Here is a 72,089-nt window from a genome sequence, read left to right as displayed (position 1 = left end):
TATCAATTTGTAAGTTACATTTTAAGGATTTGAAATCTGATTTCAACTAGTAATTTTGAACTTCTTTTTTAATAAAGTAAAGGGTTTTTACATAAATATCCTTTTATCCAAGGTTTAAGATGTTTATTATTTTGCTTTTTTTGTTTAATATGTGTAAAATTAGAAATATGTTTGTTAAGAGGATTTAAAAAGATAGGAAAGAGAAGAATCAAATTGAAAATAAATAATAATTACTCAGTATCTGATAAAGCACTGTTGAGTTCGTCGTAATCAATAAATGTTTAGACGCTAAGGTCTTTATAGAGCTTCTCAACTGATATAGCAGTAACCGTCATACTATGATATATGATTACCCAATGGAATTCTTCTGGAATTATCTCTACAAACTGTTTTTTTTTAAATGTAAAAAGAATATGATTGATACCTGTTCTACAGTTTTCAGCAATTCCCTAACCTAAAACTTGACTGTTTTATTAAATTATTTACATTTGATTCTTCTAATTAATTAGTGTTCATGTTACCCACAATAATTAGATTCTCAGTATAGTGTACAGACTGAAAAAATGATCTATTTCATTTATAAAACTATATTTTTAGAGGAATGAAAGTGATACATAGATAAAAGATTAAAGGATAAATTAAAAATTTTACACCCAAGTAACAGAGTATCATAGTCATACATTACTAAAGTATTAACTTTGGAGTTAGTAGATTCATGTAAATATAGTTGTACAATAAAAATAAAAGCTTGTGGATGGAGAAGGTTGAGACTGCATTACTACTGAACCTGAAAACATTTACACCCATCTAATAGGACAACAATAATAGTAATTATCATTATACCTTTATTTATGCATGTTCAATTTAATACCATTTACATGTTTTATTAGTTATAATTCATCATTACGTAATTAGTACTAATAATTCAATAAATAAATATTACAAAAACAAGAATTTTAATTTAAGTGCATTTTTAAATAAAAAAACTTTATACAGTGCTTGAATGTATTTTCTACCTCTAATTACAATAAATTAGATGTACAATTATTATTGTACAATTCTTTTCTTGTAGAATATTTAAATTTTTTGTTATTTAGAATTTTCAAATTTTAGATTTTAGATTTTTTAAGAAGTAAGAAATAATCCATTAGTAAAAAATTCATTAATTTTGTTTTAATGGACAGTAATAGGATCTATAACAGCTTTTAAAATAGAAAAATAAATTTCATCAATAACTGAATATAAATATTATATAAATGAATTATATTAAAAATATTATTTATAAATATAATATAAATATTTAATTCAATATTTAAAATATAAGTTTTAACTTCTTGGGTATCAACTAGAAACAAAATCATTAAACACTAAATTATTTGAGTTGATTATTTATTGAACATTCTCAATATTCATATTCTGGAAATGCCAAAAATGAATTTTATTCTTTGCTGTGAGAATAAGAGAGGAGATAATAAAAGTGGAGTTCTTTTATTTGTACTTTTGTGAGGTTTACTTTGCAAAATATCAACTCTTGCTAGTTGTTTCCAGTAACTGAAAGTTCTAGATCTAATTCCAGTTACTGATAATGAGAAATAAACATTTTAGAGCAAAAAAAAAATGCCAAGCCTGGTATTAATTTCTAGAACTTTCTGTAGAAAAGGCCAAGATACTAGCTCTTTACAATGGAGGTTATTGCTACTGAAATTGTGGTTGTACATTAAAAATGCCAAGGTATTAATTTCCAGAAAGGCTTCTATATAAAAAGCCAAGATGCTACCACTTTACACTTCCATGGAGATTGTTAGAATCGTTATCTCGTCATCTTCAATCATCATTTTTATCTTTTTTTAAACAATGAGATTGTTTAAAAATATTTCTGTTTCATTTATTTTTAGTCATATTTCTCTTCATTTTCCTTTTTGATTTTACTAGTTATTTACTTTGCAGTTATGTTTTGTTCTTAATTTTGACCAAAGTTACACATACATACGTACATATATGTAACTAAAAAATAAATAACTAGTAAAATCAAAAATGAAGATTAAAAAAAAATGACTATTATAATTTCAATAATCTCTGTGGGAAAGCCTTTTATATAGAAGGTTCTGAAGATTATATAGAAGCCAACCTATGTAGCAGGGTGGTAGCATCTTGAACTTTTATCTGGAGGTCCTGTGTTCAAATCCCAGTCGGGCATGGCATTTTTCATATGCTACAAAAATTCCATATTCCACATTCATGTTCAAGGTTCTTTGTAAGCTTCTATGTAATTCATCAACCAAAAACAAAATTAATACTAGTCACGCTTGGCATTTATATACACATAAATAGTGAAAATAAACTTATTTAATAAAACTTGGTTGACGTAACGTTAATACAAAAGGAAACTAGTCAAAATTAAATTTATTGTGGTTGTTTATGTATGAATGTTTTGTACAAAAATTCCTTATTTCTGGATAAAGTTACATTTTGTTACTTTTCATGTAACTGAAAACAATAAACCAGATAAATACAAAACAGGAATAGATTGCTATATCAAATCTATCAATTGTTTTCGATGGGAAAAAATAAGTTTATTTAAAATAATGTATTTATGAATATGAATACTTACATGATTTTTGATTTGTTGGCATCGGTAACAAAGTAGTGTTAATCTGTAAAAAATGATTATTGTAGAAATAGAAATAAATATAGTTCGTATGATTTGATGTTCTTTAAGGCTGTACATTAAAGTAATTATGTAAACACATGAACGCACAAAATAGTCTGTTACTGTTATTAAAATATCAAAGCCAAATACAGTTGAAATTTCTTGTATAAAACACATTATTTCATTATAGTCTTTTATATTTTTATATAAATCATTAGAAATGTATAATTTATTTTTCAGTGTCATTAATTTGTTATTTAATTCTTTTATACTAAGTTCTGCAATTATGATAAATATTATTAATATTAATTCAACTGACATTGTTATAAATGCTGAAATATAAAATAATCCTGTCAATAGTATTTCATTAAGAAAACTGTATGTTATTACAGCTCGTATCATAGTACTAGTATTAATTAGGACTGGTACCATTATTAACATTTTAAATTTTTTATTGATTTTATTATATAAATTTTTTCTTGTATATAATTTATATGCTGTATTTACCAACTGAAGATTTTGTTTTCTTGATTTATAATTTGCTGATATTAATAAACACACTGGCATTATTAAATATAAGCATTGCACTGCTATATGAATTTTGTGTTTGACTTTTTCAATCTGTTCTGCTTGTAAAGCATAACTAATTCCTGATATTAAGAAAGCTATTTGTAATAAATTTATAAAAATTCCCAGTTTACTTATTATAAATTTTCTTTCTGAAAAAAAGGATGAATTAAAACAGTAATTTTAGCAATATATCAGAATCTTAAAAATAATTATTAAAAGAATATGGTAATATCATAATACTTTGGAAAATATTTTTTCATTATATTATTATTTTGATGTTTTTACATTTTTCTTACAGTTGAGGGAAAAGGAAATTATTATTTAATTAAGAGAATATAAAAACAGAAAAAGGATTTTGTGAAGTAAGGTATTTATTTTAATTTAGATACATTTAAGATTAATTGATTTTGGATGATCTTGTTTACATTAGAGGTGGACAGTTGTGTTTTATCTGCCAAACAAAAATGAACTGTTTGTTGAAAAAAATAACTGTTGTACAAACTGTTTTAAAAAAAGGTTGAATTATTAATCTGTTAATGCGGTCATGACTCATTTTTCCAATACATTGCTAAACTGCTTATTTGTTGTATTTAAAATAACAGTTTCAGTTTAATATTTTTCTCAATGCATTGGATGCAGGCTGCAGGATGTTTTAGTTTACACCAGTGAATGCCATATGTCATTTTAACACAAGATTTGACAGTTTCAGATGACCCTTTTATTCTGCACTTTAATATTGTAGTATTTTCAGTATTGATAAACAAATGCTTTCTGAGGAAATGATCTATTATCAGCAAATGGTAAACAGTTTATTCCAGTATTTAAATACTATAATACTACCAGCTAGTGAATCCTGTGTATAGAACAACAGAATTCAATTTTGCATATCTCCTGGTAGAACAGGAATACACATACATTATTTTACTGAAATTAATCTTTTTAAAATTCATATTATTCCTGTGTAGTGTTAAATAATATTAAAATAAATCACCTAGTACAGAATATTGAGATGAGACATATCTTACCTTTATTTTTCCATAAAGTACTTTCGCAGGATCCCACACCCTCAGTCATTATTGAAATAATTCTGTTTTTTCATAACAAAAATTTAAAAATAAAAATACTAAGTGTGCAATCTGTTGCAGTTTTTATAAGACCGTCTCCTTCAAACACTGTCTGATGGTTTATGAGTTTACAGGTTTTATGGTTTACAGTTTTTACACTGGTATGGCCTTATAAAAACGACAACAGATTACATCACTTGTATAAATTAATACACAATTTTCATTATTTTAGTATTTTTATTTTAAAATTTTTATTTTGCAATAATGTAATTATTTCAATGGCAGTCAGTTTGATGACTGGGGTTGCAGGATCGTGCAAAAATACTTTCATGGAAAAATTAAATAAGATATGTCTTATCTCAATATTCTGTACTAGATGGTTTATTTTAATATAATTTAAATGAATGTATATGCAAAGATATGAATCATAACATATAAGTCATAAAAACTTATATCTCATCACGCACTTTTATAATATGAGATTTACAAACTTAGTAAATTTTTATAACATATAAATAAAAAAACCCAGCTTAATAAAGTGCAGTATATTATCTGATTAAAGAGTTTCTTAATTTTTTAAAAATTGGTTTCATTTAAGTACAGTGCTACCGGCAACTCTACTGAAGAAGGAACGGCATAATTGACTCTAAAAAAGAATTTCCATTTAATTTGAAAGTGAGTATACATTTGCATTATGCTTTTCAATGAATTGCTTTTTAATTAACATACATTAAAATTATATATTCACCTAATATTTTTGAGTTTTCTTTTCAGCCCTAATAATCTAAACACACTTTAGAATAAAAGTCTCAAATTATTGAAATAATAATGCAAATTAATTAATATATAGTTGATGAAGTAGTACATTTGTTTTAAAATAATTTTTTTAAAAATATATAAATTTTAACAATTTTTATTAACTTTTAAACATTGTGTACTGAAATGTCTTGACTTATTCTTACACATCATGTAGGAAAAATGTAATGTATTTATTTTATTAACTATGTTTTCTAAATAGGTAGTAAATACTTGTGATATGTATTAAAGTAAATAATTCTCCTACCTTTATAAAATCCTTGATAGTGTTCTTGAATTTTTCCAGTATAAATATATTTTATTGGTAATATACCACACAGTTTTGTAAAGTAGAATATGAAAATAAATACTTTACTTTTATTTTCCATTTGTTAATTAATTTAATAAACTTATTAACTAATTTTAGTATTATTCAGTACTGAATAGAATGATTTTGTATATTGTCAAACAATTAGTTTTAAGTAGAATTTTATAAAGAAAAATGCTAATTGTTGGGCAAAACTAATCAAATTATTTATTCATTAGTAATTTACGTATATAAATATTGTATATATACTTTTTTATGATATGTGATTGATCACTTAGAATAAGTTTATTACATCATTTCAGCACATTATAAAAAGTGTTTTTTACTAATTAGGTATTTGATTATTCTGACAGTTACACATATTATAAATATATGTATTTATCTGTGTCTTGTATCCTATTGTAGTGTTCTCAATGTTATGAACATTTTCTTTTAAACAAATAAAATATTAAATGAAGTGGTAAAAAATTGCAGTGTAAACCTTTCAATATTGAGTAGTATATTGATGGTTTTTTTAATATTATTATTCTACTTTATCAGGTATTAGGATTAAATTTATTTTGTACATTTATAAATTTGATTTAATTTATTTTTTTCTATTTTTCTTTATATTTTTTTTGCACTTAATTTTTTTTATTTTATTTTTTAGTAATTTTTGTATGATCTAATACAATACCTCAGTATATGAGAAAGAATCTTACATTTTTAATAAACAACCAATGCATCTAAAAGATCTTTATACCAATTTATTTTAAATAAAATTAAAAGATTTTCCTTTTACAGAACAATATTATTTTATCAGTGTGTTCTTAAAAAATACAATTTGAACTAAAAAATAAGAAAACCTGAATTTTTGGCACTTGTGTTTTCGATAAGAGGTTGTGTGTGTGTGTGTGTGTGTGTGTGTGTGTGTATATATATATATATATATATGTATGTGTGTGTGTATATATACATGTATGTGTGTGTATATATGTATGTGTATATATGTATGTGTATATATGTATGTGTATGTATGTGTGTGTGTGTGTGTGTGTGTGTGTGTGTGTGTGTGTGTGTGTGTGTGTGTGTGTGTGTTATTAGTTTGCTCAAAAACTACTGGACCAATTTTGAAGCAGTTTTTGCATTACATAGGTATCACTTTAGAGCAGGTTCTTAGATATGCTTTACAGTTATAGGCCACCAGGGGGCACTGCAGCAGAAGTGTTTTTTTTGAAAACGGTTGGACCAATTTTGATGCGTTTTTTTGCATTACACAGGTATCACCTCAAAGCAGGTTCTTAGATTAGTTTTATGGTTATAAGCCACCAGGAAGTGCTGCAGTAGATACATTTCTTCAAAACAGCTTTGTGGATTTTTAATTTTATCATTTTATTTATTATATAATACCATAATCATTAAAGTCTTTTGAACTGTTAGTTATTTTGTGGTTATTCTATTTATTTGATTGTAATAATATATTTTATTTTATTTATTACATATATATAAATTATATTAAATAAACCACCTAGTGCAGATTATTGAGATAAGATATATCTTACTTTAATTTTCATGAAAGTACTTTCCCGGGATATCTCATCCTCAGACATGATTTAAATAATTTAATTAATTGAATTATTATATATATATTTTTTTTCTAATTAATTGTATATTTTGTGATGCTATTCTGACCAAAATTTTACCACAGGTTTTCCTTGATCTTTGAATGCAGATGCTTGGAAAGGTGGGTTTATCCATTTAATAACACACTAACTCATTCCTGACATGTTGTGTATAGTGTAATATTTACTGAGTAAAATAATTTTTTTTTATTCATAATAAGTGGTTTTGTTTAAAAGTATTTAATTTTCCCTTTTTATAGTGTGTTTGTAACAATTTTCACTTATTTCTAAGTTTTTATTACTAGACCTTATCTTGATAATGTTAGATCTATCTTCAGTCAAGTATCATTAATTGAAACCCAATAGCAGATTTATATCATTAAAGTAAACATTCAAATACCAATAATAGTGATTTTACCTATACTAGGATTTGAATATGGGCTTGCAACAAAACCAGTTTCATAATATTTATTTCCACTTCTTTGAAAATTACTAACCTTGTTTTCAAAGCTAAAGATGCTTGCAAATTAATTCAAACACAGTGTTGTTTAATTAAAATAAGATGTTAAATATCTATTTACAGAAATTGTAAGTGCCTATTTGATAATATGTACTTATTTACTCTAAATTATCTGGCATGGCTTCAACAAGAATACTCTGCATTAAAAAAAAAAAAATTGTCTTATGAAACCATATCTGTTCTATTGAATTAAACGACTTTTTACCATATCATATAAGTAATTTTTTATATTCTTTTACAACAATTGTTTTTTTATTTTTTTTATTAGATTAATATCAAGAGAATTACGCAGATATTGGGATACTTCATTGTTTTCCTGTTTAAAAAAAATTTGTTTCAATTTTTTTACATTTCATTAAATCTTGTTGAAATACTGAAGCACAGCCACTTCTTTAATACAGGTTTAATGGAACAACAATTCTACTTGAGGAACTGTTCAGAGACTCTTTTTTTCCTATCTCAAGGTTGTAAAAAAAATACCAATTCAGTAGCTGAAATTACTATTTGGTAAATTGATCTGATCCTTTTATTCCTTCTTAAATCTAAAGATTTGTTCATTACCCCCATTACTTCACATTTCATATTAAAATAGAAGTTACTTTTGATTATTCTAATCAATAGATTGCCTGAAATTTAAAGTTACAATTTTTTTTAAGAAGATTATAAAGCATTCACTGTTGCTAAATTGAATTAATCATTTATAATATGCTCTAAACTGTTATGATTGTATTTAATATGTATTTTGTTAATTTAACTTAATTATACTAGAAAAAAAAAATTCTTTGTGTATCTGAAATCATAATCGGTGATTTTAACTAATTTTGGAGTGCTGACTTCAAAACTGTTATCAGAATTTGTGCAATAATGATTTAGATGCATAGAATTTATTTACCAATAAATGCATAATCACTGTGAAATCATTATATTTAAAAATAAAAATATTATTTAAAAAAAATTTATTTATATTTATTCATTTAAAATTTGGTTAAATCAACTAAATTTTTATTTATTCCCACACAGATAAATTGAAATACATTAATACAATTTTAAAATAACAGTTTCTAAAAGTCTAAACAATTAGAAATGTCTTTAAAATAACAGTTTTTATAAGTTTAAATCATTGGAATTGTCTTACCTTTAATTTTTAAAATATGTTGATTAACATTTTCATTTGTATGATGTTTAATCAGTTTCCCCAAACAAAAATCAGCAATAGTCACCCATCATTCCAAGATCCAATCTTTCTTGGTACTGATGCTCCGTGGTCAGAATATCCTGATGGAAACGCTTTCATTGCTCATTGTTGACAGAGCCCAAATTTTCTGGAAGAAAGTCTAGGTCTGGGAGTGAAGAAAATTAATTTTTAATGACATCCTACATCCTAAACATTTGTAGTTTTCTAACAACAGCTTATTAACCAAAAATACATAGTTTTCATCTTTTATGTTGCCTAGAAAACCACCAACAATGTTTTTGAAGGACTTCCATGCAGCTAATTCACATACAGAGAGAATGTAATTGCTGCTATCTGCATTAAAGATAATAAGTATTTTACTATCTTAACAAATTATATATATATACATCCCTAACCTAAAAGGGAAATCTAACAACAAGAAGAAAGAATTTCCTTGCTCTGTACATTACAGAGTTGAAAAAATCATGGCTTTTTGAAAATATTGACTAAGATCCAAATTTCTTAATTCAATGAACTTATAAAAGTAGCTTTTGCTTGACCATAATATTATGTCCAAACTTTATGTAAGTTATTTTCTTTGCCAAAAAATATAAAAAAAATTATTAACAAGCATTGTTATATATTTTGATATTTCTTTTATAAGAATACTCCTTATATAAATAATTGATTTTCAAACCTCTTCAGAAAGCAAAAGAAGAAATTTGAACCTGTCATTTGCTTTAACAGTATTCTGGCAGTAGTGAAGAAAATGAAGAAAGAAAAAGGTTATAAATACTTATGGATAAGGGGTGGTGAAGTTTCAGTCAGGAAAACTGAAGGCCAGTCAGTCATCACACTTGAACAAAATAACTGATTAAGTAAACTAGATTAGGATCTCCAGTAAAAAAAAATTATAATTTGATGTAGGGAAAGAATTTAGTATAATAATGCAAAATATAAGAAGTGTGAGAGAAAACTTTATATCTAGTAGAAATTAAATTGGTGGATAAAAATGTCTAAATGATAATTAAAACAATGTAGTTTGGATTTTTGAGGACGAGTTATTTGGATACAAAATAGATAATTATAAATGTTTAGCTAATTGCAGTTCAAAATATAGAGTAGGAAGAGTTATGTATATTAAGCAAGAAATAGAGTGCAAATATCAGTGAAATTAAATTTTGTTCAACCACTGGACTATAGTAAAATGTAAATGTAATTATTGTGTATTTAATGTTACAGGTGTTTAAAATTAAATTCGTATTCACAAAATATTAGTATACAAGAACTTGATAAATTTTTAAGAAATAATGAATCAGATGATGACATCAGCAGCTCAATTTATGCATGTGATATAAATATAGATATTTTGAAGAATGATATAACTGTAATAACTTATTTACATTAAAAGATTTTTTTGTTATTTAATAGTCCCACTATACAATCCTCTGGTTCATGTATGTAGCCATAAAATTTAAAAATAAACAGTCAGAATATTAGTCAGAATTTGAAAATTATTGATTTGGGAATTCTACTTGCAGAATTCCTGAGCAGTAAATGCAATTTGTATATAAAATGCACGAATGTATGGTATCATAATCCTAATCCATGCGTGAATGTATGAATGTGTTGAAATGTTTTCCTTTATATGATGCTCTTGTTAATTGTTTCTATCACTTTTGGAATACAAAATAGAGATAAGCATCTTTACCCATTTTCATCCTCTTAGAATTGTTTTAAAAGAAAATTCTAAAATATGTTTTATGTTATTATTGACAATTTGCCACAGATTTTTAATTTATATTCAGTGTGTTATAGGGGATCCATACTTATCTTGTTTTGCTTTTATACAGGTAGTTAAAAGGGAAGCTTCAATTTATTTATTTTTTTCAGATAGTATTGAAGTAACATTTTTGACCAAATTCCAATTTCTTATCATTAGTGGTTTGCATAATGTATGGGAACTTAAAAAATCCAAGCTTGATCCAACTTACTATTATTATAGAGGTTTAATGGAAAAAAATTGTTATTTTTTCATCAAATGTTAGCACTACCTTTGACTCCACTGAAGTACATTGTTGATACACTGTTGATAACTACTGTCTTAGACTAAATATTATCATAATTATTACCAATGTAAATATTCCTCAACATTTTAACTAGATTTCCTGATTTTGAAATCAGCATCTCTTTTCACTTTTAGAGATGAACAAGCAAAAAATCCTTCTAGTAGTAACTTATTACTTAAGGACGATATCTTTGCTAAATTTCAAGTTTCCAGTATGCTTACTTTTGCGAACATTCCCTTAAGATGAACTATGACTAATTTCAGCTTTTTACATTTTTGGGAAACTGGAAAATTTGAGTTTACCAGTTAGGGATTTTGTCTTTCTTATTAACTTGTGATGCTTCCAGTTATTCTTTTTCTTTACTTTTATGTACATTAAATCTTAAGTTATAAGCAGGGGTACACTTGTAAATTTTCCAGAACAGAACATTTGATTTTGTATTGTGTCAGACTGCAAGAATATGATCTCCAGCCACAGGCAGCTGGGTACATAACAATATGAAAAAAATAATGTGCATATTTATTTTGATGTTTACATTGATAAAAAACAAAACTTATCTTTTTCATGTCAAATGTTTAACTGTTTTTGTGAATTAGATTTTTAGCAACTTATTTGTCTTTGCCTATGTCTTGTTTGCCTATGAAAGCAAATTTTATATTTTACACAATATAATTTTAGGTAACAGCCACTTTTCATGATGCTAGGCATATTCACAAACATAACATCAGGACTTAGCCCTGAAAGTCCATATGGATTCTTTGTGAAAGTGATCTAAAAATAAATGTTTTTTGTGAAATCTATTACAATATTTCACAAATGTTTGAACATGTTTAACTGTTTCCATTTCCCCAAATAAGAGATAATATCATCTTAAATTGAGTAGCGCTTCTCTGTATTACACAAACTGTGTTCATGATTTTCACTTTGAGACGTATCCTGTAGTTCAAAGATGCATGGAAGAAATGACTTCAACGGTTCTCTGATTTTACTCCTCTAGACTCTGACTTCTGGGATATGTTGGATCAGTGAAGATGGTTAAAGTATTAGCCTCTTGTGTGGAAGGTTGGTAGTTCAAGGCCTGGATTGAATCAGTTATATTTTAATTTAACAGCTCTTTCATACGTTCCTCATCACAATTCTGTTGTTGAATTAAAATTAACCAACAAATCCTTTGATGGTGATCTGTGGACATAATAAGCTGTAGGTAGATTAATCACATAAGCAAAGGATGGAGTTGCCTGCAGGTATCAAATCAAACTTTATAATAATACCGGAAACCTCTTGGAAATTATATAAATCAATTAATAAAAAAATATCACTTATCCCTTACATCTATGACTTGAGACAACAGATCATGGAGGTAATCCTCATTCCTGACATTTTTGATAGAGCATTGCAGAAATTGGATTACCCTACTGATGTGTGTAGTGTGACTTGCGGAGCTTACATTAAATTTCATAGACTACAAGCTAAAATCATAAAATGTTTTTCTTTAATTTGACCTTTGAGTTTTCACTTTTAAATGCAGTTTAATATACATTATAAACAAATTGTATAACAAATTATATACAAATAACACATTGTATAGTACAAATTGTATTTATACCATGACTAACTACTGTATTACTAAATATTTTCTATTTAAACACTTAATTTATTGAATAATTTCTATCTAATAAATTTATTAAAATGTACTATTTATAAAGTTGCATATTCATATGTTAAATATGTAATCAAATATTACTAATTATACATTTAAAATAGTTATTTTATAAAATAAATTTATATTTATTTATTCACTTGATATCTTTGTGCTGCATTAATATTATTTCATACAGTTATTATCTTTATATAATACTATGAACTATAAACACCCATATTCAGTTTGTTCTTTGTAATCCTGCTCTGATGATGGTTTTTCTACTGTTTCATATGAACCTTCCTGCTGGATCACTTCCTTTTTGTTATCTGTGGAATACTATATGCACCATTGCAACATTGTGACTGATATGATCTGTAGGATGCGTAATTATGTTGTGATCTGAATAAAGTACCAAAATCATTTATTTATTATATTTAGTGTCTTGCTATATTAATTCTGTAGCATAACAAGATATGTATGAAAAAAAACTTAAATAATTTATTAAAAAAAAAATATGTAACTATAATTATATAAATAATGCCGTTATTAAAATATTTAGATTTATACCTTCATTTAATTACATTAACAACATAACAAAATATAATATTTTAAAATATAATAAATTTAATTATTATTATAATATTTTAATGCTATAAGCAATTTAGAGACTGGGTTATGGTGGAAAACTACTGAATTCTTCAGAGCTATGAATTAACATCTCCTTCATAATTAGAGTTGCTAATGAAACTGTTATCTTTTTTTTGTGTTTGTAAATTTTAGATCTTGGTTTTATGATGTAATATGTATAAAATTTGCTTGTAGTGACTAACATCCTTTTTATGTGGCTCTTACGTACATGGTGGTTTACAGAAGTTATTGTGTGTAGTGGTCATATGCGTGCTTTATGGGTGATTATGGATTCTGCCTATCCAGTTTAGTACAATCGGTGGATTTTATCTTGTGCACCCAGATTTGCTGTTTCTTGGTTAACTATACAATCTTTTGTATTTTGCATTTTCTTTTGAAAGCAACTGTATTAATCTTTCATGAAAATGTTGCCAATTTTTAATCTAATAAAATTTTATACCTAAAAAAAATGTAGGTATAATCACAATATTATTTCTTAAGACCAAGTAATTTTTTTCTCTTATGGAGGTTGTACATTAGTGATTACTGAAAATGTTACCTTAATTTGGTTACTAAAAACCGTATTTTATAAATTAAGTTTTTCCGTTCACACTAAAATTTTAACCAAAAATAAATTTATCCAAATATCCATCAATTAAAAACTAATGCAACCATCATCATGAAAACAAAAAAATGTCATTTTTATTTTTAAATACTTGTAGATTTAGATCATTGTTTGGCATGAATCATGTAAATTTAGTAGTTAAAAATTATATTATATCCATGAGTTTTTCATGGTTTATATGAATGTGTACTCATGGCTGAAGAAGAACAAAAAGGAACTATTTGTAATAAATTCAATCCAATCTTATGTATATATAACAGTGAATGTTTGTTTCTTTGTCCTGAATGCGTTCCTATACCATTCATTGGATTAAGATGAAACTTTCATTAGTTGTTGTTCACCACCTGTGACGGTGCTGAATTAGTTTGGACCCGCTAGGTGGCGCGGCGGTCGAGATATTTAAAAAACTTGTATTTATGGTCTGATTTGGCTCATATTCAGAATACTTATTATTTACATGAAAATAAATATTTTTGCAAAAAAGGGAAGAAGGGAAAAAGGAAAAAGGGAAGGGGGAATATTGGAAGAGAGAAAGAGGGAAAAAATGAAAGGTTAAATTTTGTATTCTGTAATTTTCAGTTTTTTATTAATGTTTTATCAAACTTTCATTTGTGTTTGTTTAATCTATATATTCTCAAATCTAGCAACAGCAAAGCATTGCCGGGTCAGCTAGTATCTGTATAAATTGATACTTATTTAAACAGCACGATGCTTGTTTTATATATTAGTACAATGAAAAAATCTTAAAAAATTTTCTTTTGTAAAATATGTACAGACTAATTTTACTTTTGTTAATGAGATTTTAAATTATGGTAAAAAAAAAGTTATTTTTTTTATTTAACTGTGTACAAATAATGAGCTCAAATAATTTTCATTAACACACTTGGAAGTATTAATTGTTTAGTATATTTGCATAATTATTGTACTATTACTTCATGAATTTATTGTTTTTAAAATTATTAATCTTCCTCTTTTTTAAATTTAAACCTTTTTTGTATTTTGTGATGCTTCTTTGATCAAAGTTTCACTATCATATTTCTTGATGCATCCTGAAAAATTCTGGGACATGTCCTGTTTTTTTCCTTATTGCGTCACACCTACACACTCCTGACATGATCTAAAATGTATAATTATTTACCAGTTAGAATAAAATATTTAATTATTTTTTTTTATATATGAATTGAATATGGTATAAACTAAAAAAACAAATTCTATGTCCAATCACGACATAATTAGTTTCTTGAATGTCAAATTTTGTATAAATAAAATTAGCATTCTATGTATCGTAATACATAACAGTTGGAATGTTCTCTTTACATTATATCAAATAGTCTAGTTAAATTGTCATGCTAGAAACTATTTGATTTTAGAATGATTTTAATAAAATAAAACTTAGATCTATAAATAAAATCAGGTATTGGACATTTTTCACAAACTTATTTATGAAAAAACTTAAAACTTTATATTGAATAAAAAATTAGAATATATAAATACACAATCATGTATTTTATAAAAGATACTTTATTCAGTGGTTTTTATTTTTTATATTTTAGTCAGGAAAAGAAAGAAAAATTTCTAATACTTGTAAATATTGTTACTGTCTTACATGTGAATTACTGAAATATTTCAAAGTTATCATATAACTTTATTTATATGAAAAGTATTTTTTCTTTGAATTATACATATTGGAAGGATGTTATCATTACATAATTGGTAATACTAATGCACAACTATTTTTATTAATTTTCTCTTAAAAAATTAGTAACACTTTAAATGCATTATGTACTAGTAATTAATCAGCATTTGTTAATATTTATTATAAAATAATAAATTAGATTTATTTTATACCTTTTGAATGAATTTGTAGTGAATTGTAATTTCTATGTTGACTTTTCTTGATATTTGTAATTTTTTTCTTATAAAATTACACCTTTTTAAAAAAAATGTGTAAAGAGTCATAAAGAAATACTGTGTATGAAAAACTCAGTGCTGCTAACTGTAATAAATAAATTGATCAGTTTTAATTATTCAATATAATCTATAAAATTAATCAACCCACATTAGATTTAATAAATTGTTTTAGAAATTCTTTCCATAGAAGAAGTAATTATTATTAACATTTAGTACCTAGTTTCAGTTTTATGCGTTATCTTCATATATCATTAAAACATTGATTAATTAGCTGGTTCTGTTGACTTTTGAAAGAAATTTGTTTTTAAGTAATGTCAGTGAGAAAGGTGCCTTATCTTGTTCCCTAGTAAAATTCTCTGGTCCATGTTACAGTTGAAAAAAGACCCATGTGTGCAGTAAATCCAAGTAATCTACATCAATTTATATAGAATACATTATTATATTCTATTATTTTTTAGGTATGTGCCATTGTATATTGCATTTAACAAGTTAATAATTTATTTTATTGAAACATTTCACAAACCATCTTCTATTGATTTAGTAAACATCTTTCGATTGATTTTGCCCTGAGCCTGACATTTTTATGTTGTTATTGATAATTAATTATTAAATTCTGAATCAATTATCTGGGTGTTATTATTTAGTTTTTTTGTGAAATGGAAACTATGCATAAAATTAAACAAGGTTATGTTTAAGATGGTTACCTGAAAGAAAAGTAATAAATTTACTGAAAAAAATCCCAGTGCTGTAAATTCTATTTCATGTGATGTAATTGTTTGTTTTATAAGAAGTATCTGAAAAATGATTAAAATCTAAAATTATAAGTTTATCTTAAAAATGTTACATATGTTTAAGTTATTTTGAATTAAAAATTTTTCTTATTTGTATATTTTAGGCTAATGAAATAGTATAATCTTTAATAACCAACAGATATCAGTAATTAATCATTAACAACACAGTTTGTTTCTTTTCTTTCCATTGTTTCTAATAAGGACAGTAGGTGTTTTTAATTGTATCTATATAATATTTTTATGTATTTCTAAAGTATTTGAAAACATTTTGAAAATCAACTTTTAACATTTCTTGAAAACCATAATGTATTAACAAATTCTCAGTACAGTTTTAGGAAAAAATCTCTAGGAACACAACCATTTCCCAGTTTTTAGAAAACATTTTAAATTGTGTTGATAACAAAAAGATTCCATTTTCAATTTTAAATTTTGCTATTTCAGTAGAGCATTTCATTTAGTTCAAATGAAAAACTTTAGTAGTGTGGTATCAGAGGAGCTGCTTCTAATTGGTTAAAATCATTCATTACCTAACCTAAGCAAGTACCTGAAATCTCATTTTTTGATAAAAATTACAGATAAAACTTAGGTCTTCAAGATGTAGAATGCAGAGTGCCTAAGAAAGAATTCTAGACCCCCTTGCTTTTTTATTGTTTATTAATGACTTGCCTCAAAATCTTGAGCCATTCATTGTAACCCTCTTCAAAGAAGACACATCTGTATCTGAAGATAATTATTTAAAAGGCATTAAAAATTCTACAATCACAGTTAAAAAAATTATTCACTAGATGGACTATAATGTTAAATTTGGATAGAACCACATTTGCATTAGATGTAACATTGCTGACAAATATTGCTCCTTAATATAGATAATTGAAGAGGAGTGTGCGGTGACGATTTTGTATATATATATATATATATATATATATATATATATATATATATATATATTTAAAAAATTTTTAAGATATATTTAATTATATAAACTAATTTAAGGATTCAAATGCGTGGTTATACATTTAAATTGGTTCAGCCATTGAGCTGCTACGGTGAAACAAACGTACATACATACAAATATAAACAATAAAAATTCACTCTTTTTTGGACAATCATATAAAAACATTAGTTACATGAATAAAGTTGATCATTTGATCTACCAAATGATAGATTGAAAAATTCTATCTAATGAATGAGTCGTTTTTCAACAACTCACATATCAACGCTTCATTCTGAGCGATTTGGAAACCTCGTATCTCATACGTGAGATGCAAGTTATTCAAAAACGACTCATTCATCTGATAGATTTTTCAATTTTTAAAAATTTATTTAAACATATATATATATATATATATATATATATATATATATGTATGTTTATATATACATATATAAATATGTATATATATATATATATATATATATATATATATATATATATATATATATATATATATATATATATATATATATATACATATTTATGCAGCCTATGACCTTCCCGGTAACGTAAGGATTCCAAAGGGGGTTCATACATCTAAATCAGTTCAGCTGTTGATCTGTTTTGTGGAAAAACATACATATATACATACAAACACCCAAAATACATACACTCCCTTTTGGGCAATCAGGTAAATAAAAGAAAGAAAATATTTACTTAGTTAATATTTAGCAATAAAATTGTGTACATAATCAACGTGTACATATGTGCTCAATAATTTCCAGTACCTTTTTATAATTGTATTTGATTAATTTGTCATATAATGTATTATTTTATACTGATCAAAGTCAAATATTTATATATGTAGGGATAAAATAAATAAAACAAATATAATCTTTGCTCAAAATCACAATTGACTTCTTAATTAAATAATATATAATCTGGAAGATTGTATATCTCTCCTGCTTAAGGGGAAACCCCTCCCCTGGTTATCTCACTTATTTTTGTCTATGCCTATCGTAATCCAATGCTACAACCAAAAGAACTACGAGTACATCATCCTTCAACTGCTGATGCAACAAATTATTAATATATTTCATTCCTGTCAAGATTTTGTTTAATATGTAATATAACATAGTAAGATTCAAAATTGTCATCAGGTGAATAATTTTATATGTTTATTCATATTATAACATTTTTATGCCAATATTTTGGAGTTCATCTTTTAATTACTTTGGCTTCCAAGTTTTATTCAGCCTCTTAAACTGCCATTATATCTTCTTGTATTCCTTTGGTCTTAATTTTTGTTTACTTACATGGCTAATTTTGGATTTTCTTTTTCAAAAATTTGCTAATGGACTCAATATTATTAGAGTGGTGGCAACTCAGTTTCAGTTTTACTGGGCGACTGATTTTGGTCTGTATTTAAGAGAAGTAGATAGTTCTGTATGTAGCCCTGCCAACTCAGCTATTTTATACCTTTTAAATTTAATTAAATTATTAATTTCTGTACTTAATTTTTGTTTTGTTAATCAATTTTAATTCATATCAGTTGCTTTGATCATTGAGTATCAATACAAACCAAATACATGTAATGAAACTGCGCCAGATTTGGTGAGCTATAGGAACTGGTGGTTTATTAAACATGATTTCAGGTATTATTATTCTTATATTTTATTTCACAAACTTCAATCCCCAAAAAATTACTAGATGTTCTAGGTATTAAATAATCACTGTTTAACAGATGCTATTTAATATATAACCACCCATGATCCAGTTAACTGATGAAAATAAATGTTGTATAAATTCTGAATATTCCTGTTTTTAATTATCACAGATTTTACATGAGTTTGATCAAATTAAAAATAAAAAGCTTTGTATTTATAAATGTACCATTAAGGCAAAAAAGTAACCCACTAAGTTATTTCTACTTCAAAAGTAAAGAAAAATTTTTCTGTAAAAGAAATTAAGTATATCTTGTTGCTTAAGAGTAACTAGTGAGTTACTATTTTTCTTGGTGGTTGCATTATAACAAGTATATGAACAGCAGTAGTAATTTGTAATTTAAATATAAAATATTTTGTAATTTGAGAAATAAAAATACATCAGTTACACAGCATATTGAGTGTATTTTAATTCAGACAGATGACTGTTATTATTGGAATATGTTATTCGGAACCCATAATAGTACTAATAAAATTAATAAAATAATATACAGTGATTTACTGAAATGAAATTTTAATTTAGTAAAGATAATGATGATTCACATACCTTTTTCTCAATGGTTACATTTGAGTATAATATAGTTTTTGCATGCAGTTCATCTAAAAGGATATCTGTTTTCCTTACCTGAATACAAATATTTAAAAATAAGACAAAATATTATAAATATTTTAAAAATGGTTAGTGGTTAATATTCTGTTACTAATAATTAAACTTAATAAAAATTTGAGAGAAAAAAAGATTATTTATTAATAATTCTTTATTTTCATATTTTTTTCTTGTAGCACAGGAACAAAAATATTTAAAAAAAGTTGATTCCTCACTAAAAGTAACTAATCGAAATCTCACTACTATAATATAGACGACATTTTCATTGTTCCGATAAGCGCGATAAGTATAAGAAATTTTAATTTAACTTTCTTTTGACCGTCGTAATTTTTATCACAGTTCAAACCTCACCAATCTTATAACTAAAAAAGGACGTATAAATAATTAATATAGAATTTACTTTGCTAAATCTAATATCGTATATATCGATAGATATTTACTATGTCGATCATTGTCTATATCAATGTCGTCTTCTTCAGAAGGTTACTATGTTATTGTTAATATTATTTAATCTGCGGCGACCGCGAGAACTGATCCTTACGAGAGCAAAGTAGTATTCTGTAGATTTTATAAACTGAGCTAAGAAGTTCAATCGAGATAAGCCGTACACAAATTGCATTAGACTCGACTTATTTAGTATTAGTAATTTCCTAGTGCGTTTGTTGGTAAGGTCACAATCAGGAAGAACTTTAGGGCTACTAAAATTTAAGATCGTAGTCAACATGAATCTACGCCAAAGCCTCCTCAGCACGGCTCAAAATCAAGTTCAACCTTCGTGAAGTACGTTAGGTTTCAAATCGGCTTTAGATTATCACCTGAAATTGAACATCTGAATTTGAAAGATAGTTACAATATGTAACAATTGCAATACCAAAAATTTGGGTGATGTAACTCCTGGACTTTGGTAAGCAGGGTGGCAAAGTAGTTCTTGAACAACTTCAATATCCTGATTTCGTTAAAAATTTGGATTTTGGTTAACACATTCTTTATCTAAACATTTTATTTTATTGGGTAAGTTGTAAATAGTGATAACTCTGAGTGCATCAGCCCACTCACAATCTCTAAAAAAACTACTCCCAATTTTTGAACTGGGATATGCATGTAGCCCGGGGAATGCTAGTTTTATAATAAACTTGCAATTACAAATAATCATACCTGAAATACTTGTAGCAATGACTAATAATATGTAGTTTCGGCAAACCGAACTAAATTTTATTGAATACTAAATCTTACTTCAAAGTATTTAGTCATTTATGCAACAAAAGAGGGACCATATTCATTGAGTTTTTATTGTTAAATTTACTTTGGTGTTTTAAATGCAGGTAATTTTCGTGCGTTAATGGTCTCACTGTTTCGTATTCGCATTTCCAGTGGTGTGTTACAAGACATGTAAGCTTTAGCCTTTTCTAACGCCATCTATCATTGATTTATAGAACTCTTTGTTATGACCTGAACAATTGTATATCTTGTGTAAGTTCCAACAATACCACTTCTATATGTGCGTTAACGCCCCAAATTCACGGTAAATTTTACCTTTTTTACTAACTACCTAGAATATGTTCAGCGTAGAAAAAAAATTGAGGGAAGAATAGATCGCCTCACCGTTAATGCTCGTACGGGTAAACGTAAATGGTAACGCAGCAAACGTGTTAAAGGATTATGATGAATCATAAACTATAACCATATTAATATGAAAATAAAGGTTAGGCCAATAAATCAGTTCTAGATTGATAACACTTATATATTTTCTACTGAGGATGATTGTCTCTATTAATATATTCTTCCCTACCACGAGAAATTGTAAAGATATTCCAGAGCCATATTTTTTATAATAATTTTTAATAAGTGTAATAATTTTTTCTTATACCTAAATTGCATCTATACTCATTACCATTTATATTGACGGTTTTTCCCACCGCCTGTCGGTAGTATCTATTTGCTTGTCACCCCTCCTACGGCCCCAACTCTCCTACTTCGCGTGACCGTGTACAAGTTACCACGAAAACGTGCCGTGCTTTCGCTGCGCTGTACGCAGCTAACTGTACTGAAATTACACAGTGAGCGAAACATTGCTTACTGTTTTAAACAGCCTGTGTGTAAGAGAGCATACGTGTGTATGAACTGAGATCCTATGGCGGGAACTGTATGCTGCGCGCGCAACCCGCTGATATTAATGGTAATGTGTATAATATTTAATTTTTAAATAAAAATAAATGTTAACTTACTTCATTTTTTACTTGGTCACATCCAAAGCAGAGTAAGAAAAATTTAAGCAAAATGTAACTGAGTGCTAATGAAGATCTTATTAATCCGATTTCTGAACAGTTTTGTTTTAAACAAAGCATCATTATTATAATTGAAACTATACATTTAGATATATAATCAATTATTAATAATAAATAATCATAACCAAATGTCTGTGATATATTTTCTATAAACTCTATCATCATTTCAATATTATCATGAATTTTCATTAGTTTCATTAAAGTACAAGACCGTATATTATTGTTAAACTTAATTAATTCATAATTAATTGATAAAAATCCGAGTTCAGAAATAACAGATAATAAATATATCACTAGTTCTATCATCAGTATTGGAAAATTTGTAATGTAATAATGCGATTCAAATGTGTAAAAGTAAACACCGCAGATTTCATAGCATCTAATACAAAATAATATCCACCATATAAATAAAAGAGCAATAGTATAATAGTATGGAACATAATTTTTTGCATGATGCTTTGATTTATAATAAATTAGAAAAGCCGTTGATAAACATGTTTTCAAATTTTTTCGAATTAATGGAGAAATCAGTGTTAGTGTTATAAGAAAAAAATGTGAAATAAATAAAATCCTTAATATGGTATTACTTGGCTCACGTAAGTGAAAAATGTTTAAATAACGTACAATTTCTACAGTGGCTGTAAATATAATTATGTATAATAAATTTATAATTAAAAATGCAAAACCATACTTGCAGTTTTCAAATTTACAATCTGTAAAAAACAAAAAAATAATAATTATTGTAATTTGGTTATAATATAATTAAATATTAACATAATGCATTCACTACTGGACTTTTCAAGTAAATCTAAACTAATATAGGTTTATATATTAGTGGTTTTTGATCTCATATTGTTTTCTGATGATTATTAATATTTAAATTTTAATTTAAGTATACCATATGTAAAAAAATAAAAATCTGTGTAGCATGCATGTAGTGACACAAGGCTGGGAAATTTGGTCACCTATAATATGTAATATTTAACATTATGAGTAGTTGAAATTTTCATTGTACTATTTATTTAACCATTTGTTAAAAGTATAATCTATTTTTATTTATAATTTTTTTTTTTGCATACGTTGGCGTCGACTTCTAAACCCTCATCACATTCTTTAAAAGATCTAATTCACCAGCAGGATCGTCAGATGTAAGGGTCTAAAGGGCCCTTACATTTTATTTAAAAAAATATAAAAATAAACATAACATCAAACATTTAAAACAAAATGCAGACACAACACTTACAGGTAAATTTACATAAAAATACGAAAAATAAAATCCAAAACCTCAAACACACAGTAAATAATAAGCAAGTGTTTTAACAATGTTGATTAAAATTGTGAAATCAATGTTCGGGTGTAAATGTCTTCGCATTGAGGATTCTGAGTCGCACATAAATCATACTGGCTGACAAATTCTTTAGTAATCCGGTGACATATAGGTAGGCTTCTTTTCTTCTTTGCCATTTTATAAATCAGCAGCAATATTTTTTCTTAGTTCATACCTCTTTCTGAGGTTCTCCTATATTGTACACTCTTCAAGTAGGTGCTTGACAGTAATTAGTAAGATAAATGTTTATCGCAAATACTGCATATTGGCCTTTCTTCGCCGCTTAACAAGTATGAATTTGTTATTCGTGTGTAACCAATATGAGTATGATCACTGCCACTTGTTCTCGGAGAGTCAGTTTTGTATCGCTCTTCCATTTATATTGAGAAATTTTAATTCCATTTAATTTCATATTTAGTTTTTTACATTCATTACTCTATGTGATTCTGATAATGTTAGACAGTTTTTAACGTCTGCCACAATAATAGGGATTATATCCATATTCTCACAAATTTTTGCCATTCTGGTAGTTTCATCTGCACATTCGTTTCCTGAGATACCAGCATGCTCTGAGATGCATACAAATAAACATCTCTTTCCCCGTCGATTTAATACACGCAGAATGGACACGATGTTTGTAATAAGGACATCCTCAATGTTCTTGTTCCGAATAGCAGGTAGCACTTAATGATTTGGAACATATAAGCATTCTCTCCGCAGAAATGTTCTCTGTAGTGAAGAGCTTGCTGTATAGCAGTGAGCTCCGCCATATAGATACCGTCAATATTGGGCAGTTTCCATAAATGTGCTTCTCAATTTATGTATATAGAGCTTCCAACACCATGTTCGGTTTTAGAACCATTATTATAATTTTTTGTATATTCTTCATAGCTAATGATGATTAATGAAAATTCCTGTTGTGCTAGTTTCTCTTCTATTTTTACATAAGAGAGATCCAATCTAGTGCTTACAGCAGCAGATAAAAGCTCTGGAATTATATTTCCATCTTGCTAAGGTAGAAATTGCTAATGTATTCGGTAAAGCAATTCCGTGTTTCGTTGTTAAGTCACGATATCGTATTCCGGCTGGTCTTGAATATGACGTTCATATAATGCAGCTAAAAAATTATTAAAATTGTTATGGTTTATATGGGTAGGAAAGTTATGATTTTAATGCATATAATCCTGTTTGGGGGTCGGATTCAGATCCCCGGAAAAGAGAAATGTAAAAGATCCTTTTAAATTATAATATTAATTTTAATATTCGGGTATTTCTTAATAGTAAGATCTTTCTTCTATAACGTAGTGACATTATGCCGGTTTTTGACTTTAAACTAGCTACCGGGCGGCGTGTACGGAAAGTGCCTGTGGTATATTTGATTCCATTGTTATGTTTTACGTTTAACTTTTGTAGATGCGACTTTGTAGCGGATGAATATACAATACACTTGCAATCGATTTTCGATCGAACCAATCGAATCGTCGATCCATCTCCTGCATTAAAATAAGTTCTTTAGCTCTCATTTAAAATAATAAAATCAGAATTTAAAAGGATCTTTTACATTTCTCTTTTCCGGGGATCTGAATCCGACCCCCAAACAGGATTATATGCATTAAAATCATAAATTAATAGTATGGTTGGTGGAAGCTTTGCTGAACAATTAATCACATTGTATCATCCTCCTTCAAATAAAAATTTGGAAAGTATATGCTGCAAATAATAATCTACAGCTGATTACGACCGCTTGCAGATTTGTTTTTATTTCAACCGCTTCAGTGGTAGCTCTATTCGACCGTAACGTGGCTACTTCATCTCTAACTCTTATATTTGGCAGTCGATCTTACCGATAAATATTAAATCTACTTTAACTGAAATTTTCATCTCGGCGGAAATGTGTTTCTTGCAGATATATACAAATTGAGTCAACATCATGTACCAATTGTTGGAGCTCAAGGCTGTTTGACAAACATCCATTGATGTTCCATTGAAGAAGAATCGACTCCTTTATTTTTTAGATAGTTAATCTCGGTACTTACCCTTCGTCCATCCTTTTTCCTCTTATCCATTCTTCGTATAGCTTCATGCTCGATAAGAATATCATCGCCTGTGCAGTTCCCGGCCTCCGAGTTGGAGGTCAAGGAAAGAGCGGACGACGACGGGCATGGTTCTGCGCTCAGTTTAGGCGCCGAGAACCGCTCAGTTTAGTCAGAGGCGAGAACCGCACAAACACCCACGACAGGAGTCGCACTAGCCACCACCCCAACCAGGGGGGAACAGGATCCCCCTGTATAGTTTTAGGTGGTCTGTGTTGTTTTAATGAGATCACCTCAGATATACTCCGAAGCAGTCACTTTCTTCACAGCCTTATCTGATAGATTACGTAATCGATCTTGAACCACAGGTTTATTATCTTACTTGTTTTGTTCAGATGCAATCTTGTTCTTACGTGATGCATCATCCGGTATCTTGGATGGTTTCGTAACTTTCTTTAGAGAGAGTTATTTCATTTTACTTTCAATTATTCTCTCGGTCATTTTAGCTAACATTAAAGCTAGGTTTCTAAGGAGCTGATCTGGATCAACAGTTGGTGCAGGAACAGCAGCCGTTGCCTGAGCATTTTTTGTCGTTGCTTTAGGTTTACGACTGTTTACAATTTTTTTACTTCAAAATAGTTTGCCTTCTGTAAAGTTTTGATCTTCTGTACAGGTATATCGTCTTAGTAAACAGGAAAGTTTCTTGAACGGCATGAATTCTGTTCTTTACAGTTGACGATGGCAAGAAGATCCTTACATGGTTCCCTTCATGAATCTCTTCATCACACATGCATATCTGCGGTCTCTCCCATCGAACCGCATTGTGGCCAAATCGCTGACACCTGAAGCATCTCATGGGTTGCAGCACAAAAGCCCGCACATCCAGACCGTGTATTCATGCGCACTTTCTCTCCGACAGGGTCGGTCTACTAAAAGTGAAGTCACGAGAGGCAGAAAATAGAACTTGGTCATTCCTTCTCACGTTCAGCCTTCGGCACTCTATTACTTCCTGCGGTGACAACTCTTCCACAATTACCTGTTCAATACAATTGAAAAGATCTCAACAGATTACAACACCCTTTGAGGTGCTGTAAAGATCAACTTGTACAGCAAACTAGCCTATGTTCTTTAGTCAAAGATCTTCTGCGACTGGATGTCGTTGGTCGTCCCGATGTAAAGACGGTTGTAGGTTTTTCGAATTTCCTTTACTTTTCTTCCAGCGCAATTACTTAATTCACGAACAATAAGAAAAGGGCTTCCCCTCGCAAAACATCTTCTCTCGTTATTACCAGATAGTTTGATCTGGGTAAACTGTTCTTGAAGACAGATCTTTATAGACTCTTCACTTCATTTCGTATTCTTTCTGGCTGGTTCTAGACGAGGGTGTTTACGTGAACCCTCTGCCACGTTAAGTTGTTGTTCAAATCGCATAAAGATTTAATCCCTTCTGTAGCAAGGCTAGCCGCCAGGATACAACCCCACTCCAGGAGGAGTGCTCCAAGCATCCAACCCGACCGAGGTCCAGTGGAACCGGCATATGTCCTGGCAGAGAGCGGATGCGCAATACCTGCATTGAATCTAAGCCCCTACACATCAAAGCTTTCACGGCTCCCATACACTAACATACATGTTCACCTTAGCTACGTGCTTACACATCGCTGGGGCATGTGGACAGCAAAAGGGTCTCCGTTACATCTGCAATCACATCGCCAGCTCTAAAGGTGATGTGAATCCACTTACAAAATACTTTTTAAATTTTCTTATCTGCAGGTGGTCGAAAAGTCCAGTCCTTGAAGTGACGAGTAAGTGTAACTAGTCAAAAAAAAATTAGCGTTTCTGGGGAAAAAGCTTGGAGCTCCGTTAGCAAGCTAAATTTATAGTAATAACGTACATCTGCCACCCTGGAGGTGGAATGTAGACGGTATGTTCTGGACATGGGGATTATCTATCTCAGAGCATTATTATTATTATTATTAGATTGTCGAAAAGGCTGCTGTCAGGTTACTCAGTCAATCAAAGATAATAATTTTCTGGATGTACTGTCAGACTTGGCCCATGGTACAGGTCCCTCATTATTTCAGGTGCCATTTGTACGGGCATGTGGTTTATGGATGTAAGGGCTCTGACAGGAACCAGCTCTGCCATATGTTCAGGGCCGTGGAGAAAAAAGATAAGGAGTGCTCCGCCACCCCTCAGTGCATGCTCTGCATAGAAAAAGGCGTGAGTGCCCCCCAACTAACCCACAAACCAGGAAAAAGGGAGTGTCATGTCTTCTGAGAAGTTCTGTAGCAGGCAAAGAGAAGGCTTCATTAGGACATTCAACCTCCTACAGGCCAACCTCAACAGGAGTTTGCTAGCTGATGACCTGATACTGCAGCTAGCCATGGACAAGGATGTCGACTTGGTGCTGATCAGCGAGCAGTACCGGAATCGGGACGATTCCCAAGGGTTCACTATAGAACATCATATGACCATATTCATGGTGTGTATTCAACAGTTGTATTAATTGATTGTAATAAGACTGTATTTCATACCAACATTAATCTTCACAAAAGTCCTTCCAAAAAAGGCATTACAAAACCTTCCATAAAAATCACTAGAAACAATTTCTTGATTCAAGATGTAAACCAAAGCAAGACATATTTTTCACGCTTAATTCTATCTGTTAACTGGATGAATGTAAGTTTATATACTGAATATTAACAATGCATTGCAACTCTTAAATAATTTTCAACAGTTAAAAATAGAAAAATGAAACAAGGAAATGCTCCTACCTCAAAAATATCTATTTTTTGGAATGATACTGCCACCATGGAGGGCAAATAAAAATCTTACTTGAAAGAGTAGTATTGTAATATGTCACCTAAAAGGGAATTGAAAAACAAACATTTTTATGTAAAAAATACTTTGGGCTACAGCAATCGTAATCAATATGGCAGCTATTAATATTTTTTTCATTGCTAGTTTAAAAAGTGGCTTACCCCCCCAAGTAGTGAGGAGCGTGCGTGCGTCTCTCTTTTTCTCTCAGTGTGTGCGCGCGTGCGCTTTATATATATATATTTTGTTACCACATATATGCCGAACTTATTGGCGGACGGCAACGCACAGAGCAGTAAGAGCCGCCGGCCCAGCGTGGGATCGCTCGGGGAGAACCGCCTCGGCCGCGCCGGCGAAAGACGACCGACATCGATCCGACACTGCGGGGCTCTGGGTGCCACCACTACCACGCTGTAGTGGAGGACCCAACTGCCACTGAGGGGAAGCCCGGTCTGATTTCAATGGGCGAGCCGCAACTTCCCGAGTACAGCCAAGTCGACTTCGCCGGAAACCAGCGACCCAGCCATTCTTCTCAGAGCTAATTATAAAAAATGGGCCTTTTCACGGCTACCACTAGGTTATAAATTACAACGAACCATCGAAGCCAATCGACAACAATAGCCCTTCCCAGGGCTACTACAATGTTATACAGTGCCAAATGCCGTCGAAGCCATTCGGCGTCAATATATATATATATATATATGTGTGTGTGTATATATTATATTTAAGTACATTCCTTCTATTATTAAATTGTGTAAATATTACAGTTTATGAATAGTAGTTGTACTTATACTAGTATTTTAAGTAATACCACTATTTTTCAATGATTCTTCATTGTAACAAGTGGTAGCTGAAATGAAATGTAAAATCGCTCGTAACTTACAAATGAAAGGACACAGTCGAGTGAAACAAATGTGGCATAAAAATACATTTTATTTTTTCACATAGTCACCATTTACAGCTATAAAATCCTTAAAATAGTGAACCATTTTTCTCATATTATCAATGAAGAATGCTGGCAAACATCCTCGATCCACAATTCATTGCATCCTTTAGTTCATCATCCATAGTGAAATGAATACCTTAATGCCTTTTTGTGGAAAGAAGTTGTAATTGCACGGTGTCAAATCTGATGAGTATGGAGACTGCAGAATAGAATCAAATTTCAACTTCACAAGATCTTTGTTGGTTGTACACAATATTGTTACAGAGCATTATAGTATTGCAGAATTATCATCTCTATGGATGATCGAACAAGTCATATACATGCATCTCCTAAGATGCACATGTAAAGGACATTTTTGAATGTCCTTTATATGTGCTCTCCGTTCATATGCACCTGTCACTTACATGTATTTGTAATCCTAGAGCACTGTCAAGAGAATTTTTTTTGAAAGGGTTGTGTTTTGAATTTCTTGGTTGTGGTGAAACATAGTGCTAGTATTATCTGTTCTTCTTCTGAGTTGTAACAGTGCACTAAGTTTCATCTCCCATCACAGTATTGTATTGGAAGCCATTTCCTTCATTTCAGAAGTAGTTCACAACATTTCTTTGGTTGTTGTTCATTCTTTTCTGTGAGTTTGCATGGCATCTACCACAAAGAGTTTTATGGTGGCCCACTTGTGTAATAATGTGTCTATTAATTCTTTTGATATGACTTTTTGGGTGATTATATGTTGTGTGATGCAATGGTCATTTTCAATCTGGTCGATCACTGCAAGGCTCAGCTTCAATATTTGCTCTACTAGCTTCTGATACATGAAAGTTTATTGACCACATACAATATTTTGATCAACAGTTTCATCACCATAAATATTTTTAGATGACGATAAATGTCACTAGTGTTCACAATTTCTGCTGTCACAAATCCAATCACTGCTCGTTTTAGTAAATCATAGTTGTACTTCTATCATAGCAGGTATACTAACTCCATAATAGTGGCAACTGATAGAAAATGAGAGAGCATGGATCAATGAGTTTTGGAATCCTAGTAGTAGAGGAATGAAACTACAAGATGGCAGGACCTATCATTTTTATGAAATTTTGTTTACCCCTCAAGTGTGCATTACATTTCAATTGCTCCTCATATTTTTGTTTGTTAGATTATTTAATATCATTTAAAATATGATGTTGCATATTTTAAATTCCTCAAAATTATTTAAATTTTATTTTATATTAATTGTTATTTAAACATTTAATAATTATTATGACTAAACATCCACATATTATCCAGTCAATAAACTAATCTATTGGCTTAGTATAATATGTAGGCAATCACAATTTATTTGTTTTGATTTTAATGTTTGTTTACTAACTGAAAATTAATCATCATTAAATCGAAAAGTGCTCATAATACTTACTGACCTAAAGGTGACCAGAAGTCCTGAAAATCATATGCCACTCTAACAATATACCTCTCCTGTTCCTGTTTTGACGTTCTTTGCAGAAATCCTTCACACCTAGTGTCATCAAGTCATTATCGAACTCATCTAACTCTCTTGTTATATGTCATTTGATCACTGATCCTTTAAAAGAAGCTCAAGGCATTCTATCAGGAGTCATGTGGACAATACATTTTGTCTTTCTAAGCTGTTTAGCTTCTCTTACCCAGATCTGGTTGCTTTTAGAGTAGTTGTATTACAGTAAAATATAAACCAGTAAAAGTTTGTACCTGACTTTAATACTTAATAAATTGGAGTATTTTTTTGCGGTTGAAGGAAGTAAAATTACTTGTATATTATTATGCTAAATTTACTATAAATTTATTGCACAATAATTATTATTATTATTATTATTATTAATGGAGTATAAAATTCATATAATTTGAAGATAAAAACACTGTAGTTGAATTTAATTTTGTAATTCAGCAGTGAAATATGGATGTGTCTAAAATAATTAGATTAACTTTTTAAAAACATATAATTTTTACTTACAAGGTACATGATTTAAAAATTTTCTTGTAGACTTTTTAATTTTAATTTTATATTTATAAGGTAAAATTCCAAAAAATTTACCAATATAGAATATTATAATAAATAAAACAGTCATTTTGAATTTTCATAATTTTTTTCTGATCACACTACATTTTTGTATTTACCCTCTTTGAAGATAAAACCGAATAGAAATAAAATATTGTGAAATTTAATAGATTAAAATGATGTATACTATATTATTCTAAAACAAACAAATAATTTTATATCTCTTTATTTTCAAGTCTCCTGATTTGGAATGTTTTTAATGAAATTGCATTCGTTGTATTTTATATTAACAAGCCTAACCAAATATTGTATTTTATAGCCGATAATATTGATTTTTTTCCCCTAATAACAGAAATTTTTGCTTAAAAATATTAAAAGAATTGAAAACAGTTATTCAATAACCTTTTAAAAAATAAGAACATAGTAAGTAGTTAAAAAATCATGTATTTGAGGTTAAAGTTGAATTAACTTTTGCTTTATTTTTTATATTTCATGGTTTTTGTGACAACTGTTAAAATGAAGAAATTGAAAAATTATAATTGTGAAGATTTAAAAAGAAAATTGATTTAAGATATTAATTTAAACTGTTCTTTAAATTGTTTGCTGTATTTATTGCCATGTAGATAGATATCATTTAAAATATCCATTAGTAGTATGATTAAAGGTTTTTGGTAGTTTTGTTTATATAAACCTATCGGGTTGGTCAAGTGGTGAACGCATCTTCCCAAATCAGCTGATTTGAAAGTCGAGAGTTCCAACGTTCAAGTCCTACTAAATCCAGTTATTTTTACATGGATTTGAATACTAGATCGTGGATATCGGTGTTCTTTGGTGGTTGGGTTTCAATTAACCACACGTCTCAGGAATGGTCGAACTGAGAATGTACAAGACTACACTTCATTTACACTCATACATATCATCTTCATTCATCCTCTGAAATATTATCTGAACGGTAGTTACCGGAGGCTAAACAGGAAAAAGAAAGGTAGTTTTGTTTCTATACAAGCCAGAAAGTTCTGAGTTAATATTGTATTTTTTTAACACATTAACTTCTAAAGTTACTAATTAATGGAAAGTATGCAATTAATCAAGTAAACAGAAATTGTACCTATTGTTAAACTTAGATTTTTCTACTGAAACTGGCTTATTTAACATGGTTTTCATCATTACCTATTAAAATATTCTTGTTTCTATTCATTTGTTTTCTAGATTAAATATATTGAAAAAAAGATAAACAGATAATGGTATCTTCCTTCGCATTTCAAATTTATCCTCCTTTCTGTATTTCTCATCTAAAACAACATATATATGTTTGTCAACACAATCGACATTTCATATCTAACTGAGAAGCATAATGTGTAATGATTAAATTCATATTTAACGTAACAATCAGTATTGCTTAACTTTTCATAGCTCTTATATTAATATTTTCTAATTATATTAAACTTTTTATTATATTATATATTTATCTAAGAAATATTTGCCATTTTTTTTCAGTTACCTTGTCAGTTTTTTAATCTAAATTTGATGTATTGTTTTCTCTAAGCATCATTCAAATTTAATGGTGGAAATTTATTTTAAACCATATTGCAAAAAGCATACAGTTGTAATAACAGAAATTAAACATGTAAATTAATAAAATAAATATACTGTTAGACATAGATAATATATAGGTTGTCACAATATTTTATATTTCTGCTAGGATTATCATAATTAATTTGAATATTATTTTCTGCCCTTCCTTCGCTCTAACAGTTAATTACCTAACGCATTAGCAGGAGGGACAAAGCAGAAGAGGTCATGACAGTAGGGATGAGGAGTGGGAGTAGCTTAAGGTTGCTATTTATTCGACGATCCCAACTCAGGAAGACTCAGTGCTAAAGTAGTTTTGAGAATGAAGGTACTCTGAAATTTGTCAACTAAAAATGTTTACGAGTGACAATACTAGGAAGGGTAGAAAATAACACTCAAATTAATAATAATATAGGTAGATTGATTTTTCCCCCAGTAATGGAAATTTTTACTTAAAGATATTAAATTGAGTACTATTGTTCAATAATGTTTTAAAAAATATGAAAGTAAATTGGTAGTTAAAAAAGCATGTATTGTTTTATTGCAGATAAGATGAATATGTGTTACAGTAAATGTTCCCATCTAAGCAACTAAACAAAGTTAATAAAAATTAAATTGTTTTTACAGTTAATTTTTATATATTTTTTTATTGACATATATTTTTTTACAATATTAAAATAAATTGTGTTGGTAACATATTTATTTTTTGTTTTATTTAATAATATTAATTCATCTTTCAGACACATATGATTCATTTTAATAAGCTGAATTCCATTTTTGTACCTTCGTTGAACCAAATATTAGGAAAATGAAATTACTTACAAAGAAAATAGCAGCTGATGTGTAAAATATTATTACCCAGTCTTCTGAGTTTTTCTGTAATAAATAGAAATAATTAAACTCAACCAGAAAAGCTCTATATACAAATGATTGAAGTAGAAAAAAGAAATTATTTATTTTCAGTTAAGTAATTGTAGTGATTGAAACTTTATGAAGCCTAGACATATTAGTTAGTACAGGCTAGTAGTACATGTAAATGAAGTCCAACAATTTCATATTATGGCATAAATTGAATTAATTTAATTAGTTAAAATTTTAATAGTACTTTTTACACAGTATTAAACCAAACTACGAAAGATTATAATGCTTGTAGAAGGATACACATAATATTAAATTTATTTATCTGTTTTCTGTATGTCTTCTAAGTACATGTTACACTTTTTCATTTTACGAAAATTAGTCATACTAATCACAAAAAAATAATCATTATGTTTATAATGGAATCCTCGTGTATACAAATTTGTAGAATTACAATGATTGTGATAACAAATATCCGAGTGAGTAGTTTGTGAAGAAATGGAATGAAAGGATGACCGAGTTGTAAATTACAGTGAATAAAGATATGTAACTGCATCATATATTGTATTTATAGTTAATACTTGTATTTTACAAAAAATTAAGAGGCTTAGCTTTATCAGTTTTTGTTGGGTTTTTAATCATGTTGGAATTCTAAGAAATTAATGACATAGTAGTAGTGAAGTTTAAATTAAATAATCTTTACAGTGTATATGGTCTATTTCCAATATGTAAGCTTTTTTAAATTATGGTTGAAAATAGAGTGTTATGGCTATCAATTGACTTTGTCAACATTAAGATACAGCATAAAAAAGACACTGCATTGATGTAAAAATTATTATTTGAACATGATCAGTATAAAGATGTAATCCATTCCTTTCTAAATTTGTGACTTACCAGATTAAAGTATGTATTTCTTACAAATTTGATGGTGTTTTAATTTGCTCCTTGAATAACTAACTACCTTGTAGTGTTCATCACATTCTTTTACATTGTCTATTTTTTATGGCATTAAGGCATTAATTTAAATGGAACTGGTTGTATACTACTTAATGGTATGGGCCAGTATACACTTTAAATTTTTGAAAGCAATTATAAAATATTAGATATTAGAAAGCAATTAGCATCTGAACATCAGTTAGTTCTTACAGTTTTGAAATTAGGTGAAAGCTCTTTGTAATCCTTTCAAAATTAATTTTAATAATATTTTTCATTTTAAATGTTTTTGATTTAAATTTACATTATTAGTAATAAATTTTTACATTCGTCAATGTTTGTTGTATTTCTGTATTTTTTTGGATGCTTCTACAACTCTTTTACGTCATTTTTTCTTTTTTGACGTGAAACGTCTTTAAAATCACACTGAAACATATGGGTACCAGAACAGAAATTTGTAGCATAATGAAAAGGTCTATATCGTCCTGCCTTAATAACTCCCTAACTATTAGTCTCAGAGACGTAAATGCGGTGTCGGGGTCAGCTCGCCGATACGACTTTGAGTTTGCGTCACTGGCGAATTGGTTGGCGGGGAAGGAGCACATCGTAGATCGACCAAAACTGGCGTTCTCGCTCATTTCCATTCAGTGTAGGTAATTACTCAGACGTGAAATCGCGGTTATACGTGTGTTTATGTTTAGATTTTGTCGAGATAGATCGATTTAGGTAATAATAAGTGTATTTTGGATAATATTTATGTGTAGAAAATTAAAGTAAACATGTAAAAAAATATAAAAATTCAATATGTCAGCCTCAACCCGCGCAAAAGTCAGCCGGAAATATAAATTACGCATATAACTGGAAAGAGGAGGTTATGGGCCACGCACAGGTACCCCAATGTCCGGTGCCGACCAAGCGAGACTGTTTCAGGAGAGTCGCAAAGCTGGCACGACGCGCTCACTGAACGACGCCGACGGCTCGAGCATCCGTTCAGCTGCTTTACCCGAGCTAATGGACATAACGAGTGAAGTTAACACCCATAATATGCCGAAGATCTCTCCGGGCTGATGGATATCAACTTCAGTCAAATTGATTCGATGCAGGACTATTGGCGTGCAGCACACAAACGCCCAAACGGTATTTGAAAACAATCCGTTTGGTCTATCTTGCAGCGTTTGTGATCGACTTGGGTTCGAGAGAATTTAAAGCAGGCGAAAGCTCGCAAAATTCCTCTTCTTCAGACTAAATTCCCCTGCGAACATGTAGCGGCATTTCGTTTATGTAGTACCTGCAGCAAGTCGATAGATGCCAATAAGATGCCGACACTGTCGCGCTCAAACGGATTTCGAGAGCCCCAAAGACGGACGGCATGCCACCTCTTTACCCGATCAGTGTTGCGGTGATTTCGCCGCGCTTACTCTTTATGCAAATTCTTCGTCTACGCCGTCGATATAAACAACATCGTACAGCCTTCACCCAAGTCCTGTAACGTTTCACGTTAAACCAACGATCTTGCGCCCTGACACAGCCCTACCCGATTTTATTTTATGGAATTTGCCGCAATTAGTTTTTTTAATTTTTATGCAAAATTTAACATCTGATTTAGTTATCTGTGCTGTGCGACTCATTTATCTTCTGGTTCTTGAGCAGCAACAAATATTTTAGTTCTTCACCACTAAAACAGTACTTTTTAATTATACAATAAGAACTTCAATTATTAGGCATACTATACTTAGCTCATAGGAAGTACTTTCAAGACTGGTTTTCTGCCAGGAACCAGCTGATTATAAGTTATGATCAGTTTTTATCTATTACATGGGTCCTCAACATGAAGTTAGCAGGGGTCTAATTCAGATTCACAAAATTCAGAACTTTTTGTGAGAGAAGAAATCCAGAGAAGGATCAGGAATGGATTGTTGAGAAAATACAATTTAGTTACCTACAGAGGTACTGCAACTTGAGATAAACAATCTCACCCAAAGTGTTATCTTTCTGCCCTCATTTAAGCAGCAGGAGTCCACTTACCCACAGCTCTTTGGGAGATTAGGACAGCTTTATTCAGGATGTGAGCAGCACAACATTGCTAAATCAGTTGCACTGATTATGTTAAATGGTATGCTATGATAAAATCACTTTAATACACTTTTATTTTTTGTTTAAGGGAAAAGCATGTTTAAACCCCTAATGTAATTTATAAATACCATAAACACTTATAAATATACACACATAGATCCTCAAGACGCAAAATAATTATAATTCTGTTGCACACTCAAAGCAAAAAATAAATAAATTTGCACACATGCACATATGCATGATTGAGTTTAAAAATTAAAATGAATAAAAACAACTTGATGTATTAGATTAAAGTAGGTTGGTACTGATTACAAAAGTTATTAAGAATTTCTAATGTCTGATCACGGGAACACATAGCCAAAAGGATTGCTGGTGGCAGTATGTCTATGTGCAAAGTTTGTTTACATCTGCAAAGATTTTTATAATATAGTTTATTACTTAAATGAAGCCGAATTTATAAATCTTTAGAATAGTATACGGTCACTCATTGAGATCACATGATGAGTTATACTGCAAACCACAAATATGGATATAGCCATCCATATGTGGATTACATTGGAGTTTATAGATTAATACAGACTAAGACATCAGAGTCAAATTGCTGATGACAATAGATAAGTACATATTACAATAAAATAATTATATTAACTTACTTCATCTTTTATTACAAATCCAGCAAATAATGGAGCAGCCATTGATGCCATATTAGAAAAAAAGTTTGTTAAGCCCATTACAATTCCGGCGAAGTTTGGTGATAAATCTAAATGATTTGATAAAAATCCAGAAAATGTGGCACTATTTAGAGCTAAAGCAAGTGTTATTAGTACTAGTGTTATATTCACATTTCCTCTCATTAGTGCAATTCCAAGAAATGACAGCGCTCCTCCCCAGTGTGCTGTAAAATAAAATTATACATTTTACAGAAAATAAGAACTTGTTTGAATAAATTTTGATTATCTAATATAATTAAATAAATTATAAGTAAATTATAAATTACGATAAAATCTAATTAAAATACTGACGCTACCAAAAACTCGTGCATTATAATTTTAACCAGTAAACTATAGTATAATTCTAGTCTGCACTGTCTGAGAGATTGGATGATGTAGTCAGATTGTAACATTCCCGACAACAGACTATATTAGGTATTCTGTGTAGATTAAATGCAACATGTGATAATTATTTTTTTTTTTTAACTGATCAAAATTAGGAAGACTGTTCAGTTATAATACAGTTCTAGAATTGAACTATAGTCATTTTTTGATCATTACGATCCATGAGGTTGTAAAAACATTTTCCTTTAACTTTGTTATAGTTATAAAATGTGTCTTATCAAAGGATTTCCAGTTTTTCTTAATCTCTTTTTTTAATTTTTTCCTTATCCCTTTATATGGTAATTAGCACTTTCACCTTTAATTCCTCTCTGCCATTTCTCTTTATTTTGAGCTTCCTCATGTTTGCACACCTCGTGCTCAACGACACGTTGAGCACCTCGTATATATGTTGAGCACCTCGTATGTCTTATATTGAGCACGAGGTGCTCAATATAAGACAGAATCTTATATTCTGTCTTAATTTGGGTATTTCTCTTTTTTTATTCCTCTCCATTTCCAGGTTTCAAATCTTGTTTCTAAGATTCTATTTACTCCATTCACATAATCACATTAACATTCTCTGCACATCTCTGAATCATTCCAGCTAGATTCATGCAGTTTCCTACCAACAGAACCTAACTTGGTTGACCTTCTTATATATTAATTTCTGAATACATATTTTCCTTAGACTCTATTCATCCAGTGTAGCATTCTCATTGTTATCATCTTCTTCATCATTTGCTTTCTAATTGACCATGTATCGAAGCCATAAATCATTCTTTATCTCACCATAGTTTTAACATTTTCCACTTTGCATTATTGTGCAAACGATTCACATAATTGCATCTTAATAGCAGAATATAACTATTAATCAAGATATCTTTTTTCTCTTCCTGCTTTTGTGTTTTATCCTTGTTTAGTATGTTTGTAGTGATTTCTACTTCATTAGAATATCTTTTAATAAAATTTAATAAAAAATTCATATTAAAATGTAGATGTGAGGTATGTATTTATAATCTTTAATAGTTCATTCAATATTGTTGACAGATTGTAAAAGTATTTGTTTATAAATTTGATATTTTAAATTCAAATTTTATATTCATATTTTTAATTTACTTTTATTAAAAATGGATAAAAAGAATGGATTCTTATGAAACAGATATTTCTGTACAAGTACCAGACCATGAATAAAAAAACAACATTAGTAAGTACAAAAATTTAATTTTTTAAATGTGCAACAATATAAAAAGGTTATGAAGATAAGAGAAATTGAGGTTTCTTTTGGGTTATTGTACAAGTAAGTGCATACTTATGTTATTATAGGGAAGAGGAAAACAAAGTCATTGAGATAACTGTGTTTATTACTTACATTTTTTAAAAGTAGTTCAAGAATCAACTTCTTTCAACATTTGTAGGATTTAAATTCATAAATCATTTTCATAAAAATCTTGATTATGATAATCCGTTTGATTTGTTAAATTTTTTATTTCTAACATTATTTATAGATGTTGTAAATCAAAAACTTAAAAAAAAGGATTTATATAAATTATTTGTTTCTTACCAATGCTGTTCCATAATTTTCTACTATATTTTGTTGCTAGTATTCCTTTATGATTCAAATATTCTGATATGAATCCAAATGTTATTGCTCCAATGAACATTGACAAGTGAGGCAATGAAGAAAATACTCCATTCTGTATTTAAAAAAAAAAATATTTTAATCAACAGAAAAATCACATTAAATAAATATTATATGTGTGGTATCTTCTCGTACGATTTAGTTTGTCGATTGTGCATAGAACAGATAAATTAAATGAATAGAAATAAGCTTTAAAAAATTTTAAAGATAAGATATAAGAAAAAGTTGAGTCAAATTCTTAAAGGAAGTGAATTGTTCTGCTAAATTCTAATAAAATTCTATCTATTAGTATTTGCATATATATATTAATTTAAATAGAATCAATTTTAAAAAAATTCTTTTTTAAAAAAAAAGAAAATTTCCAACTACTTTATTCTCTTATTTTGAAAAAAAAAACAGAGATGCTGGTTCTCTTTTAGCCAGGAATGATTTTTTGACGTGAAATGTCTTTAAAATCACACCTAAGCATACGGGTACCAGAACAGAAATTTGTAACGAAAAGGTCTATACAGTCCTTGCTTATTAACTCCCTAACTATTAGTCTCAGAGACGTAAATGCGGTTTCGTTTTATAATTTATATGGTCAGATCGCCGATGCGACTTTGAGTTTGCGTCACTGACGAGCGAGTTAGCGGGGAAGGAGCACAGCGCAGATCGGCCAAAACTGGCACTCTCGTTTACTTCCATTCAGTGGCTCACGACTTAGACGTGATAGCGCGGTTATTCGTGTGTTTTTGTTTAGATTTTGCCGAGATAAATCGATTTAAGTAATAATAAGTGTATTTTGGATAATATTTATGTTTAAAAAATTACAGTAAACATGTAAAAATCTATAAAAATTCAATAGTCAGCCTCAGCCCGTGCAAAAGCCAGACGGAAATATAAATTACGCATATCATTGGAAAGAGGAGGTTATGGGCCACGCACAGGTACCCCAATGTCCGGTGAGCGTAGCAAAGCTGGCACGACGCGCTCAGTGAACGATGCCGACGGAGCGAGTACCTCTACCGCTTCTGTACTCGAACTAAAGGACATAACGAGTGAAGATAACACCCATACATCTGTCGAAGTCGTCCCCGAGCTGATGGATATCAACATTAGTCGAATTGATGCGATGCAGGACCATTGGCGTGCAGCGGACAAACGCTTCAAAACGGTATTTGAAAACAATCCATTTGGTCTATCTTTCAGTTTTGTTCAAAAAATTGTGATGATGGCTCTCCGGTTGAACTCTACAGATAAGTTGGTCGGTCTGTAGCTCGGAGGAACTCCATCCAAGATCTATAATGTTTCACGGTAAGCCAACGGCCGTGCTCCCCGACATAGTCCCAAACAATTTTTTAACATTTTGCTTATCTTTTATAATTTTAGAAGGTTGATATTTGTGACAAAGGTTATTATAAATGATATATAAAGTCATTGTGTTCTTAAAAAAAAATGTATAAACTTGAGAGTTAATGCAAGCGATTAAGTTTTGTAATTAACTACACAGTCTGCATACTTTTGTCAGACTGAATTAGAATGTTCACTCGTGTTACGTAATTCTTAATAATTTATTACAATCTTTTTTCATTACTTTAAGAGATATCTTATCAAGTATTACTTAATTGTTCTGAAGTTTTAGGTTTTTAGGTAATCATTAAGTATAAAATTACTTATTTTTTATGTATTGAGGTTAAATTAGCTCAGTGATGAACAGTTGTTTTCACAATGAATTATTGGTTCATTTCCAGTTTGAACTTGTTAGAATTTTTAATTGATCTGATTCTTCCATATTCGTTTAGGAGAGATAAATGGAAACCTTGGCTTAAGAAATGAAACTTTTTTCTTTATCTTATTTTTAAAAACGTTTATAAAGAAAATAAAATTAATATTTTACTATTGCAGTTAAAAAAAATATATATATATATATATTCTCTACTTACACTTTTTACATCAAACCCAAAACAAGAACTTAAATATGAAGGAGATAATGTAACTAGTGTCCAAAATCCCCAGTTGTTGCATACATGAACAAAAACTAACGTCCATACTGGTCTTGAAGTGAGGATGGATTTCCAGGGTGTTTTTTCATCATACTTTAACAAATAAGTAACAATTTTATGAATATTATATTTTATGACTACTTTACTATCAAAAATACAGTATATGTGTAAAAAATATAAACATAATAGTTACATGTTTTAAACCTGTTTGCAGAAGATTACAAAGGAAGCATTTCATGGGTTGCAATTGTATATAAATTTGATTAGCATTTCTTGAAATCAGAAACAGATCATAAATAAAGAATTACTATCAGCCTACTAACCCTAAATTTTGCATTGATTTTTAAAAATAAAATTAAAAAAATTAATAAAGTACAATTTTTTTTACTTTTTAGTGCAGTTTTATTTTGTGATTGGTTGATCTGTTTTTATTTTTTGGATAGGCTTACAATCCACCTTGCCCAAATGAAAAAGAATCTGATGTGTACACCATATGACTTCCTTGTATGGCTATTAAATTACATATACACATTTTTTTTTTTTGAAATGGAAAGTACATAAAATTTTATTTCACTAATAACGTCTGATATTTTTTTTTTGTTATTATTATTGAATTATTACTTATTATAAAAGTTTTTTTTTTACAATCAAAGGTTACTAATTATTAAAAAATCAATAAATTTAAATTAAAAAAAAAAACTAAAAAAAGGAGATGAAGTTGAATTTGAACCGATGTGCCTTCCTCTTGTAAGATCAAAATATTTCATTAATTAAATTTTTTTTTTGGCCATAACTCTGGAACCGATGAAAATAAGTACCTTTTATGATACATTGTTGAAAAGCTCTCAATGAGGGTTTATTACTGCAGTTATGGTAAAGTCCAAAATCCAATTTTATTTTGTATTTTGAGCTTTTTTGGACACTTTTGGTTCAGTTTATTGCAATCAAAAGGGAAGGTGCACAACTAGATTTTTCAACAGTCCTAAAACCAAAATTTCAACATCTTACGGCTAATCGTTTTTGAGTTATGTGAGATACATACAGACGTCACGACGAAACTAGTCAAAATTAATTCAGGGATGGTAAACGGATATTTCCGTTGAAATTTGAAAACCGAAATTTTCGGAAACACAATACTTCCTTTACTTCGTACAAGGAAGTAAAAACATTTAGAAACCTGTGTCTTAGTAAAAAAAAGGGATAAAGAAAACAATAAATGGAAACTGTTAAAAAGCATGAACTAAAACTGTAAAATGTGGAATATATATATGTTTATTTACTTAGGTTTTCAACCAATTTTTTTTAATCATAATACTGTGAATATAAAACTGACAGGCTGTATACACCATGTGTGAAGTAACTTAATACTAAGCAGTTATATTCATTATTATGTTTATGATAACTAAATACTAACCAATGATGACCAAAATATTTAAAAAAGAAGATATCTTCAAATCAACTATGAAGATTATTTTGTTTTAGTTGATTGTTATAATATCATTATTAATCGATGGGTAAAGCCTTTACTTGATGAAAATCCATCATAACAAAAAGAAAATGAAAACAAAATAGGTTTTTTTTTGTATTTTTAATTCATAGAAGAGTTTAGTAAAGTGGATAAAAGTTAGTAATTTTTACTTTGCTAAGTATTTTTAGGAATTGGTCAAAATTGGTTGAATAAAAAGATGCTAAAACTATACGCTAAGATTACTTATTAAAATTTCCGTGAAAGTATTAATTTTACCAAATACATAAAAATATTTAATTGCACTGAACAGGCAATTGTAACAGTTCAAAAAGGTAATGACAAAAGCAATCCAGTTTTGACAGATTATTTCTAAGCCACTACGGGTAAAAATAGCATCCTTTCGAAAATAGTATGAACGGAATTAAGTAGTAATTATTGTTAATTCATTGACAAAACTGCAGTCGTCTGGCATGGTCACCAAACTGGAAGTGTTGAATTTTATGAACATGATAAGAACGCAGTCCTGAGCATGTAATATCCTCCATACTGTACTTTGTGGAATGTTGAGTCGTGTAGAAATTCTTCGCGTACTCGTTATAGGACCATACGCTGTTGTGCGTATGCGCTCATAGGAATCTGCACGCGAGGCTGCGAAGGAAAGTGAGAACTATCGCTCCCGCAGTGCCGAACCTGGCGTGCTGGTGGAAGGTAGTTTTTTTTACTCCGCGTCTGTATGGAACGTTCCTTGTTCGTTCCCTTTTCTAATTTAGTCGGTGGAAGGAATATGAAAGCGGTTTACTTATTTTTTCAGTAATGATCAGAAGATGGTGGAAAGGAAGGGCTCTTTAATTGCCACTCTGTCCAAAAACACGCTGAAAGGGCGAAAGAGAAGGTAATTAGTAAAAAACCAATTATGTATATTTTCTGTATACATAGAAATTTAAATTAAGCACCGTTGGACTATATTGTTTTTAAGCGAACATTTTATTAAGTTAATATCTAATAATACTGAAAAATATTATCTGTATTGACATTTTATTATTTATTCGATTACCACATTCTTGAATGTGATAAAGTGTAGAATTAAATTATTATCCTGCTTCCAGCTATGCTATTCGATTCATTTTTCTTCGGTTCTTTTATTTTACAGAACATTTTAACCATGGCCTTCAAAAGGCCCAGAAAAATATTTTCTAGAGCAGCACCCCCATTAATTTTAGCTACGAGCCGTCACTGCGTTTCGGTATATGTTGGAATGACACATTGTTGCGTATTGCCGGCAATACCGCAGTGACTGGCCCCGCAGGCCGCGTGACTCAGCGGCGCCTTTATTGTTAAAACAATAACGATTCAGTACAATGTTAACATTAATATTATAGCATTCTTTAACTTTTTCCTTAGAAATGGGTATGTTTAACTTTATTTAGTAATTAACATACATTACACAATAAAAATAAGCATACAAAGATATTTATAGAACAATAAATTAATAACAAAATGAGCAACTAAAAATATTATAGGCCGATAATTCAGAACAATAATAATAATAATAATAATAATAATAATAATATAGAACAGTAAAAACATATGAAGGATAATTCTTTTGGGCGTGAAAAATTCTGCATTACATTGAACTTTTTTTTTTTAAATGAATGTTCATTTTGGTACCGCTGCCGCCACATATAATCAACCACAAATATAGATCGTATCATCGATCGGCTTGTACCCTGATGTTTCTCGTTCCGATTTTTGGCCTTCGCTCACATAACCGTTTGAATTTGGGCTCGGGTTTGCGGATCAACAAAATGCAATGTGTGATTCACCATCTGATGTACGTAATGCTGCCGGAGAGCACCGTACGCTTCCATTTCACGTGACAAATGTCAGATGAATGGAAGCGTAGTTCAAAATGTCATGATGAACGTAGCTCCTGATGCAATACATTGTCGGATGACTGGCAAGAAAGTTTCTACGAATCTATCTAGTACTGCTACGAAAAAACAATCTCTTATGTCTCGGCAAATTTCTCCGAACACCTATTGATGTGATAATACTCTTCCTTTTATATTTTCTCTTACTGAAGGAAGTTTCGTCAATTTCGAAGTGCGTATATTAGGTCCACCAATCACCAACAGATTATTTAGTAAATTGTCTTCGCACACTTCCTGCACATAACTGTTCCGATCGACGCATGCGTTGTGGTTCATTCCCAGTTCTCGACAAAATTTATGTATTCTTTACTCCAGCAGTAAATGAATAACACAACAGTGCGAAAATCTAACCGTGATTTGATGAAGCACGTTCCATATCTAAATTGTTTAGACTAACAACAGTCTTTTTTAGAATAAACCCATCGCTTTTTATCTCGATTGTACAATTTCATTTCGTGCCTATTAGCATATTTGCAAAGAATTGAATGAAAGCGGTTACGTTAGTGTGATGTGACTTGTCGGCTGCAGTAAATTCATTTCAGAAAATAAAAATGATATCTACGAAAATAATGACAACAATGAATTCGCATTTCAATTCGCATTAATAATTTCTGAGGAATAGACTTGTAAATAAATTAATTACGGCACGTGGCGCGTCATTATCGCGCCATGCAGCTATGATTTCCATCTCATATCGAGGCGCGTTTACACCTTTTCCAACAAAACGCAAATGTTGCCACTTAAAGGCAAAGATCCCATTTTTCTTAAGTTTGTTTTTAATAATAAAATTTATTTTTTTCTTTTTCATAGATTTCCTTACATCAATTTTCACAGAATTAAATTCTCTATAAGTATTGATTATAAAATGTACGCATTTTTTAGTCGTTTAACAAAGTTATTGTACTTCAGACCAAAAAAACAACAAAAAACGTGTTTTTCGTCACCAGATTTTTCTGGTGACAAAGCGTTTTCCGACATATGTTTGTATAAATTTTATTCCTTACTTCACGCTCAAGAAATCTGTTTCCCAATTATTTCCCTTTACTCCTGAATCTTTCTGTAGTTGTTTTCTTAAAAACGTAATTATGAATGTAATTATTTCTCATGAAGACGTATGAAAATGTATAAATTATTATTTTCTAATGTTTTTAGCACTAAAAAGCAAACGTATTGTTTTTTGCTGATTTTATAATAAAAATAATTGAAAAATAAATACCTTTCTGTTTGCTATAGTTTGTTGTGAACCTTCGATATGGGCTCGTTCTTCTAATGTTATTGTTTTATGTTGAGCTGGTGAATCTATTCCATATACTGCCCATATTATTGTCCATATTAGTCCACATGTACCTGTCATGTAGAATACTGAAGGCCAGCCAAATCTGCTCGCTGCTAAATATCCTGTTACCAATAATGTTGTCACAGCTCCTACTTGTTGACCTGAAATTTTTATTCGATTAATTATCACTATTAGTTTATTAATTATAATTTATTTTTTATCTATTTATTAAGATTAGAACCCTCTAACTAAGCATAATTAAGAGAATTTATTTTTGGTGTACATTTTTTCTAGATAAGTACATAATAGCGCTCTCTGTTAGTTATTTGATAATTCACATTTCGATATCAGATTTCAATTTCCTATTTACTGTCTCTACCATGATGTAAATAAATGTTAGAAACACAATTAATATCATCTGTCAGAATGGATTGATGAGTACCATACATATTTAAAAGAAAACATTTTTTTTTAAAATAGTATGTTGAAAAAAAATTCAAAATGTGTAAGGGATATACAAAAATCCATTTTTTTCAAATTTGGTAATTTTATACAGAATTTAATAAAAGATATTATACCCTAATATTTATTGTGTCATAACTTATAAATGGCTAGTTTGCAAAATTAAATTAATAGTATGAAGTTTGATGTTTGTAGTTTATACAATTATGATTTTTGAACCTTAATTTTTTTTCAGAAATAAAAAAATTATTAACTAAAAAAGACTTATAATTTAAAAAAAGAAGTTAATTCATATCAATAGTTTTATCATCATCATTAATTTATTATTAATTTAGAAGAATAAATTAGAAAAGGCAGGAATAAACATTACAGGGTGTAGGAAGTCATTACAGCATAGTAAATATTGCGTTAATATGTTTATGTATGTATATATTAACCATAATATTAATATAATGTTAGGTTCTTAGTCTGTCTAGTGGTAAAGTCATCGTCACAAATAAGCTGTTAAAAGCTGACTTTCACAATCGAAGGTTATGAGGTTCAAATCTTAGAAAAAGTAAGTTACTTTTATACAGATTTGAATATTAGACAGCGAATCTGATGTTACATTGTTGGGGTTCAATTAACCACACACCTCAGGAATTGTCAGCCTGAGTCTACACAGAACTACATCTCATCTACTCATCATCCTCATCTCATTGGGCCAAATTGTTGAACAGATTGCAACATAAACATTAGGAATAGAAAATAAAATAATTTGGTTAAAAATAAAATTAAAATATATATCAACTTTGATTTGAATGTTATTTTAGAAAATTGTATTAAAGATTAAATTTTCTGGACAAGTTTTTTAATACAAATTTTTTGTAAATTAAAACTTACTTAATATTTTCTTTAAAAAATATTTTCAACTAATCTACTGATTTACCTCATGTAATACTAGTAGTAGTAATACTTTTATTTTAATTTAAAAATTTTTTACTTGAGAATATGGAATTTTCTTTCTATACAGAACTGCTAATATATTAGTAAATGTAATATGAGGTAACCTTTCTTTCCCTCACGTGGCAAGTAAATGTCTTATTGGTATGTATGTTTAATCTTAACTATTACATCCGTTCTATAAACTGATGTACCTTAGTAGGAACAGGTATGACCGTTTTTGTAAAAAATTCTACATATATATTAAATGTTAAGATAATTATAAACAATAAATAACACCCAAACTCTCCTGCAAATTCCTCATCTTCGCCAACCATGTGCTGAAAAAATTCACAGTACTCCATCCTTCGATCTGGGTCATCCTCATCCATTATTTGTAGCGGTCTTGGAATGTATACTTTCTACTTTTATTCTTCAGAATGCATCTTACACTTGACCGGCTCACCCCACTTTTGTGTGCTCCCTGATTCACTGATTTTTGCAGTGTTCTTTCCTTGTGCACATCTTTAATAGTTTTGTTGGCTTTGAATTTATCGTGAATGCAGGAAATTGTTCGACGTGTTGATGGCGGTGTTCCAAACTCTCTCTACCACTGCTGTTGTACCTCGTGAATGTTCTTGTACTTCCAGTACAGCCTTGCGTTCAACAAACATTAAGCAAATCTCAGTCATTGTTGCTACTCGATTGCCTTCTGTTGCACTGGCTAATTCCACCACCATCCACCTGCGCATGTATGGCATAAATTTCCAGCTCTGCCTACCATGAAAAATTAATACCTTATACTACACTACACATTAGATTAGTGAGTGTAAATCTTTTTGTTTAGATATTATTTAATTACAAACAGTGAGTACATTTTTTTGGACCCTCTGTATATAGGTACCTAATATTTATTCTGATCTTTTTGGCAGAGATGCTAGTAGCATCTCTGCCTTTCAAACAGAGATTCTGGGTTCAAATCCCAGCATTGCATATTTCACATGCTATAAAACCCATTGTCATTTATTATAGTAATATTTTTTTATTAGGAGTCAGATTTTTGTTCCTATTGTATTACTAAATAAATAAATACTTACCGCACAATACACACACTACTGTACGACTTCTTTCTTTTGGTGGGGCCCATTTTGATATATGTGTGTATACACATGGATGAAGTATACCCTGGAAAAAATAATTTATATTTGAAATTTCATTTTGTTTTATTTATCTCTAAAATAATTTTTGTTTTTGTCATTTGATTTACAAATTAAATTTGTTTTTTGATTACATAGAATATTACAGAAAATTTAGTGCTTGGTAAAGGAATTCTGGCATAGTTCTAATGAAATTAAAATGATTATTTTCTAAATTTGAGTTTTAGCACCCAGGATGTACTGTGTACCGTGTAAAAATTATAGAATAATTTTTAAATCAACTAGAGTACACTTTATTTCAAGGTGAATGTTAAAAAAAAATTCCTGAGTTTAAGCTTAGGCAAAGTTATAACAAAAACTGTTATCCAAGTGAAAAGCAGTAAAGATAATTTTTAAGAAGTTTGAAGGCTTTGAAAGGTATGTTTTAGAGCTCAATATTCAGGTAAAGTTTTTAGTTTGGTTCCATGCAGTTAATTTTTAATCTATGATTTTCTCTTCTATTTGAATTTTATGAGATCAATGGGTGACAGTAATGAAGTTGAGTAAAAGTTCATTTATATTTTACCATGCATAGAAAGTAGGCAGATGAATTTGAATCCCCTTTGCACAGTTTACATTTTAAAATCTTAAATTTTTTAATAGATTTTAAAGAAATTTTAAAAAAAATTAGGTATGTGAAACTAATAATTGTTTCCAATGTAATAGAAAAGAAAAATTGTCAATTTGGGTATGGTTTATGAATAAAAATAATTTTGCTGGAGCTTGGAAAAAGTGTAGATAGAAAAATATTATTTATGTGCTGTAGATATTATGATAATAGAATTGTTTATAATTTTTTTTAAACTTTACTTGTTAACCTAAATTCTCATATTTTTTAGCTGATTTTTCTTAAAATTGCCTATCACTTAGAACATTAATAAATTACATTTCATATAACAAAATGAATATAATTATAAAATAATTATAATAACTGATTTCAAAAAATCGTAATGTTAAGATATGAAAAATTGTAATTAAAAAAAAAATTTTTCTGTACAATGAACTGTTAAATTATTGAATTTCAAGGATTTTTATCTGATTTTTAAGCACAATCACTACCAGTAGGTAAGACAAATACCATATGGTCTTAAGACAAGAAAAAATGTGAATTTCTTGGTAATTGTCAATTTAAAAGAAAAAATATTTGTTGCTTTATGAGTTTTCAGAAAGGATCCACCCATTTTGACCATTCTATTTATAACTAGCAGATCCAGTAATGCTTCGCTACTGCTAAATTTGAGTATATACATATAGATTAAATGAACACAATAGAAAGTTTGAAAAACTAAACAAAATGAACATTACGGAACTTCACAAAATTTAACCTTTCACTTTTACTATTTCCCCCTTTCTCCTTTTATTTTTTTTCTCTTTACCCCTTTCCATTTCCTTTCCCCGTTTTATCTTTTTTGATTTTTCCCTTTTCCAATGTTTCCCTTTTTCCCCGCGCGTAAATCAGTCCAGTAGTTTTTTAGTCTATTGAGGACATATATCGGAAACATTGAAATGGAATCGTAAAACATTTAATATAGCATGTCAATACACGCTATATTAAATATCTGTTATATACACGTTATATATCTGTTGGACATAAAAGCAACTTTTATGTCCAACAGATAGCATTGTTAAAAAAAAAAAACAAGTTTTTACCTGTCACAGATGTGACATCTTAGGTATATAAATAGTAGGTATATAAAAACACATGCGTATTTGAATTCAATGTTTTGTTAAAATTTCAAAGAGATTTCAGATTTTGAACAAACGAACATTTACATTTTTATTTATATAGATAATTTTTTTAAACAGTTTGATCTATTATCAGTTACTTGATAAATACGTTATTATCCATAATTTGATAATATTTTACAATGTTGTATTTATAAAAAGTTCTTCTGATCAAAATTTATAAAATACCATTAAAAGATTGTAAATAACTTTTAAGCTTAAAAATTATAATTATTTTCTGTTTTGTATTTTTTTTTTAAATAGTTTATGTGTGTTAAAATTTATGCAAAAGAATAGTGTTATACTTAAAAATAAATGTGTTAAAATTTTGCAAGCTTTTCAAGAAATTAAACTTTAAAGAAATTGTATAAAATAATTGTATTTATCATGCAAAAGTTGTCGCATTAGTTGGTGGTTCAGAACTAGAAAAACATATCTACAAACCTTCAACTTCTTGGAAAACAACAAAACATATGAATTGATATGTTTGTCTGACTCTCAACAAAATAAGTTATTTAATTTGCATAAATACAAGAATATAACTAAATAGGAAACAATGTTTTTCAATCAAAAAAACATTTATGTTGTATTAACTAAGAGACAGGTAGAAAAAAAGGAAGGATATGTCTTTATGACTCTCCAGTTTTTAGCATAACTAATTCTTAAGTATATCTCTGTTGTGCTTGTTCTGATTGTGATTTGTTTTTGTATTGGATTTATTTTTAATAACACTTGTCTCTAAACTTACAAAATTGTTTATATTCTAATAATTCTTACGATACTAATAATATTTAACTGTTATAACCTAACTTGTGATAATCCTTGTATAAATTTAGCTAAGCATACAGCTTTCCAGTTGACATGTAATGCTAATAAAGGAATGAATGTTGATGTGACTGAACATATAAACATTGCTGTGACAAGAACTTTTTTTGGTCCAAATCTTCTTGCTAATATTCCTGCTGGTATTTGGAGTATAAAATAACCCCAAAAAAATGAACTCAGGACTTTACTTTTTATAACAACATCCCAATTTAATTCCTGTAAACAAAAAATTAACATAATAGTAATAAACAGTATTGTTCATAGTAAGTAATTCAGTAATTGATGTATCTATTAATATTAGGTTTTACTATACTGTTGAACTTCTCTATATTGACCCCTATAACCCACCGGGTAAGTCAAGTAGTGAACTCATCATCGCAAATAGCTGATTTTGAAGTCGAGAGTTCTGAGGTTCAAATCCTAGTAAAGGCAGTTACTTTTATATGGATTTGAATACTAGATCGTGGATCGTGCTGGTGTTCTTTGTTGGTTGGATTTGAATTAACTACACATCTCAGGAATGGTCGACATAAGACTGTACAAGATTAGAGTTCATTTACAGTCATACATATCATTCTAATTCATTCTCTGAAGTAATACCTTAAGGTGGTTCTGGAGGCTAAACGGAAAAAAGGATATTATCCCCTATGGGCGTAATGAAATCTCTTTTCAACAGATGTCACTGTACACCATTATTAAGAGCAGTAGTTCTTTTTTAATAAATTTTTGTTTAATTTTTGTTAAATTTTTTTTTCTTCTAGTTTCAGCAGTCATCAATACAAAGTTTAGTATAATGTATAAAAGAAATTTTGCAAATAATTTTGAATTCCATTAATTTTCAGTGTATAAAGAAAAATGGTAGTCAGTTTAATCTGATGGTCAGATTTTACATGTGGTCATATTAATTGAACCAAGTTATATTTTAGTGATAATTTTTCCAAGTTTTTTGGTGGTTGGGTTTCAATTAACCATAAGTTACAGGAATGATCAGCCTGAGTCTGTTCAAGACTATACATTTACCGGGACATTCACACAGATATTGATGAGTCACTAATGACTTTAATTGTTGATGAAACTATAAATAAAAATATTAAGTTATAGTTTAGTGATCCAACCCACAACTAAAAAATTAAATATTCACATAGCAGGAATCAGTTACTTGTATATTATATTTTTCATTATTGGTCCAAATTAAACTTATTAGAATAATATATATAAAACATACACTTGATCCAAGTCATTTCTCATATTTACAGTTTTTGATTTTCTGATTTAGAACCTAGTTATTAGATTTAAAATTAAAATGAATCTTGAAATAATAATAATAATAATAATAATAATAATAATAATAATAATAATAATAATAATAATAATAATAATAATAATACCAATCTAAGCTGCATCAAATAAAACAGTATTCATAATACGCTTTTATTCATTTTTGTGGGTTGGATCGTATTAATAATTTTTTGGTCCAATTCATGAGGTGGTCAAAATCATATCATTAAAATAGTTTTAATTTCGATTTCAGTATTGTTAACATTGCCTCACTTGAAATAAATTTCAATTAGGTTTGTATTTTCAGTCCACAGATTTTCATCCAGTGATTTTGCCTTTATTGAAATAGCACTAAAAAAATCAGCAAAGATTACTGTATGACTAATATATAATGAGGACCTGCAAAAAGAACAACAAATTGCACGTAAAATGGATTGAAAAAATGATTTCTTTAGTAGTCACACTCTAAAAAAGGTACTGTTATAGAAAATATGATATGGACAAGAAAAACTTTCTTAAGAGGGCTCATGATTAAAAAAGACCAACCATTCATTTTAAATGTAAATACATTACTTGAGCCCAATGCTTACATATTCACAAATTTTAATAGAAACATTTTTTAAAAAGACTGTTGTTATCACACATACTTGTTTTCAAAAATCTTTTGAACTTTTATGGCCAAATAAACTAATATTCATTCAGAAGTTACGGACTTGAAATAGATTTTAAATTTGATCATACTGGATGAGAAAAATTTTATACAAACTTCAAGGCAATTGCAATATAGTCGACAGATGGATTTGATGTTAAAGAACTAAATTCTGAAATTGATGTAGAATAATTTTATCAGAAATCAAGGGACATAAATGAACATATCCTGACTAACAAAGACATTTTTAAAAAGTAATTTTTGTGAGCATTTCTTTATTGGATCAAAATAATAATTAAAATATGTCGTAGAATGATATTTAGCCCATAGAATACATAGTACAGTTTTTCTACATTTTTTTTCATATGTATTACTAATGTATTTTAACACTTCATTTCTGATGCTTTTGGTTAATTATGTATAAAAACATATCTCTTAAAATTTGCATAACACAAATACCTTGTACTGAACTTTAAAAATTTCTAATATTGATTAGTTCTATTAAAGTATGTGTTATGTTATTATTGCACATTAAATTTTAATGAAAGAAAACTTGAATTTATCATCTCAGAATTATTTTGTCACGTTGTAGACATAAAAATACAAAATGGTATATAAAATAGTACAGCATAGAAAATATATTTAATAATAAGTAAAAAAAAACGAAAACAGTTTTAACAATAATATTATAATAACAGGTATAATATTATGCAGTAAGTATATTGGCAGCTATGCAGTAAGTATATTGGTGTAGTAAGGTATAAAAATAAGTCTGATTGACAGTATAAATGCTTATATCTATCAGTTATTATTATTATTTGCAATTGGATCTTGTTGGATCATGCAAAGCTATTATGATTCGATTTTCTGCATTTCAATGCGCTCTCATTTTTTCTTCATGGGTTCTATTTTTTCTTCTGTCTACTTAGTTCCTGGTCTCTTTGGGGCTTCATTTTCTGATTGTACTTCCCATTTTCCAATGTTTTGTCTGTATAATTTTCTGTCTAAAATATCTAAAGAATTTATTTGAGCTTTTCCTACGTATTTTTTGACTTGTTGGATTAAGGGGATGGTTTTCAGTTGTTCTATATAGGTGAGCCTTGTTGTTAGAAGTCTGTAGATGTGTCCATAAAACTGTAATCTTCTGTTTTGAATGTCTGCTGCAAGATTGGATAATTTTTCAGTGTTTTCTGTGATTTCAATGAGTCATCTTCTGCTCTTTCTAGGCCGAGAATTTTTCTCATAATTTTGGATTTTTCTTTCAAGATGTTTTCAAGGTCACCTTTTGCATGGAGTGTGAGGGTTTCACTGGCATAATGAGCTTCAGGCTTGATTACCACATTGTAGCACCTGATTTTTGTGTATACGGACAAGCATTTTTTGTTATAGATGTGGGTTTTCCTATAGGCTCTCTTGAGATTTTGTAGGCAAGTGTTCTGTGCTGTTTACTTTCCTCCTGTAGGTTTGAGAATTTCTCCTAGTTATTTAAAGTATGAGATCTTCTGATTCTTCTGTATTTTGCAGTCAATAATTGGACATCAAAGTTTTTTGGAAGGAAATTTGTAAGCCGACTTTTCCAGCACATTCGTTGAGGATTTCTATTTGTTGATTGCTGTGATCTCATTGCTTGCTAGTATGGCTAGGTTGTCTGCAAAAGCTAGACATGAAATTTTTATGTCATCTTTTGTCAACCAAGTTATATGGGTTTCCAGTGGTTTGGATTTTTCAATTCTTTTTCCCATTCTTGGATGACAGTTCAGAATAAGGTTGAAGAGAAGCGGAGACAGGCCATCGCCTTGTCAAATGCTGGTTTTTATCAAAAAACGTTCGGATATTTTGCCCATGAATTTCACCTTTGGTAGTGTTGGTAGGGGTTTGTTTGATGAGGTTCAGGGTTTTTGGGTCGAGTCCTTGTTCTTCGAAGATGAAGATGAGGGACTCTCTGTCAGTCAAGTCATACACCTTCTTCAAATCAACAAAATTGCAAATTATCAGGCTGTTTCTGATTATTTAGTATCTCAAAATTGTTTTTAAATTGAAAAATTGTTCTATGCAGGATCAACTGGGATGGAAACCAGCTTGTTATTTGCTAATTTTGTGCTCGATCTATTCTTGTGTTCTTTGGAGTAGACAGGCTGAGAAAATTTTATATGTAACTTCTAGAAGGGGACCTTACCTTCTTACTTCTGTACCTTGATAGTTGTTCACATCTGTTTTCTCCCTTTTATGTAGCAGGTAGATGAAAGGGCAATTTCAGTCTTTCGGTAATTTTTCTGTTTGTCAAATTTCTGTTATGATTGTGTGCATTCTTTGTGGGAGGTTGGTCTAGGTTTTTTAGTAGTTCAGCAATGATTCCATCTTTCCAGATGCTGTATTGTTTTTGAGTCGAAGGATATGCCTGTGGAATTTTTGTTGTGTGGATAGAGGGGTTTCAGGGTGGATGTAGGTAGCGGCTTCTTTAGGGAATCTTGATAGAAGTTCTGGCAGTTGAAGGTTTAGAAAAGTATCATATAAATTCCTTACAGTTTTCTTAATTAGTGAGTGCAAGATTTCCATCTGATTTTCTGAAGCAGAAATTTTGAAAGGTGTCTTGCAGATTTTTCCTGGGAACATGCAGTAGAAATCTTACATTTTGTAGTTGCATAAGTTTTTTTTTTATGGAGCCCAGTCATTCCATTAGTGATTTTTTTTTTTTGGTATCTATCAATTAATATTATTTATTATAATATTAGTAGTTGACACTGTCTTCACTCACTTGGATTTTCACCATGTAGTTTTGTACCTAGAAAAGGTTTTCAAAAGAAACATTAAATATATTTTTTTAAATTCTACTATAATTTAAAGATTGATATTTTATAAAGCAGCTTGGTGTATTTACTTTGGTGAAGATTCACTTAATTCAAATTCAAATTCTTTCTAATGGATGGCTTTATGTTGGGATTGTATGTACACTGAATACTTTCTGAACCAGTTTAAGTTTAGAGTTTGCAGATGATGTATTCTTTTAGGCTAGTAGAAAACAGTAAAAAAAATATCTTTTTGGGTATTTTTTTTATAAACTACATTAGCAGTTTATTTTTCAGGTGCATGAATGACCAAAGAGTTAGTTAGGTGAGCTCATTCTGGAACAGGCCATGTAAAACTATAGATGAGAGAAGTAATCTTCCTATACATCAATTCCCATTACTTTCAGAGTCTGTACTAGTGACTAGTTGATAGTCATAACAAAACACAGCTGTAGAGGAAACTGAAGTATTTTGAATCTAAAAAAAGTTTCTGATGGAATAAAAAAAATTACTATCCTCTTCTCACCCTTTAAAGATTAAGTTTTCCAAAATCCTTCCTTAGTGGATGCCTGTGTTATAAAAACAATGTACCATTCAAAATTCACCTATTTAGATAAACTGATTTGAGTGTGTGTTGATCAGTCAGTACAATTTGTTTTATATTTTTTGATGTATTTAGTTACTTTAATTCAATAATTAGAGTAGCAGGAGCTCCCTAAATCTTAATTTTGAGATTTCTACACCACCAAAGTACATTTTTTAAACTATCTTGTAATACAATTATATTTCATTGCAGTTATAAAAAGCAACACAAATTTATTAAATAGATTATTAAAATATATTTTAGTGATTAATAACATGTACATTTATATATTATATTAATCATTACAAATCCATCAAACTGCTTTGAGAAATATTCTGTTGTTTCCAGTAATTTTCCTGTACTCTGTTTGAAAATAGATGCTTCAGTTTTTATATAATTACCCCATGATTTACACATTATATGTTTAGATTTCAAGATCTCTAGTTTTCAATAAGATATCCATGGCATTTGGAACATTCTCTCTGTAAAACACCATATTTGTATAAGTTTGTATATTTTTTATTCAGTACCCTTTTCATATTTATTTTCTGACACTGCAGCATCTGGTATTCATTTTCTAAAAACTATACTTGTGATCTTTGTTGTTTGTGTTGTCTCTTTACTTTTTACTAAATTGGACTTATGCTTCGTCTCATTTCATCTGAATCACAATTATTTTGCTTTCTATTTCAGTGTCTCTTTTGAAAATTTTATTTATATTATCAAACAGATGTAAGTCTCATGACTTACACTCACCATTCTCTTACCTCTTACTAAGGATTCATATCCTTACACTCACCAAATTTTATTAAAGATATTTAATTATCTTTTCTAGTGTTAAATTCAATTTGTTTTAAAAGAACAGTAGATAATTTTTTTTCTTTCTATCCTATCATTGATATAATAGTTGTTATGTAGGCTCCTTCAAATCATAATGAGGGAATAACAACCAAATATATCCATTTCATAGACTTTTTCTCTTTTCAGTTGGTGTAATTCTAAACCAAAATGATTATACTATTTGTTTATCAATTTTTCAGTAATTCAACAATGGTATGGTGTTTTGCTAGACCCTTCAAAATTTACCATTTCATCCCTGTTCATTACCTTATGTTAGCACTAATAAGTAGTATTATATTCATATATCTAATTTATAATCCAAAATCTTACATCTTTTAAACAAAATTCCTTATCACCTTTTTCTTTTTGTACCACGAATATCCAGTATTCAAATCTTACATCTGATAATGAAAATGTTTCTTTCATCAGATCCATATTATCTTGTTTACTTATTGTAATAACTTCTTATTAGCACGATAACAGAAATATCTTTTAATGAATTTATTTATTTTCCAAAGTTCATAATTTTGATTCTACTAAATTATAATTGTTGTCCTATATATTCTGCAGATCACTAAAACATATATAAAAATGTCCATTTACTGTAAAGCAGACCCTTTTGACTATTTCATTTTCATACTATATGCTCAAAACATATGGTAACACTAGTTTTAAAAATTCCTTTGTGGTATTTTCCTGAAAAATAATGTTTTTGTAGAAATGGTTCTGAGACCCTAATTGACCGACTTATTTTTATACAGAAAAACATGTACAAAGGCCTATATAAAACTATAGAAGAGTATTAAGATGGATACTCATAATATTAATGAAAAGCTATATAAAACTATTTATAAGCTACATTTTTCTGGATATGTAATTTAAAAAAATAATTGCCTAAAAATATGAGTTTATGTAAGAAGTTTTTTTAAATAAGTCTTTTTTCTAGAAATTTTTATGATTATTTTTGATACTATACATACTTGGTAGGTATATTATTATGTATAACATATCTAATCCTCACAATCCATAATGCATAATTCCATTACTTCAATTTAATGTTTTGCATACTGTATCTACATCATAAATCATGCTTTAAATATTATTTTAAGAAAAATTTTCTTGGAAATAAATAAAACAAAGTAATAAATATTACATATGTTGACCAAATTTCAGGTAAATTTCTATTATATTAAGAAAATTATAACAAAAAAGTGAATTAAATTTTGGAAGCTTTTTTCTCAGTTTTATCATTGTGTGGCTTAGATCAAACTAAGTGCTATTAAAAAATCAGTACTACTAAAAATATAATATTTAAATTATTTTTTCATTTCATTCTGACTTATTTCATTTATTATAATCTATCAAGGAGAAAAGCTGTTAAGTTTGCAAATTTACTTCCTTTTTTGCATGAAGATTTTTATGAAAATAATGATAATATTTTTATATTTTTTTGTTTCATTTATATTCTGTTGTGATTTGTATTTGTAGAAAAAAAATTTTTAACACATTACCATCAAATAAATTTAAAATGATTCATTTTTTAACAGTTATAGATTTTATAAAAAAGGTCTTTTTGAAATTTGCAAATTGTAATTTTCCCTTGTACCTTTCAGTTATTAATAAGATTACTTTTGCCAGTAGTGACGTTAAATTTGCTTTAACAGCAGTGACATCGAATATAGATGAACATTTCTCATGCGGTTTCAGTAATTTATAAAAGATATAGGTTATTAAGGTTTAACATTTCTCTAGCTGAGGTTATTAATCTCGCTTAACATAATGTAATGTATCTAATCTGACATACTCCATTGTTTGTAACATCTAAATTTTTATTTTATTAACATATTAAATATGCTAATCATTTAAGATTAATTACTTTTATAAATAATTAATTATTTGTTAATTAGTCTTTTATTTTATAATTACAGGAAAATCCATATTTGCTGCTGATCGGTCAGTCATAGCCACAATTGCAACTGTTATATCAAGCCTCATTAGATATGCACTAAAGAAGCAGAAAAATGTCAATAAGAACTGGAAATGTCTAGACCCATACATACTGCAACAAATTAAATATAGAAATACACAATGTAAATACTTTGGATTATTGTATAAAATTGTATTAATGTAACAATGGATTTCTTCAATAATATGTACTAAAAATGTAGTTTTTCCAACCTAAAGAAAATTAATTTTATTAAAAGGGTAACTGTAAGTTTTAGAAAAAAAATTCCACACTTAAGAAAATTCATATATATATATATATATATATATATATTAATACAAACTTGAAAAATAGAATTAAGGTAAAAATTAAAACAGGTCAATAGAACAAATAAAAATTGAGACAATTTACTATGTACTTAACTGTCAGTTGGTAATAATTTGAATCATGACTATATATTTTATCAGTACCCTATACTGTAAGTTTCAATGATTTAAATAAGAATGTGGAAAAGCAACAGTGATGATACTGTTTATAGATAGTGTTTGATGAATTATCCAGTTATAAAAATCTTCATCTTTTTTAGTCTCATTCTAGATTAACTATCCTCAGTTACAGCAGTGAAGTAAAATACTTATAGAAAAGTAAATTAGTAATTTTCAGAAATTGCATTATCCTCAGTTTAATGATAAAACTATGTTTAATGCCAGTTTAATGATAAAATGCTAAAACTATCTCAGAAAAGTCTTTTTTTTTTTAATTAAACCAGTTTTACAATATTAGACAATAGGAAGTGTAGCACTCTCAAAGGATATGTGTGTATATATACATATATTTTGACATTGGTCATTAGCCACTAAAATATGCCAAAAACACGCAACTTAGTGTTTTTAATTTTGAAGATTTATAAAAAAAAAAAAAAAATAAAATAAAATAAAAATTATTTATAAAAATTATAAAAAATATTAATTATTTATGAAATAAAATTAAAAAAATTATTTATGGAGACTTGTTAAATGTGCATCAGAGTGTTATATTGTTATCTATTTTTGTCTCACACTCCAATTTCCAGAATGTTTCTCCCTAAGGTGTTCCTAATATAGGAGAAGTAGTAAAATATGCAGTTATTAATATGTTCCTTCAAAATTTTTTACATATTTCATTCAGCTATGTTGGATCAGTCTCTACCAAGTAATACTATCAATTATTGAAGTATTTAATCATATTTCTACCTATCACATTTTTCAGGTAGAAATATTACATTCAAGAAATAAGCTGAATAAAATAATATACGTTTATTTTCAGAGATTTTTCAACATTTCAGAAAAAACTAAGATTTTTTAGAAGCTGAAATTGTTGTGTGTAAAAATTTATTATTAACAAAATAGTCAAAATCAAACATATGATATGAAAGATTTCATAAAATTTGTACTTCAGCTAGTAATTGTAATCGCTTCCAAAAATTAAGAAGTTTAATTACTAATATTTATACCCAGTTGATGTACAAATAATTAAAATCCATTTATTGCACATAAAAGAATAAATCATTTTGGCCTTAAAATCTAATTAGAAACTTAAAATATTTGAAAAATATCTTTGATGTTAGTTTTTCACATTTAACATCCTTTTTTTATTTTATTATTTTAGGCATAACTAGATATAATTCAAAAGAAGTATCAATTTATGACTTACCTGAGATAAATCGGAAGAACCTACTTCTTTGCCAATAAAACAATGCTCTTCTGGTTTTGTATGATGAGATTCTTGTGTTCTACCTATAATTAGTGTTCATCACTCATTTCCAACATCACAAGAAAATGTAAGCCCCATATCTTCTAATAAAACAATTAAAAGGTAAATTTTATTAACTTTTTATATAAACTGTCTAAATTTATTACTTATATAATACATTTGTCTTTGTTCTGTCTCTTCATTAAATCTTTTAATATATGAATAAACAAACAGACAATGATTTGTAATGCACATGTATAAAATGTATTATAAAATAATTCAATGTTTTTTTTTTTTATTACAGTTAGTATTAAAGTTAGACTTATTAATTACTGATTTTAAATAACTAAAATTTTTATCTATTTTGTTTTTGTTTTTAATCTGCAACATTATTAATTGAAAGTGGTATATCACCTATCTAAAAAGATAAAACACAATTTATAAATCTTTGAAGATTTTTATTGAAGCTCACAAAAGTAATTAATTATTTGTTTACAGTTGCTATTATCTTTTTATCAGCATTTAAATTTTTGTTATAAAACTTGAAAGTCAATTTTAAAATATAATATTTTAAAATAGAAAATATTTTTATAATAGTTGTGTGTGTGTGTGTGTGCACACGTGCACCCACACACACACACACACACATGTGCACTCATGTGAAATAGAGGGGGAGAGAGAGAAATAGATAAGATGACTATATAAAAATAACTGATGTGTAAAACTACTTAACAAATTTCCTCTAATGATTACCTGTAATGTTTGATTATAGGTGTGCTAATCATTGTTGCATAAATGTTTTTTTATAACTTTTTTCAAATATTTTTAAAATAGTAACTGTTGTTTCAAATGTGGATTTAGTTCGAGAGCGTGTTCATCTGTGTGCTATTTTTACCATCTTTTGTCCCCCTCATTCTCCTTGTCACATATCATCAAGTAAATTTGTTTGTGTTACAAATTTGATTATTTTCTTCCCTACTCTTATAAATGTATTCCCTCAATTTTGTATGAAAAAATCTCATAATCTTAGAATTTTATTAGTATTTGTTTTCCTGAACTTTCACAAAAGTTATTCTTATTTGTTACGTTTCATAATAATAATATTGGAGATTTATCTGTTTGTTTATTCTGTCTCTAAAACATCTGAATTATGTAATTGAATATCTGAATTGTGTGTAATTTATACTACCTTTCCAAAGACACTAAGTAGCAGCGGTGGGTTAAGAACAAACAAGATCCTAGGCACTTCACTGTGAAAGGACCCCCTCCTTAAAATCCATATAATTACAAATCTAGAAAAAAACTAAAAATTTATTTTTTTAAAATTAAATTTTGTTTATAATCAACTAAACTAAAATTCAAACTAAATATAACTTTTCTATAACATTTTTCTTCTATGTTTCTCTTTGCTAAACTTTTCAATTAAATCATTAAATTGAAGTTGTCATAGAATATCTGATTTGATGCACAGAAGGTTCACGAATCTCAACACCCTTTCCTCACAGTTTCTCTTTGAGCAGCCTTAATTCTTGGATTTTCAAATTTAAATTATTTAACTGAAAATAATATTATTTTTGAAACTGAATAATATAATTAATATATTTTTTCAATCCAAATGTTTTTGTATTTTGGGGCTCCTAAATTCTGAAATTGTCCATAATTAATTTAATATTTTTTTTTTTTTTCCATTTCTTTAGAGGCCTCTGGAATGTTGCATTTAGTTTTTACTACTGCATATTTTGGGGATCAGATTAATTTTTTTTATTTTTATTTTATTAATTTATATGATTTTTTGAATTTCCAAGTTTTAAGTTGAAAATAATAAAAAAAAAATTACTTCTTATTTTATTTTTATTTTTTTCAGAATTTTCAATGTTCAGATGCCCTAGGTTGCCTGGTCCTGTCTATTGGTTAATCCACCTCTGGTGAGAAGAGTACAGTCATATCAAAATCATGGACATCTACTGTATAATCTATATCAAAATTTTAAATCTAATTTTAATGTTTAACTTAAGCAAATGAGAAACCTTAGCCTGCAATATTATCAGTCTAGCCTTTTCCTTTCTTTTTCCTGTTTAGCCTCCGGTAACTACCGTTTAGATAATTCTTCAGAGGATGAATGAGGATGATATGTATGAGTGTAAATGAAGAGTAGTCTTGTACATTCTCAGTTCGACCATTCCTGAGATGTGTGGTTAATTGAAACCCAACCACCAAAGAACACCGGTATCCACGATCTAGCATTCAAATCCATGTAAAAATAACTGGCTTTACTAGGACTTGAACGCTGTAACTCTCGACTTCCAAATCAGCTGATTTGGGAAGACGCATTAACCACTAGACCAACCCGGTGAGTTTTATCAGTCTAGCCTATTTTGAGGTAGCATAACACCAAAATATACACTTTTACAGAATCAGCTGATTAGATCCCACTAAAAGACTGACTAATAAAATAATATAATGGTCATTTGATACCCATGTAATTAAAAGAGGTTAGAGAACGAACAAAGAAGTTTTATGTTTGTGCTATCTCAAACAACCAAGAAACATCTAACATTTTAAAGTTAAAAAAATTCTGCGTCAAAAAAAATTAGCTAAAAAATATCTTAATTGGGAAACTTATATTTCCCCAAGAGATTTTGGTCGACCATCTGTCTATTAAATTATCATAGGAGTAGTAAGAGATCTAAGGAGGAGAGTAACTCAATAAATGTGTTAGTTATTAATAGGATGTTTGAAGAACTTCTCTACCATCAAGGGAGGCTAAATACTGAGACTGGTGGCGCAATCATCACCCTAAAAAACTTCATCAAGGAAAAACATTTTCCAAAACTAATGTCTCATCAAATACAGCCAACATAGTCAGTGACTTGCTTATTTTGGTAAAGATCCTGGGATGCAGTTATCAAAGATAAGGAAATAAGTAATTATAAATGCCTTATACACTTTTCCTTTTTTTAAGCATACCATCTTTTGTTGATCTAGTTCTGCGTGTGAAGTGAGTCAAGCATAAATCCAATCCTTGAATTATTATTAACTTTAACCACCTGATTTACGACTGGGGAGGGCAAAGAATTCTTCTATAGAGAAAAAATTTTATAATTATTAAAGTTTCAATCATTGATTTTTAATTATTGGTACTAATTTCATATGGCAATTTATTCATGATCTTTGGTCCTACATAAGATATTACTGAAATTATTTGCTTCAAGGCTAACAACATCTTTTGAATAATGAGGTTATTTTATTCAACCTCAAATATGATAGGATAAGCATATTTAATCATTTAAATAAGAATAGAGCAAAAGTAATTTAAAATTTTAAATCTTACCCTGGATTCCAAGGGCAGTAAAATTTATTTCAAATACAAAAATTTCATTGAAAGTCTAGTATTAATGAACAAAAAGATACAACTATTGATTTACAAAATCAGTTAGATATTCTTTTGCAGTAGATGGTTCTTCTAAATGAAATAAATGCATAAATGGCTTTTTCAAAACCTGTAACAATAATTTAAAAAGGAAAAGTACTTTCCTTTATTAGCTATTTTTTAAAATTGAAGAAAATGTACAGGTTGACAAATAAAATGAAGACAGCTGAAAATAAAAAATTAGGAGTAATGAAAAATTGTCCAGTTTTGATAAGAATTTTATGTTAACTTTATTCAGTATATGTGCTTACATGTAATATCAATAATTTAGATTTAAATATTTTTTTTAATTTTCAATGGATTTTTGTAAGGTTGAGCATTTTACAGGAGATAATTTGTAAATTTTTTAAGTAATTACGCAATTAGAAAAAAGCAACAACTGACTTATCGGTTCCATACATCCATATCACTTATCTGATGAGGAATTAGGAAAGTGTAATGAATTAAATAGAAAACTGTGGTTTTCCTTTTTTTCTGGATTTTATTCAAGAGATTTTATTTTGGAGTTTTTTTGTATGTTTAATTATAGTTTTATTTTGTTGGTGTTACTTTTATTTGTAGTTTATGTTTAATTTATTATTTATTTTCCTCTAATTCCTTTTTTTCAGTGTTCCTTACATTAGTTTTTCTATAAGAAAAACTAATGTAAGGAACTGATTATATTTATATATATAAATTAATAATTTTTTTTTCAGGATAAGATAAAAAGTTCACTGTTCCAAGATCAAGCAGAATTAAATTATACTCTTTCTATTATTTCTAATACACCCAAAACCTTCAAGAGTTTTCATGTACTCTGATATCCAAAATAGAACTACTAGATTTGGTCGTACTGTTAATTATTCCAATTAACATATTTAAAAAATCTGATGAGGACACTACATGACTTCCTTATACGCCTATTAAATTATATGCAGTCATTTTTCTTAAATGAAAAGTACATCAAATTTTATTTCATTAATAACTTAGGATAATTTTTCTTATTTTTATTTATTGTTATTGAATTTATCGTAAAACTTCTTTTACAATCAGAGTTTAATAATTATTAATAAATCAATATATTTAAATTAAAAAAAAAAAGTTAAAAAATAAGAGATGAAATCTGATTTGAATCGATTTACCTTCCCCTTGTAAAATCCAATTACTTCATTAATTAAAATTTTATTTAGCCATAACTCTTGATCTGATGAAAATAAATACCACTTATGATATATCGTTGAAAAGCTCTCAATGGGGGCTTATTATTGTGATTAACGTAAAGTCCAAAATCCAAATTTTCTTTGGATTTGAGCTTTTTTGGACACTCTTGGTTCAGTTGATTGCAATTGCAAGAGGAGATGCACAATTAGATGTTACAGCAGTCTTAAATCCAAAAATTTTAACATCATACAGCTAATTGTTTTTTTAGTTATTGTTTATTTATTGTTATTGTACATATGTATGTACAGACATCAAACCGAAACTAGTCAAAATGGATTCAGGGATGGTCAAAATAGATATTTCCTTTGAAATTGAAAACCAAATTTTTTGTTATCACAGTACTTCGTACAAGGAATAAAAATTATATCTTAAGAAAAAAAATCTGTTCTTGATATATTTTTCCACTTTAGCAAAGTTAAAGGAGAAAATGAAACAGCATATCATTAACTAAATTGTAATTAAAAAATAAAACTCAGAATAGTCCTTTGATTTTTACTGTTTATTGGTTTTAAGTATTATCAGTTATTCATGATTTTGCAAATAAAAAATTTATATGCACAAAAGTTGGATTAGCATTTTTTTAATAATATTTAATCATTAAATTTTATTTAAATACAATCTGATTAATGTTTAATGATATATGTTGCAATAATGTTATAACATAATTTGTTGTATAACATTTTTAGATATTGCAATTTTATGACAATAAATTTAAAAAAAAAATAGTTTTATAAATAATATTTTGTTAATGTTATCTCAAATTATTGTTATAAATTCATTAATCAACATGATGAAAATGTGGTTAAACCTTTTTTAAAAAGTTGAAAAAATGACTTGTTTTGTAATGATGTAAAAATAAGCGTCTAGAAAATGTTAGGAGTCGCCATGTAATTCCTTTCTTAGTGATGTTGCTAATGTTTATGGCAGTGGAACTCAATTGTTTATCAAATTTCTTTAGTATGTGTTTTGATTTGCGCTGTTTTTATGTCCTTTAATATATTACTTTTATCAAATTTAGTGAATTAATAAATTTTATTTGTTTCAAATTCAAATAAAAAGTTGTCATGGCTTTTATGTATTATACACAAAATTATGAACATGTGTACAATGTGCTAAAATTAACATAAACTACATATTAAATGAACAAAAACAATGTAGCCTATGTTATATGCCAATCTCTGTTACAGATAGGTAGCATCCTGGTCTTTCACCAAAAAATTTCAAATTTTTTTTACTGATTAAAAAATTCCATATCATATACTTATGCACAAGCTCTAGGTTATGAAATAATCAGGTAATCATTAAAAAAATGTAATAATAAAAATAAAATTTTAAATACATCTGTCTACTTTCCCCAACCAATTAAAGACAGGTATCATTAACAGTAGCAGAATGAATAAACTGCATAACTCCTAATAGATCTTCTGGAAATAATTGTTGCATATTTAGATTTCCTTTTTTAAATTTATTTAAAAAGTATAGTAGGATTTCGCAACGTTGCAATACTTTACTTTTAAAAGAGCCAGTTTGGAGAGTTTATCTTTTAAACTAACAAACAAATATTAATAAAGAAGAGAGTGAGATTTATTCAAATTACATTATTCTGTATTTTATAATTCCTAATTTTTTAGATAGTGTTGTATTTATTTTTTTGGCATTTTTTATAGGATGATTGTATATTTACCACTATGTATAATAATTGGTGTGAAGCTACAAATTCGTTGTGAAAATAGAAAGCTTTGATGATGTGGGTAGTGGAGTTCAATGTTTGTGTCTTTGCACTTACTTGAATCATTTATTGGAAAGTAGTTTTAGGTCTTTTGTTTGAGTGGTTTTAACATGATATTATTATTACATTAGGTTAGTATATATAGAAATATATTTATGTCATAGAGTTTTATTTATGTTATTTTAAATTAATCAGGCAATTAAAATGAAGCTTATGTCATGTTTTAAATACATTACAAGTGTTGAGGATTATTTATTTAGCTATAAGATTGTAATTAGATTACAGTGCTATTAAAAATTATTAGCTAGATTATCATTTTATTTTATTTTTAAATAAAAGAGTACTGAGTTAATTTCTGTTATAAAATTATGAGTGGATCCTAATTGAGTATATACAATATGTATCATAAAGTTCTCGCGGGACTTTCATAACCTATTCTACTCATGAAAATAATTGAAAAAGTTCATATAAACACATATGTCCTAAAATGCTTCGTTTCTGAGTTACTGCTAGTGAAAGATTTCTGTCGGATTTCAGCTACTCCAGTGAAATGAGGTCGTAGTGAAATTTTTATAACGTTAAGTAAGGGGCAGGATTAATGATTTCTTATGGTTTTTTGACCTGAAAATGTGATTAAAATAGGTCACAGAAACGTATCTGCAGTAGTTTTTGAGAAATCTGGAGTAAATTTGGGAAAAAATTAGGATTTTAAACCGTTTTTTTTTTTTCGACGTACAATAACATCGTTAAATGGGTAATAAACACATAAAACTTCTAAACAAAACTTGCTGAGAATTTAATTCTGAACAAAATGGTGTAAAGTAAATAAGTTGAATAAAACAAAGAAATGTTAGAAAAAAATCGAATTTTATTTAGCAATTGTACACTACTAAATTTGTTAGAAAAGTACTTATTTAATGCAAACAAAAACCAAACTTTTTTTTGTTGATGTAAACAATTTGTAAAAAAAAATTACTCAGAGATTCCTGTTAAATGAAATTAAAAAAAAATGAAAATTACTCAACAAATGTAAAATAAAAATAAATAAATTAAAATTACTTAGATAATAATTGATCAACAACGCGCAATACTGTATTAGTGTTTAAATCATTCTGTCAGGTACATTAAATATATTAGGTACTGTGAGCTGTGCTGTTGTTAGAGAAGGTTGTCTGTGAATTTTAGTTTTAAAGTGATCGGTTTTTTCGTTGAAGAAATAATAGTTATTTACAACAGAGGAATACGCTGATATGGTATTCATTTTGGGTATTCAATGGTAATGCTACAGCTGCTGCAATAGTTACTGCTACAGCAATAGAATATGAAATACGTTTTCCGAATCGCAGAACTCCAAAAACCAAAACAATTAACGCAACTTTTCGCAATTTTCGGGAAACAGGCTCACTACCTAGTATTCATACTAGCTGCAAACGATCAGTCCAACACGACGCTATTATTGATGCAATTGGTATTGATGTAGTTCAGAGCAGTCCAGGCGTCAGAATACGATGTCTTTCTAAGCGGATCGGTGTTTCGCATTCGATGGTTTGAAGGACACTTAAATAAAACAAGTTTTATCCTTATCATAAGCAACCAGTTCAATATCTACATCCAGGAGACGGTCCGCTTCTTTTGGTGTTCTGCCACTGGTGGTACACAAATCGACAACTCTACAAGTGTGTTTTGTTTACCGATGAGGCAAATTTCACTCCATATGGTGTCAACAACTTAGGCAATGAGCATACATGGGCAGAAGTAAATCTTCATGAAACGGTGGAAGGCAATTTTAAACACCGATTTAGCGTCAATGTATGGTGCGGCCTTCTTTACAATCAGCTGTTTGAACCGTTCATATTACCTGGCCGCTTAAATGCTGAGGTCACTTGCACTTTCTTCAAGAAGTGCCGCAGCAGCTTGAAGATGTTCTTCCGGTGAACATTTATTGTAAACTGGTACGTATAATGCACTTTGGTCTAGTGTACTGTTTCTAAATAAAATTCGAATTTTTCCAACTTTTCTTTGTTTTATACAACTTATCTTACACCATTTTGTTCAGAATTAAATTCTCTACAAGTTTTGTTTAAACGTTTTATGGATTATTACCCATTCAACAATGTTATTATACGTCAAACAAAAAAAAAACAGGGTCTTTTATTCCAATTTATTAGCTTTCACACCAGATATTCATCAAAAACTACTGCAGTTACGGTTCTGGGACCTATTTTATTCGATATTTTAGGTCAAAAACCATAAGAAATAATTATTTTTGTCCCTTAATTAACGTCCTAAAAATTTCCGTACGACCTCATTTCATCAGGGAAGCTGAAATCCGAGCGAAATTTTACACTAGTCCTAACTTGCAAAAGAAACATTGTAGGACATATGTTTATATGTACTTTTTCAATTATTTTCATGAGTAGAATAGGTTAAGAAAGTCTCGGGAGAACCTAATGATAATCACTATGTATATATATATATATATATATATTAGCTGTACTCGCCACGCTTCGCTGTAGCACATTGTGGTTGCATGGATGAGAAATGAGAAACAAAACAAAGCATACGTTTCATAGAAGTTTAATTTTACAATACTTGTGGATATACAATATTTTTAGTTATTTCACTGTCTGCGTAGATATAAAGGCTATCTGGTTTGCCAACTCGGGAACACGCACATACAGTTGTCCTTGTGAGAAGCAATCCGCATCTAAATCTAAACCACATAATTCTAAAGATTGACCTTGAGCTTTATTGATTGTGATTGCAAATGCCAATCGAATTGGGAATTGCAATCTTTTAAATTGAAATGGTGTATCGGTCGGTCATTATGTAGGGATATTATTTTCTGTGTATTTGGTTATTTCGACTTTTTTTGTTTGCATAGTCTTAGGTCTATCTGGGCTATAAGATAGACCCTATTTATTAAAAATAGATTTAATAAATCTAAAATGTTCTGCACCGTGCTTAATCGGTGCAGAACATTTTGAGTTTTTGAAGCCGTACACAAACGAACTTAACATTTTTATATATATAGATATGTACATATGAATATATGTACACATTAGATTCCTGATAATCGGACCACTTCGTGACTGGGTCTAAATGATCCTATTTAACGGCTGGCCCTATTAATGATATTAAAGAAAAATGAGGAGCACAAAATGTCCACAAATACGGTATACGGGTGTATTCTAACTCGAATTAGCGATTTACTATTCTGAATTTTATTTCTAATGTTAAGATTACATGAACAGTATTATAAATTACGACGTAATAAAGATTTAAATACTCTACCGTTCAATACGTGTCTTATAAAATACAATATATTATTTACTATCCTTTTATATTACATAGCTACATATAAAAACAGGCCTATTGCATTTTAAAAAAAATACTGTTCTGGTACAGTGCATTACTGAATAGTTCTTGTAATCTTACATAATTAAAAAAATATAAAACGATTGATAAACATAATAGACGTATAAAATACAGTAGTGATTTTTATTTATGATCAGTAAAATAAAAAGTTACTTTAACGTCTCTCGCTTGTTTAAACTTCTTGAAAAAATTCTTTTGTTTTGCTTTGTCGTCTTCCTTTTAATACTTGGCGTTCTACAAATTTCGCACAGAGTCATAGTTCTTCTAGCTCCTTCACTGCCTTCTTCTATAAAATACTGCTGAAGTCCGTCAATGAATTTTTTTGTATCTTTACGCGTTTGACATCGGGTTCGTCTTCATCTTCTTCAATCTCGTCCAGTTGTTGAGTACAAGTAATGTTTTTAATTATTCCTTCATAATCGGTTTCATTCTCATCATAGCATTGTATTTTTCGTCTGTATTTGAAAACTCTTTAAAATTTTGAACCTGGTGTTACAAAAAACGTAATCATTGTCATCAGCATCCATAGTTTCCGAATCATCGTCGGCATTCACTTTTAAATCACTTTTGACAAAGCACGTTTCTGACAGTACTACTTTTCACTTCATCCCAACTATCGGTTACGAACTGAATTGCCTGCGTGAAATTTACACGTGCACTAACATCTGTAGCCATAGCCGAGGAAGTAAATGTATTTTCTTCAATTTCTTGTAAAATGTAACTTATTAATTTATTTGGGTAAATAAATTAAATTTTTTTATTACTCCCATGTCAAGCGGTTGAATTAATTTCGAATTCGGTGGCAGAAATTCAATTTGAATGTTTTTAAAAATACATTAGGATGGGTAGCACAGTTAGCAATAAACAGGCAAATCTTTCTTGATTTTTTTCAAAGTGCACAGGTAAACTCTTCATTCTAACCCACTTAAAACATCGAGGTTTACCTGCTTTACCAATAACAAAAATTTTAATTTGTCACTGCCAAACGTATTCGTGCTACAAAGCACAGTAATTCTATCCATTGGTTTTTTTAGCCAGATAACGCGACGTACTTGTAATAGAGAGACCCATCCGGCGTAGCACGATACAACAGACCCGTTTCGTCTACATTACAGATGTCATCGGGTGAATATTTCTTCATTATTTCAGGAAGTTTAGAACTCTTCCATGATTCGGTACAGTCAGTATCTGCGCTTGCGTTTTCACCGTGAGCTTTTTTAAATTTTATTTCACATCTCCATTTGCAACACGACAACCAACCTTCTATTGCTGTGAAATCACAGTGTTCCAATTTTTTGCACGCTCTTCTGCCTTTTGTTTCAGCATAGGACCACTGATAGTTTTCTACCGAGTAGTAACGGTAGAAAACCATTCATTTAAAGTTTTCCCAACGAATGGGTATTTTTTTCACGTTTTCTTTTTTGAGTAGTTCCTTCTCCTTCACATTTGTTAGACCATTCACTGCGAAGAGTTTCTTCTTGCTGTATAATTCGAGCTATTGTAGTTTTCG

General features: G+C 28.9%; 1 protein-coding gene and 1 long non-coding RNA gene across 4 annotated transcripts; one reads left to right on the top strand and one right to left on the bottom strand.

Annotated features, from left to right (window-relative positions):
* Positions 1-33,258: 33,258 nt before the first annotated feature.
* On the bottom strand, positions 33,259-60,944 carry LOC142323754 (putative inorganic phosphate cotransporter). 3 transcript variants are annotated; one of them, XM_075363933.1, is made up of 9 exons: positions 60,804-60,944; positions 59,093-59,171; positions 51,016-51,246; positions 48,382-48,469; positions 45,842-46,062; positions 41,167-41,319; positions 39,164-39,296; positions 37,162-37,403; positions 33,259-33,520 (listed from the first exon to the last, which is right to left on the bottom strand). In XM_075363933.1, exons 2-9 carry the CDS (start codon positions 59,159-59,161, stop codon positions 33,401-33,403), a joined length of 1,257 nt encoding a protein of 418 aa, XP_075220048.1. In that variant the 5' UTR covers positions 59,162-59,171; positions 60,804-60,944; the 3' UTR covers positions 33,259-33,400. The 3 variants fall into 3 exon arrangements, with proteins under 3 accessions (XP_075220048.1, XP_075220047.1, XP_075220049.1); XM_075363932.1 differs by having other exon boundaries at positions 33,260-33,520; positions 59,093-59,225; XM_075363934.1 differs by lacking the exon at positions 59,093-59,171 and having other exon boundaries at positions 33,262-33,520; positions 60,804-60,939.
* On the top strand, positions 52,687-65,196 carry LOC142323755 (uncharacterized). Its single transcript, XR_012756159.1, has 4 exons — positions 52,687-52,782; positions 59,095-59,256; positions 60,759-60,965; positions 64,968-65,196. It is a non-coding gene; the product is annotated as an uncharacterized LOC142323755 (long non-coding RNA).
* Positions 65,197-72,089: the final 6,893 nt, after the last annotated feature.

The sequence above is a fragment of the Lycorma delicatula genome, chromosome 4, assembly GCF_047948215.1.
Source record: "Lycorma delicatula isolate Av1 chromosome 4, ASM4794821v1, whole genome shotgun sequence".
In the NCBI taxonomy this organism is placed as follows: Eukaryota; Metazoa; Arthropoda; class Insecta; order Hemiptera; family Fulgoridae; genus Lycorma; species Lycorma delicatula.
The sequence above is the reverse complement of the archived record's forward strand: the minus strand, read 5'-3'. Positions and strand labels throughout refer to the sequence as shown.

Coding starts and splice junctions, on each gene's coding strand:
- LOC142323754 (XM_075363932.1), bottom strand. CDS start 59,224: ATGTATGGGTCTAGACATTTCCAGTTCTTATTGACATTTTTCTGCTTC. Junction 48,470..51,015: donor TTATACAAGGATTATCACAA/GTTAGGTTATAA, acceptor TATTTTTTCCAG/GGTATACTTCATCCATGTGT. Junction 39,297..41,166: donor TTGGGTTTGATGTAAAAAGT/GTAAGTAGAGAA, acceptor TTTTAAATACAG/AATGGAGTATTTTCTTCATT.